At 44.7% G+C, this 57,505-nt stretch overlaps 3 protein-coding genes and 1 long non-coding RNA gene across 13 annotated transcripts; 1 reads left to right on the forward strand and 3 right to left on the reverse strand.

Annotated features, from left to right (window-relative positions):
- Positions 1 to 8,302: 8,302 nt before the first annotated feature.
- spef2 (sperm flagellar 2) lies at positions 8,303 to 19,284 on the forward strand. 3 transcript variants are annotated; one of them, XM_072671924.1, is made up of 37 exons: positions 8,303 to 8,386; positions 8,676 to 8,778; positions 8,982 to 9,234; positions 9,329 to 9,499; positions 9,789 to 9,917; positions 9,992 to 10,071; positions 10,372 to 10,540; positions 10,635 to 10,823; positions 11,043 to 11,230; positions 11,314 to 11,455; positions 11,545 to 11,767; positions 11,884 to 11,990; positions 12,130 to 12,202; positions 12,296 to 12,354; positions 12,479 to 12,582; positions 12,736 to 12,989; positions 13,097 to 13,211; positions 13,317 to 13,471; positions 13,607 to 13,696; positions 13,853 to 13,959; positions 14,154 to 14,281; positions 14,394 to 14,532; positions 14,800 to 14,937; positions 15,125 to 15,285; positions 15,407 to 15,496; positions 15,577 to 15,670; positions 15,787 to 15,907; positions 16,080 to 16,205; positions 16,339 to 16,477; positions 16,620 to 16,849; positions 17,185 to 17,291; positions 17,442 to 17,624; positions 17,807 to 17,899; positions 18,006 to 18,176; positions 18,276 to 18,452; positions 18,601 to 18,723; positions 18,821 to 19,284. In XM_072671924.1, the coding sequence occupies exons 1-37, from the start codon at positions 8,329 to 8,331 to the stop codon at positions 18,884 to 18,886; spliced, it is 5,055 nt and encodes a 1,684-aa protein (XP_072528025.1). In that variant the 5' UTR covers positions 8,303 to 8,328; the 3' UTR covers positions 18,887 to 19,284. The 3 variants fall into 3 exon arrangements, with proteins under 3 accessions (XP_072528025.1, XP_072528026.1, XP_072528027.1); XM_072671925.1 differs by having other exon boundaries at positions 13,607 to 13,687; XM_072671926.1 differs by having other exon boundaries at positions 8,308 to 8,386; positions 8,987 to 9,234.
- Positions 19,285 to 19,437: 153 nt separating this feature from the next.
- On the reverse strand, positions 19,438 to 24,243 carry LOC140548769 (serine protease FAM111A-like). Of its 2 annotated transcripts, XM_072671919.1 has the most exons (4): positions 23,991 to 24,243; positions 23,186 to 23,239; positions 22,449 to 22,499; positions 19,438 to 22,351 (listed from the first exon to the last, which is right to left on the reverse strand). In XM_072671919.1, the coding sequence occupies exons 2-4, from the start codon at positions 23,225 to 23,227 to the stop codon at positions 20,567 to 20,569; spliced, it is 1,878 nt and encodes a 625-aa protein (XP_072528020.1). In that variant the 5' UTR covers positions 23,228 to 23,239; positions 23,991 to 24,243; the 3' UTR covers positions 19,438 to 20,566. The 2 variants fall into 2 exon arrangements, with proteins under 2 accessions (XP_072528020.1, XP_072528021.1); XM_072671920.1 differs by lacking the exon at positions 23,991 to 24,243 and having other exon boundaries at positions 23,186 to 23,266.
- Positions 24,244 to 25,062: 819 nt separating this feature from the next.
- Positions 25,063 to 36,625, reverse strand: LOC140548768 (uncharacterized). Of its 7 annotated transcripts, XM_072671912.1 has the most exons (14): positions 36,527 to 36,625; positions 35,527 to 35,586; positions 34,983 to 35,157; positions 34,434 to 34,519; positions 33,114 to 33,175; positions 32,685 to 32,984; positions 32,312 to 32,593; positions 31,827 to 31,901; positions 30,653 to 31,622; positions 29,570 to 29,631; positions 28,926 to 29,225; positions 28,558 to 28,842; positions 25,585 to 25,808; positions 25,063 to 25,493 (listed from the first exon to the last, which is right to left on the reverse strand). In XM_072671912.1, exons 5-9 carry the CDS (start codon positions 33,166 to 33,168, stop codon positions 31,363 to 31,365), a joined length of 972 nt encoding a protein of 323 aa, XP_072528013.1. In that variant the 5' UTR covers positions 33,169 to 33,175; positions 34,434 to 34,519; positions 34,983 to 35,157; positions 35,527 to 35,586; positions 36,527 to 36,625; the 3' UTR covers positions 25,063 to 25,493; positions 25,585 to 25,808; positions 28,558 to 28,842; positions 28,926 to 29,225; positions 29,570 to 29,631; positions 30,653 to 31,362. The 7 variants fall into 7 exon arrangements, with proteins under 7 accessions (XP_072528013.1, XP_072528018.1, XP_072528016.1 ...); XM_072671917.1 differs by having other exon boundaries at positions 31,827 to 31,898; positions 34,434 to 35,157; XM_072671915.1 differs by having other exon boundaries at positions 28,571 to 28,842; positions 34,434 to 35,157.
- Positions 36,626 to 38,368: 1,743 nt separating this feature from the next.
- Positions 38,369 to 39,746, reverse strand: LOC140548771 (uncharacterized). The gene is made up of 2 exons (XR_011978934.1): positions 39,454 to 39,746; positions 38,369 to 38,693 (listed from the first exon to the last, which is right to left on the reverse strand). It is a non-coding gene; the product is annotated as an uncharacterized lncRNA (long non-coding RNA).
- Between the last annotated feature and the right edge of the window lie 17,759 nt (positions 39,747 to 57,505).

A 57,505-nucleotide genomic window follows, 5' to 3' on the forward strand; every position in this document is an offset into this window, starting at 1 on the left:
ACAGTCCGTCTTTAAACGGCTAACTTTACCAAACAAGCTAATTTTCTAACTTTAGAGGCCTAAAAAGGCCAACAGTCCGTCTTTAAACGGCTAACTTTCCCAAACAAGCTAATTTTCTAACTTTAGAGGCCTAAAAAGGCAACAGTCCCGTCTTTAAACGGCTAACTTTCCCAAACAAGCTAATTTTCTAACTTTAGAGGCCTAAAAAGGCAACAGTCCGTCTTTAAACGGCTAACTTTCCCAAACAAGCTAATTTTCTAACTTTAGAGGCCTAAAAAGGCCAACAGTCCGTCTTTAAACGGCTAACTTTCCCAAACAAGCTAATTTTCTAACTTTAGAGGCCTAAAAAGGCCAACAGTCCGTCTTTAAACGGCTAACTTCCCAAACAAGCTAATTTTCTAACTTTAGAGGCCTAAAAAGGCCAACAGTCCGTCTTTAAACGGCTAACTTTCCCAAACAAGCTAATTTTCTAACTTAGAGGCCTAAAAAGGCCAACAGTCCGTCTTTAAACGGCTAACTTTACCAAACAAGCTAATTTTCTAACTTTAGAGGCCTAATAAAGGCCAACAGTCCGTCTTTAAACGGCTAACTTTCCCAAACAAGCTAATTTTCTAACTTTAGAGGCTAAAAAGGCCAACAGTCCGTCTTTAAACGGCTAACTTCCCAAACAAGCTAATTTTCTAACTTAGAGGCCTAAAAAGGCCAACAGTCCGTCTTTAAACGGCTAACTTTACAAAACAAGCTAATTTTCTAACTTTAGAGGCCTAAAAAGGCCAACAGTCCGTCTTTAAAAACGGCTAACTTTCCCAAACAAGCTAATTTTCTAACTTTAGAGGCTAAAAAGGCCAACAGTCCGTCTTTAAACGGCTAACTTTCCCAAACAAGCTAATTTTCTAACTTTAGAGGCCTAAAAAGGCCAACAGTCCGTCTTTAAACGGCTAACTTTCCCAAACAAGCTAATTTTCTAACTTTAGAGGCCTAAAAAGGCCAACAGTCCGTCTTTAAACGGCTAACTTTCCCAAACAAGCTAATTTTCTAACTTTAGAGGCCTAAAAAGGCCAACAGTCCGTCTTTAAACGGCTAACTTACCAAACAAGCTAATTTTCTAACTTTAGAGGCCTAAAAAGGCCAACAGTCCGTCTTTAAACGGCTAACTTTACCAAACAAGCTAATTTTCTAACTTTAGAGGCCTAAAAAGGCCAACAGTCCGTCTTTAAACGGCTAACTTTCCCAAACAAGCTAATTTTCTAACTTTAGAGGCCTAAAAAGGCCAACAGTCCGTCTTTAAACGGCTAACTTTCCCAAACAAGCTAATTTTCTAACTTTAGAGGCCTAAAAAGGCCAACAGTCCGTCTTTAAACGGCTAACTTTCCCAAACAAGCTAATTTTCTAACTTTAGAGGCCTAAAAAGGCCAACAGTCCGTCTTTAAACGGCTAACTTTACAAAACAAGCTAATTTTCTAACTTTAGAGGCCTAAAAAGGCCAACAGTCCGTCTTTAAACGGCTAACTTACCAAACAAGCTAATTTTCTAACTTTAGAGGCCTAAAAAGGCCAACAGTCCGTCTTTAAACGGCTAACTTTCCCAAACAAGCTATTTTCTAACTTTAGAGGCCTAAAAAGGCCAACAGTCCGTCTTTAACGGCTAACTTTCCCAAAACAAGCTAATTTTCTAACTTTAGAGGCCTAAAAAGGCCAACAGTCCGTCTTTAAACGGCTAACTTTACCAAACAAGCTAATTTTCTAACTTTAGAGGCCTAAAAAGGCCAACAGTCCGTCCTTTAAAACGGCTAACTTTCCCAAACAAGCTAATTTTCTAACTTTAGAGGCTTAAAAAGGCCAACAGTCCGTCTTTAAACGGCTAACTTTCCCAAACAAGCTAATTTTCTAACTTTAGAGGCTAAAAAGGCCAACAGTCCGTCTTTAAACGGCTAACTTTCCCAAACAAGCTAATTTTCTAACTTTAGAGGCTTAAAAAGGCCAACAGTCCGTCTTTAAAACGGCTAACTTTCCCAAACAAGCTAATTTTCTAACTTTAGAGGCTTAAAAAGGCCAACAGTCCGTCTTTAAACGGCTAACTTTCCCAACAAGCTAATTTTCTAACTTTAGAGGCTTAAAAGGCCAACAGTCCGTCTTTAAACGGCTAACTTTCCCAAACAAGCTAATTTTCTAAACTTTAGAGGCCTAAAAAGGCCAACAGTCCGTCTTTAAACGGCTAACTTTCCCAAACAAGCTAATTTTCTAACTTTAGAGGCTTAAAAAGGCCAACAGTCCGTCTTTAAACGGCTAACTTTCCCAAACAAGCTAATTTTCTAACTTTAGAGGCTAAAAAGGCCAACAGTCCGTCTTTAAACGGGCTAACTTTACCAAAACAAGCTAATTTTCTAACTTTAGAGGCCTTAAAAAGGCCAACAGTCCGTCTTTAAACGGCTAACTTTACAAAACAAGCTAATTTTCTAACTTTAGAGGCCTAAAAAGGCCAACAGTCCGTCTTTAAACGGCTAACTTTACCAAACAAGCTAATTTTCTAACTTTAGAGGCCTTAAAAAGGCCAACAGTCCCGTCTTTAAACGGCTAACTTTCCCAAACAAGCTAATTTTCTAACTTTAGAGGCCTTAAAAAGGCCAACAGTCCGTCTTTAAACGGCTAACTTCCAAACAAGCGAATTTCTAACTTTAGAGGCTTAAAAGGCCAACAGTCCGTCTTTAAACGGCTAACTTTCCCAAACAAGCGAATTTTCTAACTTTAGAGCTTAAAAAGGGCAACAGTCCGTCTTTTAAACGGCTAACTTTCCCAAACAAGCGAATTTTCTAACTTTAGAGGCTTAAAAAGGCCAACAGGTCCGTCTTTAAACGGCTAACTTTACAAAACAAGCGAATTTTCTAACTTTAGAGGCCTAAAAAGGCCAACAGTCCGTCTTTAAACGGCTAACTTTCCCAAACAAGCTAATTTTCTAACTTTAGAGGCCTAAAAAGGCCAACAGTCCGTCTTTTAAACGGCTAACTTTCCCAAACAAGCTAATTTTCTAACTTTAGAGGCCTAAAAGGCCAACAGTCCGTCTTTAAACGGCTAACTTTCCCAAACAAGCTAATTTCTAACTTAGAGGCCTAAAAGGCCAACAGTCCGTCTTTAAACGGCTAACTTTCCCAAACAAGCTAATTTTCTAACTTTAGAGGCTAAAAAGGCCAACAGTCCGTCTTTAAACGGCTAACTTTCCCAAACAAGCTAATTTTCTAACTTTAGAGGCTTAAAAAGGCCAACAGTCCGTCTTTAAACGGCTAACTTTACCAAAACAAGCTAATTTTCTAACTTTAGAGGCCTAAAAAGGCCAACAGTCGTCTTTAAACGGCTAACTTTCCCAAACAAGCTAATTTTCTAACTTAGAGGCCTAAAAAGGCCAACAGTCCGTCTTTAAACGGCTAACTTTCCCAAACAAGCTAATTTTCTAACTTTAGAGGCCTAAAAGGCCAACAGTCCGTCTTTAAACGGCTAACTTTCCCAAACAAGCCTAATTTTCTAACTTTAGAGGCCTAAAAGGCCAACAGTCCGTCTTTAAACGGCTAACTTTACCAAACAAGCTAATTTTCTAACTTTAGAGGCCTAAAAGGCCAACAGTCCGTCTTTAACGGCTAACTTTACCAAACAAGCTAATTTTCTAACTTTAGAGGCCTAAAAAGGCCAACAGTCCGTCTTTAAACGGCTAACTTTCCCAAACAAGCTAATTTTCTAACTTTAGAGGCCTAAAAAGGCCAACAGTCCGTCTTTAAACGGCTAACTTTCCCAAACAAGCTAATTTTCTAACTTTAGAGGCCTAAAAGGCCAACAGTCCGTCTTTAAACGGCTAACTTTCCCAAACAAGCTAATTTTCTAACTTTAGAGGCCTAAAAGGCCAACAGTCCGTCTTTAAACGGCTAACTTTCCCAAACAAGCTAATTTTCTAACGTTTAGAGGCCTAAAAAGGCCAACAGTCCGTCTTTAAAACGGCTAACTTTCCCAAACAAGCTAATTTTCTAACTTTAGAGGCCTAAAAAGGCCAACAGTCCGTCTTTAAACGGCTAACTTTCCCAAACAAGCTAATTTTCTAACTTTAGAGGCTTAAAAAGGCAACAGTCCGTCTTTAAACGGCTAACTTTACAAAACAAGCGAATTTTCTAACTTTAGAGGCCTAAAAAGGCCAACAGTCCGTCTTTAAACGGCTAACTTTCCCAAACAAGCTAATTTTCTAACTTAGAGGCCTAAAAAGGCCAACAGTCCGTCTTTAAACGGCTAACTTTCCCAAACAAGCTAATTTTCTAACTTTAGAGGCCTAAAAAGGCCAACAGTCCGTCTTTAACGGCTAACTTTCCCAAAACAAGCTAATTTTCTAACTTTAGAGGCCTAAAAAGGCCACAGTCCGTCTTTAACGGCTAACTTTACCAAACAAGCTAATTTTCTAACTTTAGAGGCCTAAAAAGGCCAACAGTCCGTCTTTAAACGGCTAACTTTACCCAAACAAGCTAATTTTCTAACTTTAGAGGCCTAAAAAGGCCAACAGTCCGTCTTTAACGGCTACTTTACCAAACAAGCTAATTTTCTAACTTTAGAGGCCTAAAAAGGCCAACAGTCCGTCTTTAACGGCTAACTTTCCCAAACAAGCGAATTTTCTAACTTTAGAGGCCTAAAAAGGCCAACAGTCCGTCTTTAACGGCTAACTTTCCCAAACAAGCTAATTTTCTAACTTTAGAGGCTAAAAAGGCCAACAGTCCGTCTTTAAACGGCTAACTTTCCCAAACAAGCTAATTTTCTAACTTTAGAGGCCTAAAAAGGCCAACAGTCCGTCTTTAAACGGCTAACTTTCCCAAACAAGCTAATTTTCTAACTTTAGAGCCTAAAAAGGCCAACAGTCCGTCTTTAAACGGCTAACTTTCCCAAACAAGCTAATTTTCTAACTTTAGAGGCTTAAAAAGGCCAACAGTCCGTCTTTAAACGGCTAACTTTCCCAAACAAGCTAATTTTCTAACTTTAGAGGCTTAAAAAGGCCAACAGTCCGTCTTTAAACGGCTAACTTTACAAAACAAGCTAATTTCTAACTTTAGAGGCCTAAAAAGGCCAACAGTCCGTCTTTAAACGGCTAACTTTCCCAAACAAGCTAATTTTCTAACTTTAGAGGCCTAAAAAGGCCAACAGTCCGTCTTTAAACGGCTAACTTTCCCAAACAAGCTAATTTTCTAACTTTAGAGGCTAAAAAGGCCAACAGTCCGTCTTTAAACGGCTAACTTTCCCAAACAAGCTAATTTTCTAACTTTAGAGGCCTAAAAAAGGCCAACAGTCCGTCTTTAAACGGCTAACTTTCCCAAACAAGCGAATTTTCTAACTTTAGAGGCTTAAAAAGGCAACAGTCCGTCTTTAAACGGCTAACTTTCCCAAACAAGCGAATTTCTAACTTTAGAGGCTTAAAAAGGCCAACAGTCCGTCTTTAAACGGCTAACTTTCCCAAACAAGCTAATTTTCTAACTTTAGAGGCTTAAAAAGGCCAACAGTCCGTCTTTAAACGGCTAACTTTACCAAACAAGCTAATTTTCTAACTTTAGAGGCTTAAAAGGCCAACAGTCCGTCTTTAAACGGCTAACTTTACCAAACAAGCTAATTTTCTAACTTTAGAGGCTTAAAAGGCCAACAGTCCGTCTTTAAACGGCTAACTTTCCCAAACAAGCTAATTTTCTAACTTAGAGGCCTAAAAAGGCAACAGTCCGTCCTTTAAACGGCTAACTTTCCCAAACAAGCTAATTTTCTAACTTTAGAGGCTTAAAAAGGCCACAGTCCGTCTTTAAACGGCTAACTTTCCCAAACAAGCTAATTTTCTAACTTTAGAGGCTTAAAAAGGCCAACAGTCCGTCTTTAAACGGCTAACTTTCCCAAACAAGCGAATTTTCTAACTTTAGAGGCTTAAAAAGGCCAACAGTCCGTCTTTAAACGGCTAACTTTCCCAACAAGCTAATTTTCTAACTTTAGAGGCTTAAAAAGGCCAACAGTCCGTCTTTAAACGGCTACTTTCCAAACAAGCGAATTTTCTAACTTTAGAGGCTTAAAAAGGCCAACAGTCCGTCTTTAAACGGCTAACTTTACCAAACAAGCGAATTTTCTAACTTTAGAGGCTTAAAAAGGCCAACAGTCCGTCTTTAAACGGCTAACTTTACCAAACAAGCTAATTTTCTAACTTTAGAGGCTTAAAAAAAGGCAACAGTCCGTCTTTAAACGGCTAACTTTCCCAAACAAGCTAATTTTCTAACTTTAGAGGCCTAAAAAGGCCAACAGTCCCGTCTTTAAACGGCTAACTTTCCCAAACAAGCTAATTTTCTAACTTAGAGGCCTAAAAAGGCCAACAGTCCGTCTTTAAACGGCTAACTTTCCAAACAAGCTAATTTTCTAACTTTAGAGGCCTAAAAAGGCCAACAGTCCGTCTTTAAACGGCTAACTTTCCCAAACAAGCTAATTTTCTAACTTTAGAGGCTTAAAAGGCCAACAGTCCGTCTTTAAACGGCTAACTTTCCCAAACAAGCTAATTTTCTAACTTTAGAGGCCTAAAAAGGCCAACAGTCCGTCTTTAAACGGCTAACTTTCCCAAACAAGCTAATTTTCTAACTTTAGAGGCTTAAAAAGGCCAACAGTCCGTCTTTAAACGGCTAACTTTACCAAACAAGCGAATTTTCTAACTTTAGAGGCTTAAAAAGGCCAACAGTCCGTCTTTAAACGGCTAACTTTACCAAACAAGCGAATTTTCTAACTTTAGAGGCTTAAAAAGGCCAACAGTCCGTCTTTAAACGGCTAACTTTCCCAAACAAGCTAAATTTTCTAACTTTAGAGGCCTAAAAAGGCCAACAGTCCGTCTTTAAACGGCTAACTTTACCAAACAAGCTAATTTTCTAACTTTAGAGGCTTAAAAAGGCCAACAGTCCGTCTTTAAACGGCTAACTTTCCCAAACAAGCTAATTTTCTAACTTTAGAGGCCTAAAAAGGCCAACAGTCCGTCTTTAAACGGCTAACTTTCCCAACAAGCTAATTTTCTAACTTTAGAGGCCTAAAAAGGCCAACAGTCCGTCTTTAAACGCTAACTTTCCCAACAAGCTAATTTTCTAACTTTAGAGGCTAAAAAGGCAACAGTCCGTCTTTAAACGGCTAACTTTACCAAACAAGCGAATTTTCTAACTTTAGAGGCTTAAAAAGGCCAACAGTCCGTCTTTAAACGGGCTAACTTTACCAAACAAGCGAATTTTCTAACTTTAGAGGCTTAAAAAGGCCAACAGTCCGTCTTTAAACGGCTAACTTTCCCAAACAAGCTAATTTTCTAACTTTAGAGGCCTAAAAAGGCCAACAGTCCGTCTTTAAACGGCTAACTTTACCAAACAAGCTAATTTTCTAACTTTAGAGCCTAAAAGGCCAACAGTCCGTCTTTAAACGGCTAACTTTCCCAAACAAGCTAATTTTCTAACTTTAGAGGCCTAAAAAGGCCAACAGTCCGTCCTTTAAACGGCTAACTTTACAAAACAAGCGAATTTTCTAACTTTAGAGGCCTAAAAAGGCCAACAGTCCGTCTTTAAACGGCTAACTTTCCCAAACAAGCTAATTTTCTAACTTTAGAGGCCTAAAAAGGCCAACAGTCCGTCTTTAAACGGCTAACTTTCCCAACACAAGCTAATTTTCTAACTTTAGAGGCCTAAAAAGGCCAACAGTCCGTCTTTAAACGGCTAACTTTCCCAAACAAGCTAATTTTCTAACTTTAGAGCCTAAAAGGCCAACAGTCCGTCTTTAAACGGCTAACTTTCCCAAACAAGCTAATTTTCTAACTTTAGAGGCCTAAAAAGGCCAACAGTCCGTCTTTAAACGGCTAACTTTCCCAAACAAGCTAATTTTCTAACTTTAGAGGCCTAAAAAGGCCAACAGTCCGTCTTTAAACGGCTAACTTTCCCAAACAAGCTAATTTTCTAACTTTAGAGTTAATAATAAATAAACAAACAAACAAATAAATAATAAATAAATAATAAATAAATGATCAATTAAAAAGTTATTTCTATATTTTTTTAAACGTGTGTAATATAATCATATCTGTTTTATAATAATAATAATAATAATAATAATAATAATAATAATAATAATAACAGGAGGGCTAAACCGGGACGTGCGTGCTCGCGGCTGAGCGTTGCTATGGGAACGGCGCTAGGTTTGGTGACTATGGGACCGCATACAAACAAACGGCTGCTGCTGCTTCGGTGCTGAGCCCGGATTAATGAGTGAAACTGACTAAGTTTGGGGGCTTTGAAGGGGGTCAGAAGGGGGTCAGAAGGGGGTCAGGATGTCGGATATACTCTGTCGGTGGTTGAATTTGGAGCTTGGTTTGTCTAAAGTTGTCGGTGAGCTCGGGTCGTGTCTCTGTCTGTGAGGTTGTGCAGCGCTACGCTGGATCTGTCCGGTCCACCTTAAACGGTGCAGCAGCCTCAGCCTCCGCCTCAGGCGCCAGAATGGGACTGCTGCACCATTTAAGGTGGAACGGACAGTTCCAAAAACCAAGCTGGCGCACATGTTACTGAGGTGCATTTAGCTGTTGTTGGCGTGATTAATGCGGCACCAGGCCGTAATTCACTCTTATTTAGCTCATACTTGCAATAAAATAATGAAGTAATAAAACATATCTGCTTTCAGAGCCTCACTCGTTTACCAAAGACTTCGCCAACGGGTATCTGCTTGGGGAGGTTCTCAGCAAGCACCAGCTCCAGGATGACTTCCAGCACTTCTCCAAGAACAGGTTCCTATAAACACATAAACTAACCCCCCACCACCCCACCTTTACACACTCCGGGGCTTTACACAGTGGGTTTGGTGTGAAATTGTGCGGTTTCATGATGATGATGATGATGATGATGATGATGATGATGAAGGTAAAATAGTGAATAGTCTTCATCACCATTAGGTGAAGAACTTTCTGTGAGGAGCTTTTTTGTGTTTCAGCACAGCCAACGCAAAGCTCAACAACTTCACCAGGCTGGAGCCCACTCTGCAGCTGCTGGGCGTGCCCTTTGACCTGAGCATGGCTAAAGCGGTGATGCAGGGCCAGCAAGGGGCGGCCACGCGCCTCCTCTACCAGCTCTACGTCCTGCTGCAGAAGAAGAAGCGGTCAGGCCTAACCGGGGCGGCCATGGAGAGCATGCAGCCCCCAGCGAACGCCCGGCTGCACCGCGTAGAGAACCACATCTACACCCAGGTACACACATTCTGACACACACACACACACACACTTCTACGTCTGTGTGAAAACACTTCACAGTGGAAGTGTATGTGGTGTGTGTGTGTCTCAGCGTTTGCGGACGGTGGTGAGGCGCGAGGTGGACGAGAAGCTGCAGAAGATAACGCAGCGCTTCGATAAGAAAGGTCAGGGCGCGCACGGCCGCTCGGTGATGGCTGAGCTCCAGCAGGAGGAGAAACGGCGCCACCTGCAGGAGGAGAGGAGGCTGCAGGACATTCAGAAGGTGGGAGGACATGAGCAGGGAGGCAATTCACAAAAACGGTATACACTGTATGTGCAAAAGTTTGTGGACACCTCTTGTAATGAATGCATTCAGCTTGTCTAGTCCCTGTAGAGGAGAAGTACTGCCAATACAATAGGACTCTTTGGAGCAGATCAACATCATGACCCTATTGGCACCATGCTGCCAAAGCCCCCCAGCATTGAGCTGTGGAGCAGTGGAGGAGCTGTGTTCTCTGGAGTGATGGTGAAGGAGCTCCATCCAGTAACTAGCCAGTTTCTGTTGTGTGTAGCTCCAACAGGCCCGCAGAAAGCAGCAGGAGATGATGGAGTGTATCCAGACGGCTGGAGTCCAAATCCCCAAGCCCCCGGTGAGCCGTTCCCTCCGAGCGCCACGGAAACGGCAGCAGCACGAAGCCCAGGTACGCTACGACCTAGAGCTTAGCGGCTGACGTGGAGGCACCCGTTACCATAAATGTGCCTTTTTTCCCCCCAGCATGTCCACCAGCAGATCGCTCAGTTCGAGAAAAACAGGAAGAGGCTGTCTCCAGCTTCCTGCGGACCCGCCGCATTGAGGTACATGTCACTATGGAGACCAGACACGTTAATCCCACGGCTCACAGCAGCTCACAGTGTAACGGTGGGGGGGGTGGGTGCAAGTAAGAGGTAGAACCCCACTGGGAACTCATTAAGAGTCACAAAGACTGAACGGCCAGTACAACCCAATCCTGGCCCGAAGCTCCTTATCTAGCCTAACGGGCCGGGCGAGCAGTACTGAGGGTTCTCCGGTAGGAGCGCCCTCCCTGTTTGCGCTGGGCCTGCATGGTGACTCCCCTCCAGACGTGTCTAGGTGTGTTATGCCGGGCGTGTGTGTAGTGTGCAGGTGACCCGTGCAGTGAGTGAAGACGAGATGGCTCAGTGGAACAGCGAGTACGTGCAGAAGATCCGGCAGCGTCTGGAGGAGGACGCAAGCGCCCGAGAGCAGAGAGAGAAACGCCGCCGCCGAGCGCTGATACAGCAGCTACATGCACACCACGCTCACGAGGTCAGCAGCTACACACAGTTCCACCACTATCTAGAACCCCCTTTCATTCACACAGTGCTATCAGTGCTCAGTGCTAACACGGCCTCCTGCGCAGGAGCTGGTCCGGGAGGAGCAGCTAATTGGCCGATTGATGCGCCAGTCACAGCAGGAGACGCGGATCGCAGTGCAGCTCATGCAGATCAGGCAGCAGAAGGAGGTTCTGAGGCAGAACCGGATCCTCCAGCAGAGGCAGTATGAAGAACAGCGGCTTTTAGACTTCCAGAAGGCTCTAGATCGAGAGGCGGTGAGAACACACACACACACACACACACTCTTTACAGTATATCTGTAAACTTGTTCTTTAAATATGGTCAAAAGTATGTGGACACTTGCTTGAATGCGACATGCGACACGTGGACATGCTGTGTATGACACACCACAAGACCTGCGATATCGGTCACCATTAACCAATACAACCAGTATATCAGACCCTACTTCTAACTGGCGTGTGTGTGTGTTGCAGACTGTGCTGCAGCAGACCCGTATGGAGCAGCAGGACGAGCTGCGTAAGGAGCGTGAGCTTCACGCCCGCTTGGCTGCTGAGCGCGCTCAGTTGAAAACCCAGAAACATTCAAGCGTCTGCAGGGGGATTCTGGAGCAGATCGTGGATCTGGCAACTAAGAGCGGAGAGTACCGCCTGCTCACGGCCAAGTAAGAGCCGCACCTTCACGTTGTGTTCTAAAACTTTTGACTGGTAGCGTACACTCTCCCTCTCCCTATCCCTCTCTCTCTAGCGTGATTCCACCGAAGCTGCTGAGGGAATGGAAAGAGCTGTATTTCAGCGGTGAGCCTCTTTATGACGTAGCTGAGGTGGAGCTGGGGGCGGAGCAGGAGAAGCTACACATCCTCAACCAGCAGGACTACGATGAGTACACGGTCGGTGGAGTCCGCTACCGTTTTAGAGTTGGTGTATTTTTGTCCATTAGCTTGTCATCTCATCACGGTGTGGGTTTTTTGTGTTGCAGAACATGAAAGGTGAGTGGGCGTGGCCTGAAGAAGAGGGAGAAAGCAAAGCTCCGCCCCCCAACAATGACATCCTGGGCCACGTTGTTGCTCGACTGCGGGACATTGTGTATCCGCCCAGTCCGGGGGACCCCCCACCACAGTTCCCCGTTTTCACTCTGAGAGCGTGTGTGCTGGGAAAGCCGTGCTCTGGGAAGACCACCTGCCTCACCAGAATTAGCCAGGGTACCCCAAAACACACACACACAAAAGCTTATCCCTCACGAGTTTATTAATTCCACCTTAAATAGAGCAGCAGTTACAGCAGTAACGCCTCAGTGTTTGTCTCTGGTCTTCCACAGTGCATGGCATCCACATACTATCAGCTGATGCACTGATCCAGGAGGCACTGCAGGCCCACCAGGCTGGGCATCAGGCCCTAGAGAGTGATCCTAGCCCAGACTCGGAGGTAACGACCCAAAGTCCATGTTCTAGATAACGGTGATTCACACAGTGTTAGCAAACACATGAGCCCCTTACCTTCATGAGGTTTGAGGTCACACTAGGCCGGAGCCGCGCTGAGCGTCACCGTTTCCTCTGTTGTGTAGGAGAAAACCGAAAGCCGCGGAGCCGATGAGCAGACACAGGAAGAGGCGGAGTCATCTGCCGCTGCAGACTCAGGTGTGCCCAACTGATTCCTGTAATGATCCACATGAAGGAAAGGGATGCAGGTGGGTTTAGGCTAAAGTCTCCAACACGTCTGATCTTCCTCAGGGGCCGTGTCTAAAGACCCTCAGCCAGCAGACCTGCCGAAAAAGGACAGCGAGACCAAAGTAAGCGCAGTGCATGCACACCTGTGCTCAGGTACAGCTGCCTGAAAGAATGTATTGGTTAGTGGCAGAGTGTGTGTGTGTGTGTGTGTGTGTGTGTGTGTATGATTGTGTGTGTTGTACCCAGCGGTCTTTGCGAGCGCAGTATGGCGTGGCAGTGGAGAAGGCTCTGAAGAGGGGCGGAGCTGTTCCTGACGAGCTGCTTATTGACATCTTCATACACGCCATCTGGTACTCACCTGCACACCTGCCTGTCACACCTGAGTGATAGCTTCCTCATATACATACACCTGATATGCCTGATGCACCTGCCTGATACATCTGCCTGATACACCTTATCCAGGTACCTCATACACCTGCCTAATACACCTATCATCTCTGCAGGCAAGTTCCTGAGGGCCAGGGCTGGATTCTGGACGGGTTTCCAACAAACGTGTCTCAGGCTCGGCTGGTGGAGAAGGCCCTGACCGGAACCGACCCGGAACAGGCCGTCAGGAACAGGCGGAACAAGAAGCCTAACCTGGCGGAGGACAGGAATGCCCCTAAGGCCCCGCCCCCTCCCTCCCCCGCGCTGCACCTGGCCGTGCTGCTGCAGGTGTCGGACGAGCAGGCCGTGGACCGGGCCGTCCACCAGAGCCGTGAGTCCACCCTCATCTTAGATGCTGATCATGTGACCAATAGCAACTCCCACATTTCTCCCACAAGCCTCTCTGGAAGTTTAGGAAGTCTGATCATGTCCCAGCAGAGCAGGCGAGAGAGGAGAACGCTGCACCTGCCGACGACAGCGGAGACACACCCCCTACTGAACACACACAGCAGAGTGCTCCCCCTGCTGGAGAGCGTACACACATCCAGCACAGGTAGGGTTTCTTTTTCCATCAACATCGGGCTGTGCGCGGGCCACTGTGGGCGGAGCCTCTGGGACCAAGACCACCTGTTCTCTGACCTGTGCGTTTGGTTTCCAGGTTAGCAGAGTTTCAGGAGGCGTGGCCTAAACTGGAGAAATGGTTTGGAGAGAAACAGAAGATTCTGGCGAAGGTCGCGGCTGAGGTGGACGAGGACGCCCTCTTCAGCAGCGTGGAGGCCGTCCTGTTTAACGCCATGAACGCCGCACGGACAGGTCCCCACACTTCATGAACGAATGAGTCTTTTTTTAATCTAAAAGCTCAAGCTAACTCTTTAAACTGGAAATAGCTCAGATAGCTAACGCTAACTCACAGTAGCTAACCACACTGACTAATCTGACCCCCCACAGGGTCACAGGACCCTCCACACGCTGAGGATAAACAGGCCGAGTCACCGGAGGTCCAGTCCAAGCCCTCGGGTTCAGAATCAGGTCGGTCAGGTGAGGGAAGCAGTCAGACAGGTGGACAGTGTGTCTCCGGTGCTGCTGAACTGCTGTCAGTCTGATTTAGTCTGATCTAATCAGATCATTGTAGAAATATCATGGATCACCCCTGTCAATAACCTCTATAAATCCATACACCCTCCTGACCCACAGGGGGCGCTGCAGGACAAACCACGGATTCCTCACTGGCTGCTGTGGAGGCCTCATCCCCCACCCCGGGGTCTGCCGGCTGGGTTTATGTAGATGAGCCTCTACCCAAGGTGCTAACGCCAACATCCACCACCATCACAAGTCCCCATCACTGAATATCACTGAATCGATTATACAGTTAATTATTATGATCATTAAATTACTGATCAGTTTTCTAACTTTATTAAAGCTAACTGATATCTAAAAATAGACTAGACGAGCTAACTCTGCTAACTGGCCGTTAACCCTGTGTGCTGCTGAGCAGGAGATCCCGGGGTATTTGGCGGTGTACTGGGACACGGTGTGCAGCTCCTACAGCTCCAGCGTTAAAGCCGTGATGCAGAACCTGCGCAGCGAGCGTGACCTCATCATCCACCACCTCTACAACATCAGGTCAGGCAGCGAGTGCGGGAGGGGGGGGGGCAGTGTTTATAGCGGGTAATGGTCATTAGAGTGGATTTACAGTGTGTGTGTGTGTGTGTGTGTGTGTGTGTGTGTGTCGCAGGGAGGACTTCCAGCAGTACCTGCAGAGGCCGGACCTGAAGCAGGAGTTTGTGTCCGTGTGGCAGCGAGACTACAACAGCGTCCCCGACAACATGAGGCGGGACGAGGAGACCAAAACCGAGCTTCACCAGAGACTGGACGTGAGACACGCTGCCCACATGCACACAGGATACATACGATATATACGACTACATACAGATACTGACAGATTTATACATGGACCAGGTGTCCAAATGTTTGTGGACGCCTTTTCTAATGAATGCATTGAGCTGTGACGATGATGGTGCTGCTCCATGTAGTGCTTTTGGGATGATTTGGGAATGATGAAGTGGGATGGTGATCATCCAGCCTACATCCTGACCTCACTAACACTGGATGTGTGTGTGTGTGTGTGTGTGTGATTGTAGGACCTACGAGAGCGTCTCTGGGATATCTGTGATAAGAGGAAGGAGGAGGCGTGGCAGAAGAGGGCAGGAGTTATAGAAGACGGCTGGCTGGAGGACCACACCGGCCTGCTGATCAACCACTACTCCACTCTAATGCAGGTAACACACACACACACACACACGCTAGCACACTCTCACAGGCTGCGTCTCACTGGGAGGCGTTGAAGTCTGGAGGTTTTCTGGGTGACCCTTTGCTGAAGGGCAGCATTTGTGAAACTACATGTAAAGGCAGCTGTGTGTGTGTGTGTGTGTGTGTGTGTGTGTGTGTGTGTGTGTGTGTGTGGAGGTGGAGGTGGACAGGTTTCAGGACACCCTGCTTGTACTGAGGGACTATTACACAGGTATGTACAGAAGTGCGTTACCTGAAGCAGCGGACTTCACTTGTATCCCTCTGCTGGACATTGCAGACGACAGCGGCCACCAGCCTGATGGGTCCACGGTGGGACGGTGAGCTCCCCCACACATCCCATAATACTGCATGCCAGTTCTCCCTAGTTCAGTCCACCTGTAAGAGCTCTGGAAAGGAGCATCAGTCAATCACAGACATACGCTGTGTGCTTATCTACAGCTCACCTGGCCCCGCCCCTTCAGAGAGACGCACAAAGAGTGCTGGGAAAAAAGACACAGCAGAGCCAGAGGAGAAGAAGAAAACGAAAGTGTAAGTGTGTGTGTGTGTGTGTGTGTGTGTGTGTGTAGACTGTATGTGTGTGTAAATGCTGTGTGTGTGTCGTTGTGCAGAGTTCCTCTGGTTGGATGCAGATCGCCCTCTGCTGACCCCTCCAGGCTACTGCAGGACATCCATCACACTGCCCTCACTGCCATCACCAACATGGTAACACACATCTGTGTGTGTGTGTGTGTTTCCACCCTGCACTGCTATTACTGCCAACACAAGTATAGTAACATAAAGTGTGTGTGTGTGTGTGTGTGTGTTTGTGTGTGTCCTAGGCGTCAGCAGAGGCCCAGAGGTTGGAGTGTGAGGCGAGTGAGGAGCAGCAGGTAAAGAGAGCACACACTGATGATGCAGCTGCCACACACTCCGCCAAGAAAAAATCAGCCAAGAAGAAAGGTACAGTACACACACACACACACACACACACACACACACACAGTTACAAACAGCAGGTGTAGGTGATTCACTACTGCTTTCAACCACCAGGCGGCACTAATGAACTGCACTAATGACTTTTAAAAAAAAATGACCACTAACATTTCTCTATATGTGTGTGTGTGTGATTAAGGCTCCCCATCCCCAACAAAAGAGGTCACTCCTCCACCTCCATTAGAAGAGACAGCAGAGGAGGTGCAGAGGAGGACAGTGAGGAGCAGAATCAGACAGGAGTACAGTGCTGCACTGCAGCACGAAGGTACACACACACACACACACACACATATATATATATATATATATATATATATATATATATATATATATATATATATATCTCTACATATATATAGTGTGTGTGTGTGTGTGTGTGTGTGTGTTTGTGTGTGCAGAGGCTGCAGTGAGGCAGCGGATGGAGCTGGTGAGGCTGCACGCTTTGGCCACGATACAGAGCGTCCAGCACAGAGCGGAACACACACACACAGACATGAAGGAGTGGGTGGACCTCCGCTTCTCCTCCGAGATGAAAAGGTCAGCTATGGGGGGGGGGTCAAGCAGCTGTAGACTCTGCCCTTCCCACTGCATCCCACTGTCTGATCACACTGCCAGATTATAAGGGAATTTGTGCTGTCGTAAAATATTAGTGTGTGTGCGTGCGTGTGTGTGTGCGCAGTATAGAGCAGCTGGCTGAGGTGGTGAAGCTCCACATCGAGAGCGCTCTGAGGATCCCACATGAGCTCGTGTTGGAGTGCACAGACTTCTTCATAGATGGAGAAATGCGCGTGTTGTCTACCCCGCCCCCTCGGCCCCGCCCACCGCCGCTGGAACCGACCAATGACAGCACCCTCACCGTCCTGCAGCTGCATGGCCTGCATGCTCAGCTGCGCAGCATCGCTCCCACAGGTGTGGAGGGTTTAGCGTAGTTCTGTCAGTAACAGTAACATGTCAAAAGTTTGTGGACACCCCTTCTAATGAATGCATTCAACTGCTTTAAGCTGCAGCCATTGCTGCTGACACAGATGTGCAAATGCACACACATACACAGCTTGTCCAGTACCTGTACAGAAGTACTGCCAATAGAATAGGACCCTCTGGAGCAGATCAACATCATGAAGCTATCGGCACCATACTGCCTGATGCCAGGCGTAATGTCTGGACCTTCCTACCCTTAGAATGGAGCAGAATGTGTGTGTATGAGTTTACTAAGCTGTGTGTGTGTTTCTTTTGTGTCTGGGCAGGTCTGGTGTCCAGTAAGGAGCTGTGTGAGCTTCTGCAGGAGCTGACTTCGCTCGCCATGGGCTCTGACGCTCTGCCGGAAGCCTGGACCAACATCACAGACTTGCAGGTGCCCTGCTGACCTGACCTGAGACATGTCTGGTGCTCCTTTATGAGTTTTACACTGGAGCTGGGAGGCTGATGTAGCTAACACATACTGGTAGATAACAGTGTGTCATACAGTTCTATGATAATTGTGTATCTGTGTGTGTGTGTGTAGGTCCAGGAGCTGGTGGGTGTGCTGGTTCAGGACCGTGGGATGGTGGACTGGCAACAGTTTTTGCTGAGTGCCGCTCAGCCGTGGCCCCTCCCCTCTCAGAGCCGACTGCTGAAGACACTCAAACGCTTCAGAGAGATGGACCCTGAGGCCCGAGGGGTCGTTACACTGGACCAATACGCACAGGTACAGGCACCTGCAGCCTTAGAGGCTCCGCCCACACAGACGGAGTGTCTGATCTCTAGGCAAAAGCTTAAAACGCGGCACTCTAGTGTAAACACATTGTGAAACCCAAAGTGTTGTAGAGGGTCGGTCTACAGTTAATAAACACTTATCTGCTCAGTGCTGAACGTTCCTGTGATTGGCAGGTTGAGTTGTGGTTCTCCAGCCAGAGAGACGCTCCTGTTCCCGAAGATCCGACTGAACCCCTGCCGTACGACAGGCTGGCCAACCTCAAACAGGTGCTGCCCCGTGAGCCGACCCGCAGCTGCTGTAGTCTCTGTAGTAACACATGATGAGACACTGATTATACAAAGTGTGTGCGTGCGTGTGTGTGTGTGTATGCAGTTTTTCTTCACACTGTTCGCGGACCCCGACGCATCCCCTCCTGTCCTGGACTACCTGACCATGCTGCTGTACTTATGCTGCCATCCTGATCCAGCACAGGGCTTCACCAGTGCGCTCAGCCTAGTGACCCAACACAAACTGCAGTATACACACCCCAGCCCCCTGCTGCAGGTACACACACACACACACACACACACACACACACACACTGTTCAAATGTACAGCCATAGTGAATTCTGTGTGTGTGTGTGTGTGTGTGTGTGTGTGTAGTCTGTGCTTTACATGGATGGTGCTAACGAGCATGAAGCTGAGGAAGAGGACGACGGTGTGTGTGATGAAGGAGACGGTGTGTCAGTAGATGAGCTGCTCAGAGTTCTAAACCGGGGGGGACCACAAGTGACCTCTCACCACGACAAACACACCGACACCAGAGAGGACATGAAGCAGGTGCACACACACACACACACTCACTCACTCACTCACAGACACACACTGCCTTACCTGACCTACAGCTCCCACAGACCCAGACCGTGCAGTCATACACACCCCCCCCCCCTTTAAGGAGCTCATATTGAAGGGCTTACCGTGTCTTTAGGACCTGGTGAAGGTGTTTAAGGAGCTGGGGTTTGATGAGGAGGAGAAGGCCCCGTTCTCCATTCTATCCCAGCATCTGTTTCTGCAGGATCTGATGGAGGGCTCCTTACAGTACCTGCTAGCAGTGAGTATCATGCACGGACCACCAGCAATGAGAAACGCAGGTCTAATGGGTTGAAGCAGATGGTTTGTGATGCTGCTCTCTGCTGTTTTACCTGCAGGATCTTCACACAGTCCTACAACTCCAGAAGAGTGACGGAGAGCCTTCAGTCTTCACAGCATCGTAGACATACACACTGGATACTGGACATTCACAGCCTGCAGCAGTTTAGCCCCACCTCTTCAGTCAGCAGCAATGTAGCCCCACCCATTCACTCAACCTGCAGCAGTTTAACTCCACCTTTTCAGCCTACAGCTGGTAGCTCCACCCATTCAGTCTCCAGTACACACAACACTGAACTTACAGGTAGCACACATATCAATTATATACACATGATTTATTCCTAATATCTTAATATCTTCTTAATATCTGAACTTCAGTCTTCTTTGTGGTATTAGTCATCTATAAAGTTGCTGTTAGCAGTGAGCTAGCCTGATTACACCGTTGGTTTTAGATTACTGAGAGAAACTGGCACTAAAACGAGTCATTAATATCATTATTAAAATAAATATTGCAGTTATGGTACCTTCTGTTTCTGTGTCGGTGAGTTTTCAGATGTAACAATTAGTGATTGAGGCCCAGTGATGCTAAGAAAGCAGTAAGAGTAGATTTACTGGTTAACTCCACTCAGCAGACAGAGAGACAGACAGACCGACAGAGAGACAGACAGGTGTTTTTTATTGTAATTTCATTTTCCAGACACCAGCTCCAAAACAAAGGCTTGCTGGTATTCAGATACAGCGTGTTCTGTACATTTCTACCGTTAGCACTGACACGTGCACACATCACACATACATGTAAATAATTTCAACCACCACTAGGTGGCGTAGGAGCTCATGGCATGTGCATCTTTACTCAAATGTAATCTACAGCCATCCTGACCAGTGATTTTCAGCAGCGCTCTGCACTCTACAGTCACTCCACACCAGCTCAAACTAAACATAGAAATATTATTATTATTATTATTATTAATAATAATAATAATAATAATAATAACAATGCCGGAATATCAGTGAAAGTAAAATGTGAACGTCCTAAGATCCTAACGCCCAGAGCAGGAGTCTGAGAGCGGTTACATAAGGCAGTCAGCAGTGGTTAGTCACTGACATTTTCTTTAATCACTATTTGTTCGGTAAAAAAATAAAAAGGAACTAAAACAAAGGACAGCTTCCGTATTGGACACTCAGGTGTCCGAACCTACTGTTAAAATTCAGATCTGGATGAAAAAAGCTGGTGAACAACACCAAGATTTCTATTGGTCCATTCATCACGACCTTAGTGTAGTGGAAACTGTGTTCTGTGGTATTCCCCCTGAGGATGCTGTTGGAAGGCTTTTAGACGCTCCAGTGTTTTCACTGTCAGCTTCACTTTCGCAGTCCAGTTCACCTGTTGTTCCATGAAGACGTCCTGGTAGGCAGTCAAAGGATGAGCCTTGACTGACCAGAAGGCCATTCGAAAAACTGCAAGGGTTCACTGTCTGTGGAAGACCCATAGGATCAACGGGTGTTTGTCCCTCTCTGAACATCGAATCAGGACGTCCAGCTCTAAAATATCGTACAAACAACCCGGTACGGTCTTGTCTTATTCATGTCTCGGTGACTGGCCGTTATGGTAGCGCTGGGACGCCATGAATGAGCACTGATGCCTAAATCCTGGGTGCTGGTCGTCGGGGGTCCTGGGCATTCGGGGGTCCTGGGCGTTCGGGGCTCATCTTTGGTAGCAAGAAATGAAAGAACTGAGGTGCTTGATGAAGGGGGTAGTTGGAACAATGGTGAGCGTTGAAGGGCACCGGCACTCTGATCACCACTCAGTAACCATCCTGAGGATTGCCCTGGTTCTCCAGCTGAAGCACATGTTTCATGTTGCCTTGAGCTTCAAAGTACTTAAGAACATCAGCCCTGTCCTTCAGCCTGCACTGTCTGACGATGCGCACCAGGATGGGCAGCATGGGCAAAGCGTATTCCACACTCCTGGTCTTCTTTCCTTGTTTGTAAGCGTAGCCCCCAGTGTGCACGCCGATCAGCTGGCAGTGATCATTAAAGACCGGAGAGCCGGAGGACCCGTGGAAGAAGCAGGAATCGTAACTAATCTGGCTGAAATTGTACTCCCACTTTTCTGCAAAGCACTGCTGGGTTATGACGTGAAAGTAGTTCCGGTTCTCGTCACAGTGTCTGTTCAGCGCCTTTGGAACTTCCTCTTTTTCAATGATGAAACAGGGGTCCATCTTCTTCACCCCACTCTCAGGGTGCCCAACTATGCAGATCCCACCTCTTATGGGAGGGGGGCTGTAATTGCTCAGCAAGTCAAGACATTTGGGACGAACAGCATCATCGGCCAGTTCCAGCAGGGCAAAGTCCAGATTCCGGCCCTTTTCATCCTTACCATAATAGATGGCAACAAGGTTCTCCTTCACGGACAGCTTGTTCCCCATGTTCAAATCTTCGTAGTCAAACACGGCGGTGATTGGACGGTGCAGCCTGTGGGTGAACGGGTCAAAGCCTCCAACGACATGTGCGTTAGTGAGGATGAACCTGTCAAACAACAGAAATCCAGTCCCAATCGCATCCCCCCCCAAACGGATCTGGCAGACGGAGTCTGAAAGCTCCATCAGTCGTTTCACTCTCTTCACCTCCGAGAAGCTCTGGACACTTTTATCGTACTCTTCTCTGAAGAACTTCTGCACCTCCGCAGGCTTGGTGAGCCCCTCTCGAGCTTTCAGCTGCTCCAACAGAGCTCCAAACTGGTCTCGTAGGAGCTTCAAGATCTCTCCTGTGTTGGGAACTTCCTTAACGTAGATCTTTTTGGGATATTCTCTCGATTGTTTTCCAGACGCTGTGGGCGGAGGAGGCTTTTGCTGTTGAGCATCCGCAGAGTCCTGGCCTTCGCTGTTCGCTGATTGAGGCTGAGGAGAACTGGCAGAAGCTTCCCCAGATTCTTCCTTCTTCACCGTATCGGACTCCTGGCTAAACTCCTGGCTGAACTCCTGGCTGGGTGGCCCGTCGTCAATAATTATGACTCTGCACTCCTTTGCGTTTAGATGGTCGACAGTGTTTGACATGTTAGTATTGGTCTCAGCCTCCAGCTCGAAGAGTGCACAGTGTTTACGGAAAATAACAGGGCGGAATCGCCCATCACGCTTCAGGGCCGTCCTCACTTCTTCTCCTCGTAATGCGTACACGCAAACGTCCTCCACCTCTTTCTTCAGCGCAAGGTTTTTCATCAGCCATTTGATCTTCTCTCCTCCGGTTGTTTTCACGTTAAAAACGCAGAAGTTTTCAGGACTACTGGTTAATGAGCGCCAGGTGATAGGAGATTTCCCTTTCGAGCTGCCGTTTCCACCGGACTTGATAAAGGTTATGTCCAGGAGCTCGCCTTGGTCAATCAGGCAGCAGGGGAAGTCTGTGTTTACAGCAGGTCTTGGTGCTTTCTCCCTTCGAATGACCAGGTCCTTGTGCACGTTTTGAATTTTCTTCCGAATGCCTCTGAAAACGGAGTTTGAGTGAAGTGCCTCCAGCACAGTCATGGACGCATCACAGGTCACTACATGTTTTCCGTATGTATGGCGGAATTTGAAATAATGCTTTTCATTTGTCTGTGGACACAGTGGAACATGCAAAGTTAGAAATCTGGGAATGAAACTGTCCGTTAAACACACAGCGGCGTAGCTTTGTGGGATCTGAGTGACGTACCGGCTTTTTGTCTTCCTTCCCTTGGTCCTGCTCTTCTTCATCCATCGATTGCTGGAAAAACAGGTCAACAGTTGCATGACTCTATTGTTGTCTATAGTTAACACATTACAGGAGGCTCCGCTGCCTTCAACACCACTACCTTGATGATAGTCATGGACAAAACATGGACGGTACTAGAGAGGACACGGGGAACACCTAACAGAGGGCTAGTTTAGGCTTGAGGAAGATTATAAACACAAGACCAAAGAGATCTGGTTTAAGCTTAGATTTGTATATGGAGAGCGAGTCAGACCTCTGGAGCAAAGCTGGGAAGGTTGGATGGACAAGACCTGATAGTCTGAGTGGGTTTGTGGGGATCAGACCAGGTCAGATCAGGTAAGGAGAAGCATGTACCCAATGAACAAGAGAGGTCCAAGGACGGATCCTTGCGGAACTTCTCAAATTACGACACAGGACGTTTAGCCAGAGGGAGTGACAAACTGCTTTCTGTCGGTTGGGTGAGACATAACCCAGTCTAATCACGGCCAGCTCACAAAGTCTTCACAGGAGAACAGAGTGACTCACTGTGTCAATGCCCACACTAAAGTCTACAGGGAAAGGCCGCCAGGAGCCTCCTCTTCCACAGTGCTGGACTGGAAGTTCAGAGAAGTAGTTTTGGAGCTGGTCGGCTACAGTGTGTTTGAGAACCTCAGACAGGGAAGGAAGGTCGGAAAGGTACTGAATTTCCACACACTCACATTTTGCTTTCGAGGTGTAAAGAAATCTCTGATGTCTGCCATTCTGTCGACAACCTGTAACGACAACAACGTCCAATAAACAGCAGATCAGGTGACCTAAACATAATAAAGCAACGAGTGGTCTAAAAGGTCGAGAAAAGCAGCTGAAGGTGAAATCAAACCCCTATACTGGTCAGGAGCCTTTTTTTTTTACCAGCATGGCATCAGTTTTGGTCGACCAGTGTGACCAGCATGACCAGTGTGACCAGACTGGTTGAGTACGATGCCACAGAAGATCCGCTTTCCACTCTGAGGACTCTTAATGTAAATGTTCCTCAATACGTTTGGAGGACCTTAATTCTGAAGACCAGTGTGGTCAGGCTGCTTCTTCATCAGGGAACATAAGCAGTGATGACTGCAATATTGATCTGATCAGATGATCAGATGAAGCCGTATCAATCAATCTGCTCTGAAAGACTGAAAACACTGCAGCTCCTTCATCTGTGTGTTAGGGATGTTCTGGTATCCAGCCAAACCACAGCTCTGACTCATCTCTCTCTCTCTCTCTCTCTCTCTCTCACACACACACACACACACACAGTTAAAATAACACTAAAAGTACTAGAAAGTCACCAGTAAATAGGAATGATCCCCAATGAACTCTGAACACACAGCCTGTCCTCTCTGAAATCTGGGTCTCTCTCTCTCTCTCTCTCTCTCTCTCTCTCTCTGTCTGTCTGTCTGTCTGTCTCTCTCTCTCTCTCTCTCTCTCTCTATCACACACACACTACTGACTCTCCTAATGCAAACGCACTGATCAGCTTACCCGGGGAAGAGGAGCGAGATGAAGATCTGGATGAAGGTTGAGGAGCTGTGTTAAATCTCTCCAGTTCAGCTGAAGAACCGAAACTACTGCAGAAAAGCGCGGGACGCTCCAGCCCTCTGATTGGCTTCAGCGAGAGACCGCCCAGCGATCTGATTGGCTCTGGCTCTAGTTCAGAAGAACTGTGCAGCAGGAACGAGAGAGGGGAAGGGAGAGAGAGAGAGAGATAGTGAGAGGGAGAAAGGGAAAGAAAGAGGGAGGGAGAGAGAGAGAGGAAGGAAGAGACAGAGAGAAAGGGAGAGAGAGAGAGAGAGAGAGAGCGAGAGAGAGAGAGAGAGAGAGGTAGGAAGCGACAGAGAGAAAGGGAGATAGTGAGAGGGAGAAAGGGAAAGAAAGAGGGAGGGAGGGAGGGAGAGAGAGAGAGAGAGAGGAAGGAAGAGACAGAGAGAAAGGGAGAGGGAGAGATAGTGAGAGGGAGAAAGGGAAAGAAAGAGAGAGGGAGAGAGAGAGGAAGTAAGAGAGAGAGGGAGAAAGGGAAAGAAAGAGGGAGGGAGAGAGAGGAAGGAAGAGACAGAGAGAAAGGGAGAGAGAGAGGGAAAAAGGGAAAGAAAGAGGGAGGGAGAGAGAGACAGTGAGAGAGAGGAAGGAAGAGAAAGGGAGAGAGAGTGGGGAGAGAGAGGAGAGATAGTGAGAGAGAGAGAGAGAGAGAGGGGGGGGGGAATGGAATGGAAACCCTGCAGCTACTCATTCAGTAACAGAGGGAAGTCAGAGGACGTCTTGAGAAAATGACCAGCAGGGGTTCTTAATACACATTACGCCACGTTCAGACTAGCAATGAGATGCATTCTGGGATATCTGACTGACCCCAGTCCACACAAGACGCATCCTCGACAACACAACAGTTCTTGGGCTGCGACTGATGACGTTCCAGGACATCCAGAAGAACACAAGTACAGACAAGGACGCAGACTGAGAACCGGCCCTGCTCTTGGATCGTGCCAGAAATGCTTAGAATTGATCTGTCTGTCAAATGATGTTCTCATATTATCAATAAAGCTGAAGAGAGGGACAGACAGTGAGTACGGCTGTGTTGCTTTATTCATGTATTCATGTTCATTTGATACATTAAAATTACAGATATCTAAAGCTCTCTGATTGGTCTTTAAAGCAGATCAAAGCCCAATACTTCTGACAACTATTGGGTACAATCTTTCAGTGGGGATACCATAGCAGTGTCTTATTAACATCTTGTTGCTGAGCTCAGGCAAGCGGCATTGGGCCTTCCAACAGGACGATGATCCCAAGCATATCTCCACCGAGGCTTGCCTTCAGAAGTAGCCCTGGAAGATCCTCGAGTGGTCGTCACAGCTCCACTGATCCAGACGGGGTGGTCTCTCCTCTACTGCTTCTTGCTGTAGTCCACAATTAGCCCCTCGGTCTTGCTGATGTTGAGGAGATTATTATCCTGGTGCCAGTTCTCCAGGTAGACCCTCTCATCTTAAATGCCTAAATAAAATACATCATATAACATAAGTATGAGCATAAATATTCAACCCCTTAAATTCCATTTATAAAAACAATAAAAGGGGGTGAATACTTTTTATAGGCACTGTAGTTACTGGACTCATTGGACTGGACTCTTAATCAGTGTGGAAGAGTCCACCCTGTTCCCAGGTGGTCTCTTCTCTTCCTGAAGACGCCGATTTTCTATCCACTGGCACACATTCACCACCACAGATACTAATCCCAGCACAGCCAGCACAGGAATCACCCACATGGGCACTGCAGCTCCCGGAGGTCTGATGGAATGCAGCTGGTCATCTACAGAACCAGACACACACACATTCGCTTTACACATACGTTTAGTACAGAGCCTACACACACCACCGGGAAAAGTCCACAGTGTGCAACAACATCTATCTATCTGTCTGTCTATCTATCTATCTATTTATCTATCTATTTATCTATCTACCCCATCGTCCGTCCATCTATCTATCTATGTATCTGCCTATCTGTCTATCTATTTGTCTGTCTACACACATGGACAAAATTGTTGGTACTGTAGAAAAATGTCTACATAGTGTTGCCCGTACCCCACCCCTCTTCCGGGGCGCAACACCTTGCGTGTTCGTTTTGTGGAAAGAGTCGCAGACGAGTGGAGTGAAGTTAGAAGCAAACCAAAGTATTTATTTAAGAATGCTGGATCCAGGAGAACAAATGCATTAAAGACAGTGTATCAACCATCCCAAAGCAAAGTTCTGACCCCGTTCTCATCTGACTCCACGTTTATACCCCAAATGACGTGAAACCTGCCGATGAGGCGTTTCTACAGATTAGTCTATGTGAATATGCAAGATGGCACATGTTAGTACTCAGATTCACGTGTCTGACTCCACCATCATGCTTGACCTTGACTATGTTTTGTATTTTCTCAAAGCCGGACAGTGTAGCGTTCTCTATGTGTGTGCGAGGCAGCTGCAGGTTAGGGAGTTACCCACACAGAGAGAAGGCCGCTTTGTCCGACCCTATCAGCATCCCCTCTACCCACACAGAGAGAAGGCCGCTCCGTCCGACCCTATCAGCATCCCCTCCATATCACTTCAGTTCAAACAAAGTACACCAGTCCCAATTGGGGCCAACACGATGGTCCATGACAGTGACTTCAGACACATGGAGTGGCCTCACTTGTCATGCTGATGTATAGTTTTAATAACGCAAATGTCTTTAAGCGTGAATCACCCGCCTTTACCATAGAACTCCATATGTTAATGTGTCTCAGGAGGCCATGTCATGTGAGTTAGTAGGCCATACAATGTAATAAGGTTATAATATGTCTTATGAGTAAATATCATGTAAGTTAGTAAGTGGGTGAGTAATATGCCATGCAAAGTGACTCTATATGTCGCACACCAATACGTGTTACAAGTGGGTATTATGTGGGTTAGAAACAAGCCATACATTGTTAGCTATGTGTGTAAGCCTACATGATATAAGTATCGGATAATCATTTGTATAGATGCATATAAAATACAAGGTTTCACACAATGATTATGTAGTTGTTAATACTAAGTTGAGTAATCATTATTTAAGGATAATTTGTCAACAAACACAAGGTATAATAAACATTTTACTACAACAGTACCCCTCGGTTAATGAAAGAAAAACACAGAAATAACTTGAATCTGACAAAAGTAATAATAAATAAAATGCTATGAAAATTAACCTGTGAAAGTCAGACATTGCTTTTCAACCGTGCTTCAACTGAATTATTTAAAAAAATAAACTCATGAAACAGGCCTGGACAGAAATGATGGTACCTTTAACCCATATTTTGTTGTACAACCTTTTGAGGCAATCACTGAAACCTGTAACTGTCAATGAGACTTCTGCACCTCTCAGCAGGTGTATTGGCCCACTCCTCATGAGCAAACTGCTCCAGTTGTCTCAGGTTTGAAGGGGGCCTTTTTTTCAGACGGCATGTTTCAGCTCCTTCCAAAGATGCTCAATAGGATTTAGGTCAGGGCTCATAGAAGGCCACTTCAGAATAGTCCAATGTTTTCCTCTTAGCCATTCTTGGGTGTTTTTATTTGTGTGTTTTGGGTCATTATCCTGTTGACCCATGACCTGCAACTAAGACCAAGCTTTCTGACACTGGGCAGCACATTTTTCTCTAGAATCCCTTGATAGTCTTGCGATTTCTTTGTACCCTGCACAGATTCAAGACACCCTGTGACAGATACAGCAAAGCAGCCCCAGAACATAACAGAGCCTCCTCCATGTTTCACAGTAGAGACAGTGTTCTTTTCTTGATATGCTTCATTTTTCCATCTGTGAACATAGAGCTGATGTGCCTTGGCAAAAAGTTCCATTTTTGTCTCATCTGTCCATAGGACATTCTCCCAGAAGCTTCGGGGCTTGTCAACATGTAGTTTGGCAAATTACAGTCTGACTTTTTTAGGAGTTGTTTTCAACAATGGTGTCCTCCTTGGTCGTCTCCCATGAAGTCCACTTTGGCTCAAACAATGACGGATGGTGTAATCTGACACTGATGTTCCTTGATCTTGAAGTTCACCTTTAATCTCTTTAGGAGTTTTTCTGGGCTCTTTTGTTACCATTCGTATTATCGGTCTCTTTGATTTGTCATCAAATCATTTTCCTCCTGCGGCCACATCCAGGGAGGTTGGCTACAGTCCCATGGATCTTACATTTCTGAATAATATGTGCAACTTTAGTCACAGGAACATCAAGCTGCTTGGAGATGGTCTTATAACCTTTACCTTTAACATGCTTGTCTATAATTTTCTTTCTAATCTCCTGAGACAACTCTTTACTTCGCTTCCTCTGGTCCATGTTGAGTGTGGTACACACCATGTCACCAAACAGCAAAGTGACTACCTGTAGCCGTATATATAGGCCCACTGACTGATTACAAGATTGTAGACACCTGTGATGCCAATTAGTGAACACACCTTGATTTAACATGTCCCTGTGGTCACATTATTTTCAGTCACATTATTCTCTGTCAGTCTATCCAACTATCTATCTGTCTGCCCACATAATAAGCTCATACCTCTGACGCTCACAGTGTAGATGTGAAGATAGTCTTTAGTCCTGATGGTCCGGACTGTGTAAACTCCACCATCAGACTCCTTCATTCCTCTCAGCTCCAGACTTAATGACGCTCTCTGTGAGTATTCAGCTCTACACTGTAGTGACCCTCCCTCCACTCTACAGATCTGATCACTGGATGGTCCAGCTTCATCTGTACTACTATAAACCACCTCTACTGGATCGGATACGTGTAAATCCAGGAACACAGACTCGTTGTGCTGTGTTTGAACAAGAGAGCTCAAAGCTGAGGAGAGAAACAAGTAAGAACATCATCAATTCTGTGCTAATTAAAGCAAAACCTCTAAAGAACACAGATTGGACACTTACCTTCAATCTGAAGTCGAACGTCACAGAGGTCTTTACCATCACAGTCAGAGGTGTACCAGCCTCTCTTACTGAAATCAGCTCCAGTGATGGTGAGAGAGAGGTTCTCCTTCAGGTACTGATCATGGATCATCTGATATCCCTCCTTCACTGATCTGCAGGAAGTCTGATCACACTCAGCCAGAACATCAGAGCGTTTATGGAACACCGTCCATCTGACCAGTCCAGAGCATCTCTCAGAGCAGGGGAGAACAGCAGAGTCATGGAGCTTCACTGTTACTGAAGGAACAGATGATTCAGATCCTGAAAGAGAAAGAGAGAACCAAAGATTTCCATTCAAATTCCTTTAAGTGAATATCTTCTGGATTGTCCTAGTCAACGTCCAGACTCAAAGTCCACGGTGAGACTGTGGCAGGACTGTAAACAGGCCAAAGTTTCAAAATCAGTGTCTGCTGCATCTCCCAGACCATTTTACCCTGTGTGATGTCACTGTCTGTCTTCAACTGTCCAATAAAAAAGTCTCCATAAAACACTAAGAACTCAATGTCCAACCCATGAGCCCTTTAGCAAATTGTGATGCTTTGAATTAGAAAGTTTGAACGCAGTGGAGAGGCACAATTCCATGAGTAAGAATTACACACACCCACCAGCAGGGATGGTCAGGAAGAGCAGGATGCAGAGAACAGGGCTGTGGGACTTCATTGCCAACCTAAAGAGATACACAACGTCATCAGTACTGACCAGGAGAAACTGGAAAGATACAAAACATGGAGAAAAGTATTGGGACACCTGATTAAAAAGAGCTGATCCTGCTTCTGTTGGAGTAACTGTCCCTACTGTCCAGAGAAGACTTTCTACTACGTACGATTTTAGAGGAGCACTGATGTGAGGATTTGAGTGTCAGTGAGGTCAAGAGATTGGATGATGGTCAACACCCCACCTCATCATCCCCACCTCATCCCATCCAAAAGTACTGGATGGAGCTCCTCCACCATCATTCCAGAGAACACAGCTCTTCTACTGCTCCACAGCTCAATGCTGGGGGGCTTTATACCCCTCTAGCCCACGCCTGGCATTAGACAGCATGGAGCCAATAGGGTCATGATGTTGATCTGCTCCAGAGAGTCCTATTCTATTGGCAGTAGGCATTTCTTCTCTACAGGGACCAGACAAGCTGTGTATGTGGCTGAACGTATTCATTAGAAGGGGTGTCCACAAACTTTTTTTTAATTATGTTTTAATTATGTTTTTAAAAATGTTCTTGTTTTGTGTGTTTTCCTTTAGAGGTCGTTTCTTCCTGTTTCACAGTTTCTGGCAGAAACTTGTGACACTTGATAAACATCCTCATTTTCAGACACTCGTAAAGTCAAATGACTGTTGTTATTGTTGTTCTGTTATTCCCCCCAGATTCTGACTAAATCAGTTTAGCTGAAGCTCTTCTCCAGAGTGACTTACAAGGTTACTGGTATTACACAGGTGGGCCAGTGTAGTGTGAGGAGTTTTGCCCAAGGACTCTTACTGGTGTAGCGCAGCACAGTCACCCAGACTAGTAATCGAACCCTGGACTCCCACATGGTGTTTATCTATTGCGCCACCCCGACCACAGCCCCCAGACAGTAGTGCTGCTGACGGAGCAGGCGATTAAGCCTGATGTTCCTAACCCTGATCAGCACTGATTCCCAGCAGCGGAGCCCCTACAGAACAGTGTAATTACAGAGTAATGAACATACCTGGTGAGGATCAGCTCCCTGCTCTCCTGCAGTCAGCTCTGATCTGCTCGATGAACTGAAACTTCTCTCACTCTGGTTTTGGGAAAAGGGGACGGGAGTAGACTGATGGAGATGGGGGAATGACCTTTTCTGGGTTGGAAGTTTCATGGTATTTTCTTCAAAACGTCCCTGGTCACAGTTCACACCTACAAAGCTGCAAGCATGCTGACCATCTACAGCCTAATCAACCCAGTTGACCAAAAGCATGTCAGTGCTCCTGGCTCGCATGTCCATTCGGCCCAAAACCCCAGGTCAAATCTGCCCTGAATGACCATCTCTAACACCCTGGAGGAAGTGACACGGGCCAGGTGCTCCACAGAAACGCCTCCCCTTGCTTATATAAAAAAAGACAAGCTTATATATTCCAAGCTTATAAAAAAGACAAGCTTATATATAACAAGCTTATAAAAAAGACAAGCTCATAAAAAAAAAAGAGCGAAAACAAAGAGCTTTTGGCAAGCACGGCTCATCAGCCGGGTGGCTAAGAAACTTGAACACCAGGCAGGACAAGGACCAACACTTCATTAAATACTGCTTCAACAGACAGCCCCTTTTCCAGCCACGCCCACACTCCTTCATAAACGCTAAAGCAAGAAAGAAAGAGAGAGAGAGAGAGAGAGAGAGAGAGAGGAAGGAAAAGATACAGAGAGATGACGGTAGGGGCCGGTCTCTCAGACGGGGTCCTCTCCATGGGCTGAGGGCGAGAGCGGTATACTCTCTGGTCTACAGCGGTTTCCTCCGTTTTCTTGAAATCCGTTCTGGGGCTGGTTAGCATCTCCATTCCTCACTGGTCCAGTCTGTGGATGTCTTTTCACCAGCCACACAATCACCCCCACTAATACCCCACACACAGCCCCCATCAGCAGCAGCACTGGAACCACCCAGCCTGGCAGAGCACCTCCCCTTCTGCTGCACACACACTGCTGGCAATCTACAAAACACACACACACACACACAGAAAATATGTAATATTGTTGAAATATAGTTGGAATATGGGAGCCCACATCTATCAGCCACCCCCATCTTCCCAAAACTCATCTAGACTCTAGAATCTAATCTACATGATGTTAACACATTCTCAGTGACTGTAGAATCAGTACTGAAGGATCTGTAGAGAGCGAACTGCAATGCGTACCGGATTCAGCACTGCGGCGGTTCCGGGAGAGCTTATGGACCTGACCCAGTGCTTCAGAACCATCTCCACCATCTGCTGAAGACACCACAACATCACCACAACATCACCACAACGCAAGATCTCAACCTGAAGATCAGTCCCCACAGAAGACCCTGCTGCAGGACCAGACTCATGCCTAGTTCAGCATCTCCAGTTTTCAGCAGTGGTGTTACACCAGGTTATACCAATCATGAGGTTCTCCTCTGAGTGATCAGTGGAGATCAATGCTGGAAGAAGTTCTTGCAGAGAGTCTTGCAGTGAGGCGGTGTTGTAGCAACTGAGGTCTCTTAAAGGTGTGATGAATCTGAAGCACTGGAGAGGCTGAACTACACAGAGGCTAACCCACATACAGTGCCCTCCATCATGTTTTGGCCTGATTTCCTAATTTGTTGCCAAAAGAACAAAATCCCCGCCAACCATCCACACCAGAAACTCTAACCTCATACCTTGGACGGTCACAGTGTAGGTACGGATGAGTTCGTCATTCCTGATGTCCCAAACAGCATAAACTCCACTATCAGACGGCTTGGTTCTTCTCAGCTCAAGAGCAGAGATAACCGATGCTCTGTTTGTGTAGTCAGGTTTACACTGTGTTGATCGCCCGTCCACTGTACAGATCAGACCACTGGATGAATCAGTGCCATTGTAACGAACTTCCACTGACTCTGCTGTGTCCAAATCCAGCAGGAGAGACTGTCCAGTCTTTATTTGGACTGGAGTGTCCACAGCTGAGAAGACAACAAGAAACACACTTCATCAGTTGTGTACAAACCTGACTTGGACCTAAACTTCTGTGATTCTCTCAGTGATGACACTTACGTTTAGTCTTTAGAGCTACGTCACAGAGGTCTTTATCGGCACACTTGCTGGTGTACCGAGCTCTCTTACTGAAATCAGCCTCTGTTATGACGAGAGAGAAGTTCCCTTTCAGGTACTCTTCATGGATCATCTGATATCCCTTCTTCACTGATCTGCAGGAAGTCTGATTACACTCAGCCAGAGTATCATTGGGTTTATGGAACACCGTCCATCTGACCAGTCCAGAGCATCTCTTAGTGCAGGGCAGAACAGCAGAGTCATGGAGCTTCACCTTCACTGAAGGAAAAGCTGAATCGGTACCTGATAGGGAGAAAACAACAGAGTTAACTCAGGGTTAGCGGTGCCAAATTAGAGTATCATGCTCATGAATTATGCTCATTTTGATTTTTCAACAAAGAAGGTGATGAATCGGTCAGAGTTCACACTTACTAGTAGTGATGGTGAGCAAGAGCAGGCCCCTGAGAGCCGATACGCAGGGCTTCATGATCAACCTGCAAAGAAGAACACGCCACCGTCAGCACCGATCAGGAGAACCAGGAAAGACAGAGAAGAATCAAATGGCATTTTAACACTGAGTTTGTCCGTGTTTGCTGCAGTAACACCCGCCATGCTTCTAGAAAGCTCTACACTACATGTTAGAATGTTGCTGTGAACTGGATTTGACTGCATTCAGCCTCAGGAGAGCAAGTGCATCAGTGAGGTCAGGTACTGAGGATGACCACTACCTCTACCACTACAACTCAGCCTAGCCAATCCATAAGTACTGGATGGCGCTCCTCCACCATCATTCCAGCTCTTCCACACAGCTCAGTGCTAGGGGGCTTTATTACACCCCTCTACTAGCCCATGCTTGGCATTAGGCAACATGGAGCCAATAGCTTCATGTTGATCTGCTCCAGAGTGCAGTGCAGAGAGGCTACACGCATTACCGTAACACACACTCGCACCATCAGCCCTCATTTCAACCACATGCATCACCACACCTAACACGTGCAGCGGCAGTCCTGGCTTGACCTCAGTCCGGGTCAAACGGGCCTGTTCATTCATAGTGCAAACGGATGCATGGCCGGCTGATGCACACACACATAAACACACCCGGCTTAGCAAGCTAAGCTAATAATACGGAGTGAGGGTGACAGCTGTGCTCAAACCTAACCAGTACCTCAGTACGGGTGTACTTACTGTGCTCAGCTGATCAGTGTGGGTGAGGCAAAAACAGCCTGGAGGTCAAAGTGTCGTAAAAGGCCTAAAGAACTGCGTCACAAGCCAGGCTAGAAAGCCAGCAGGTCACTTCCGGGTTCACACAAATGGAGCCCTAACGCCGTTATTACAGCTGAATTTAGAGCTAATCCTGAGATATGTCATATGTCAGATATGTAATAGTTATCAGAACACAGCCCTTTCAGTGATGTAGTGATAAGAAGTAAGGGACTGAGTATCTACCTCAATATCTACAGAGAGTCCTGACCTGACTGCTGCTGGCGCTGTGTTTTACTTTCACTTTCTGTTTGCACTTGCTGTGCTCAGCTGATCAGTGTGGGGGAGACAAAAACCTATGTAAAACAAAAATGTATGTATGTGTGCGTCTATATCTACAATATTTCACTAAAACCGAGTGAGTTTGTCTCTCAGTGTCTTATCCCTGAATGCGTGAGGATACTGAATTCAATAAATCGTCATTGCCTGATCTGAAGTTCACCCATCCACGTAAGCATAGGGTCTGCATATGTGAACTGAGTAGATTCTTACCTTTATCAAGGTAATAAACGTTGCACAGGATGACCCCCCCAGCCGCACGCGCGAAGTGCCTGTCTGTATCCATGGTAACGGCAACCCTGTTTTTCGAAAAGAGAGTCGGACGGGAGTCCGCATTCGGACTGAAATCTGAAAACCTATATACCATAATAATGTTCAGACGCCAGAGGGCGCCACTGTATTTATTGTGTGCATATTTGGCACAGTGGGTGTATCCTGGTTTTTTAAAGGCAGAAACGAATTCAAATGCTGGAGGAAGAAACCTTGGGAGGAAACAGGACTCACCAAGGGAGACCCATCCTCCTCTGACCAGAATTATTTATATATTATTGATAAAAGTCACAGAACCACCAAGACAAGTTCTACTGCTCAATTGTACTGATATCATCCTAATATAACATAACTAAAATAATCATAGTCGAGAGGGTCAGCATAATGGTGGGAGTCTACCACAGGTAGCAGGGGAGCCCAGCAGTCATTTACATTTACATTTACGGCATTTAGCAGACGCTCTTATCCAGAGCGACTTACAGACTGACTTACAAGGTCAGTCGTATTACAGAGGAGGGTCAGTGTAGTGTTAGGAGTCTTGCCCAAGGACTCTTATTGGTGTAGCGCAGCACCGTCCATCTGACCAGTCCAGAGCATCTCTCAGAGCAGGGGAGAACAGCAGAGTCATGGAGCTTCACCTTCACTGAAGGAGCAGCTGATTCAGCCACTGAAGGAGAGAGAACAAGACGAAGGGGCAAAACAGCAACATCACACTAGAGTTCAAAATGCTGGTCTATCATAAACAGCTCTTCTCTGATAGATAAGTAAATGTCTAATTGTCATCACCATCATCATCATCATCATCAGATTTATATACTCAGCATGATTTAATTAACTAGTATGAGCTCAGAACATAGTGCAGAAAAGTCTCCAACGCTCTGCTGACCCATTAACTCCAGAACTGCTGCTGTTAGAGCTGCACAAGAGGACCAGTTTCATATTAATGCCTACGGGGTCAGAATGTCCTGAAGGTCCTGTAGGTGGAATGTGTGGGTGTCCCAAAACTTTTGTCCATATAGTAACAGTTCACACTTACCAGTAGTGATGATGAGTAAGAGCAGGACACAGAGGAGAGCAGATGTGCAGGACGGCATATCTGAAACACATCACCATCAGTACTGATCAGGAAAGGAAATTTAGGAATAACAAGGAAACACTTGGATGTTCAGTGGTTACGACTCGGTAAGTCAGCAGATGTGGTTTCCATCCAGACTCACTTTCTGTTTGCCTTTTTTAGAGTCTTTTTTTTTATGTACAAAAATTCACCCCATGATTTTGTTCCAACTGCCAGACCTGCCCTGATTTTTACTTTCAGGACCTAGATTTTCCATCTCTGTACTGTTTTTAAAGGCCGGTGGTTTGGTAGGTTAAGTGAGTACTATGGACTGAGTGGACTGACCCTCACAGAAATGTGTTTGGCCTGCAGTTATTGGGAGGTATTGGGAGGTACAGGCACTCATAAAGCCAATCAGCATCAATAGAATGCAATTATGATGATGTTGGTATTGTCAAAGGCGTCATCAGGACCCTCAGAGCTTCCTCTCTGGTTGACACCCACATAATACAATAACAGGAAAAGAAGGAAGTAAAAAGAATGGAACACAGCGCAGTGATATTGAGTCTAACATATCCAAGAGGTTTTAACCCAGACTTAACCACTGAAAGCAGAGATTAATGACAGAAGTCTGATCAGGTAAGTAGAGATCTACAGATCTATGGTTGATGTTTATATGTACATGTCAATAAGTCAGTGTGATTAGTTAGTAGTAATGCTGGGTTTAGTAAGAGTCTATAAACACTGGTGTTGCTTAAAGCCCAGCTCCCCCTTTAACAGAGCAGCAGTGACATTCAGGAGCCTGTACACCATGAGGGCACTATTTAAAGACACATTGACGCACATTGACGCTAACTTCAGCTCTGGTAGCTGACTTTTAGGTGGCTTTCAGGGGCATGGAAAGCAGGGTTAAATGACAGGACAATCCGCGGCTCTCTACAGGATACAGGAGAATACAGAGCAGTCTAAATGGGGGACTCACCGTGCTGGGGTGGTTGGTCTCCAGTGGTTGGAGCAGTGTGCAGCAGCGAACTCAAGATAGACTGGTCAGATAAATAAAGCAACCAGAAATGATCCATCATCTGACTTCTGTAAAACTGGGAGTGGCTACTCGATTTACACACTGTCATCACCTGTAGCGTCACCTTTTTTATTATAATTATATTTTATTATATATATTTTACATTCTGTGGTTTATTTTGTATATAAATTATTATAATGTACTGTAATTATATATAAAGATGTTACCAAAAAACATGGATAACAGTGCAAGCAAGGTTTTCGCATGACATGGTAAAGTCTGTAAAGTTTAATGATTATTGCTTCAAATGGCTTTTTTTATTGAATGCGGGTTTTATTATTATTATTATTATTATTATTATTATTACTACTACTATTATTCCTCATTTGGATCAGACTAAGAAGTCTGTCTCTTCAGAGACAAAAAACTTCTGCTCAATCTAAAGTATAACTAATTACTCTTTAGTAGCTTGATTATATTATATTGTTCATCTGTAGTGACAGTAGTGAAAATCAGCGGCCTCGAGGGGTCAAAATATAAAAATAAGAAAAACTAGAGAGCACATTATTTAACAAAATAATCTTTACATTTACTATATTTTATTGTATTGTATTTCTTTTTATTATTTTATTTCTGTGAATTATCAACACAAATTATGATCTGTAAGGGTCAAACAATTTGATTACAATAAATATAGATTATATTTACATTAATTGAGATAATGTAAACGTAGAAAAATGTTATTTTGATTAATTCTGGATTATTACACCTGGTTAACATTACTGCTGTTCCTTACAGTTGTCTGGAGGGTTTTACCCATACTCACCCCCAGAGTCCAGACCTCAACATCACCGTGTGTTTGGAAGGACTGAGTGGAGAGAAGCAGCTTCTAAGGCTGATGTTTGGAGGTGTGGACAGACTGACAGTGAGTCTTCTAAAAAGAATGGTAAAGGTGGAGCTCAAACCCTCAATCATTTGATCTTCTTTTTAACTGTGACTCAGGGTGTTATTCCTCCCTCGAGCACAGAGGAGTGCGCGATCCCCGTTTCACTGCTGTCCCGTGTGATCACGGAGACCTGAGGGGCAGACCCCGAGCTCAACTAAGGAGAGCCAGGTGTTGATCCTCACAACCGATCTTACACAATTTCTCTTTCTCCTTCTCCAAATAAATGCAACCTTTCCTAACCCTGAGCCCTAGTTTTCTCTGTGTGTGTGTTCGTCTCTTTGGTCAGATGTCCTCTCCATCACACACCAACCAAGGAGAGCCAGGTGTTGCTCCTCCTTCCCTGTACCTGATTTTTTGAGCAATAAATACATCAGCACTCTTCTCACAGTCTGAGTGTTCTGACTTGTCCTTCTTGTGTTTGACCAGTAGATGGAGTGAAGATCTGCGAGTTTGGGTTCCTCTGCACTGTTTTATTCTTTATTCAATTACATTATATAAATGATTTTGATAGCATTATTCTTTGAGTGAGGAGCTGCATCTGGTGATTGATATAGCTGATTGGAAAGGTAGCAGTTCAATCTGGCCCAGTGTTCTATCTACATATCTGAAATTCAGGTGTAAAAGATCAGGGAAATACAGGTTTAGAAGCATTTTCAATATATTAGATATTGGATAGTCTGATCTCTGTTTTGGTGCGAGATAGGGCAAAACTAAGAGGATGTGACCTGTGGTAGTATAGCAACACCCGACTACGCCACCTGGGGAATTTCACCCCAGGAAATATTCTATAAATCTGAGTAATAAAAAGCACCTAGACACACAGGTAAGCCTGAAATGTCTGATGTCAGAGACATGGATTGAGGTAATTAGAAAGGTTTATTCACCACCATGTATAAAATCACTTATTTATTAATATTATTTAAAATTAGCAACAAACACAATAAGAAAAATAAACAAAGAATATAATAACAAAATTACAGGAGCTCCAAAGAACTGGGATATCGGCTGTGGGCGTCCAATTACAGGTGGCCTAGCCCTGTCTGCATTCTAGAGTCTCCAATACACACACACACACACACACACACACACACACAAGCAAAAGTGCAGTGCATGTGAACTCACACCACAGCAAGTAAGGTGCCAAACCACGAGTGAACAGACAGGAAAGGAGATCCAGATGTCCTATAAGAAGAAGAGACACAATTAGAATCCACAATGGCTCTGATCACTGGAACCAGAGGACTCCCCACAGCCAGAATAATTTCCCACAAATAGCCAATAATAATAATAATAATAATAATAATAAACAAAAAAAATATAGTTCTTTAAAATATTCCACACGATAAACCAAGAACTGCTGCCAAATGAAATGAAACAGTAAATCAATTAACCAAAAATGCACAGCATAAAGCCATCAATTGATAACCAAATCATTAAATGCAAAAATAACAAAATCAATTCAAATAGAACAAAACAACCAAGCAGCAAAGTAATCAAGCAAAATAATAAACAAAAGCAAATCAAAATAAAACTAGGAAACAAAATAGAAAAAAAACAAAACCAACCAAACAAAACAGCAGCGGCTCCAATTTCACCATGTAGGTTTTAAACATTTATTATTAAAACGAGAGATGACGAGTAGCTGCTTTCAGGTCTGCACGTCCCAATAGTCCGGCGCCCCCTGGACTGGTCAGTGGCGACGCTCACACAGGACGCTTTAGCTGCTGCGATGCACGAGCTCACACCCAGTTAGCTGCTGCACCAACCCACATTCCCCTCCTGTTAGACGCTGTCTCAGCACAACCTGCTTACAGGAGCGCTGAAAGCGCAGTGAATCCCCAGCACATGGCTACAGTGTTGAAGCTGTTTCCGAGAGCTCTGTGCTAATGCACCACAGACTCAGAAGAGGGGGGAGCTTGCATAGACCGGCAGGCCAACACACCGTCTGATGACCGTCGCCGAAGTCACAACAGACCCCAGCAGAATGAAGCTCTCCCTACACCCAGCACCGCCGTGTGTATATAGGCTAAAGCTAATGCTCACCCCGACTGTACCCACCTGCGCTTCCGTAAGGGGAGGGGAACAGCGCAGTGCTCCAACTACGGTGGCTGATCTGGCTCAACCAGAGCACACCTGGTACGTGAGAAAAGGGAGGGGGAAAACAGCGCATCACCTTGACTACGGTGGCTGACAGGGCTCACCAGACACTATGTAGCCAGGCAAAGGCTGCACTGGTTACAAGGAGCTCTATCTAAGTCTGGGTCTCCTTGACACATGGTTTGAGTTTGGAGAAAATCTGAGAAAGTTCAAAAATTGGTGTTAAAATACCCAGCCCGTAGGTAGCCCCTCCCCCTATCGCATGCACTAGTGAGGGCGAAGACCAACACACGCCCCCTTACGGCACGCCCCCCAACGCCTCTTTTTCTGAATGCCACCGCAACATCACCGGGCAACCAATGCGCATGGAGGGAATCGCCGGCTCCGCCTCCGACAAAACCAAGGCGAACGTTTATTCTATTGCCTTTGGAGGCCAGTCGTCCACCAGGGGGTGCTGTTTTACGAATCATTTATTTTTAAAATGGGAATTTGAACATCTAAACTGGCTTTTAAACTGAATGCAATCAGTTCCTCACTGCAATGGTCGTCTTAGTAGAAAGCCTTTTTCCCTGAGCAGTGGAGACAGACAAAAAGCAGGATAAACTCTTTTTAATACTCTTGATTTAGGACAAAACGATGTATGAGCAGGTGTCCCAATACTTTTGTTCCACAAAGTGTATTTTACAAAGCAGGATTTTGCCTCCAGATAAGTGGAGCATTTTACCTTCCAGACTGTCCAATAAAAATGCTGTTCAGCACTTCACTACTTTGCAACATAGCTAAACCCTAAAGATTAATGCATGAATGAAGGTGTGTGGTTCTGAAACACCATTTTCAGGGTAGAGAAGCCCTAACCTCAGATTCACTGACTAGAACTGAGCTTCCAGTAAAGAGAACATCAGCACTGAAACCAATCTCTGAATTGTCATTCTGAGAAAAATGACTGCAGTTGACGGGAATTCCCTCTCTCACAGTGCATTCTGTAGTAAACTGGCCGAGCCCCCTACTCCTCCTAGACACCTACTCCTCCTGTCAAAAAAGCATTTCACTGCAAGTTATACTGTGTATTACTATGTATGTGACAAATAAAATTTGATTTTGATTTGATCCAGTCATCTCGATTTGTCTAGATGTAGGTGTAGAACTCTGATTACATGTAGACTCAGGTCTGAATGATCTTAAAGACTATTATCAGATCAGATGAACGGTGTTCATTACTGCTTAGTCAGTGAGGATATTTCAGCAGCAATGCTGGATCTACTCACCGTACTCACCATCTTCTCTAAAAGCCCTGTCTGACTGTCTGTCTGTCTGTATGATATTTAAATACAGGCTTATGCGCGAAAGCAGTTGTGTTTAACTTGAATCTTCATTATTTAGTATAAACAAACATGTGACATAGAGAATGCTGAAGCCGTACTGACCATTAATCGCTGTAGACTACAGACAGTTCTGATCACATTTACACTCACAATGCTGGAAATTCAGCTGTAGCTCAGCACTGTTACTAAAATAAGTATAAAATAAATAGAAACTAATGAACCAAAGTGACTCAAATGATTAAACACTACAACTTAGGATTAAAATGCAAAATAGAAAAGGAAAGCTAAATTCATTCAAATGTATAATAAGAAATAATAAAAGTATTGTAATAAAGAAACTGAAAAAGGAAATAGAATAATAATGATACAAATAATAATAAACAGATACATTTATGAAATTAAAACAAAATCAATCATATAGGTTATGGTTAGAAACTCAAAGCTCGAGAGCAGATTTTACCATTTCAGTTAAAACCCCTTCAAGTCAAGTCAAGAATATTTTAGAAGAGGACGTGGGCGTACCATTATTGAACTCTTCAACAAACCCCTAATTCAGTGTGAGCTTGGCCACAAAGGATCCGGAGTTTACTAAGCCGCATCAGACTTCCCATAATGGTGCTCTTTACTGGAAGCTTGGGTCTAGAGAGTAAATCAGTGAGTGAAGAGCTTGAGCACTCACAGCCTTCTTTAGACTCTACAATCCGTCATGTCAAGGTAGAACAGCATAAAGGCTGTTAAAAAAAGTAATTTTAAACCATAACCTAAATGATTGATTTTGTTTTAATTTCATAAATTACATGCACATGCCTGTATTTAAACATCATCTGATCTCCTCAGAATCTCCTCAGCTGAACTCCACCAACCCCACTGAAGATCTGAAGATCTACGACCGAGTCCTCTTCATCTAGCTGCACCCACAGTGAGTAGAACCAGCATTGCTGCTGAAATATCCTCACTGACTAAGCAGTACTGAACACTGTGTATCTGATCTGATAATAGTCTTTAAGATCACTCAGACCTGAGACTACATCAGGTTACGTCAGGTCAGGTTCTACACTTCTAACCAGAGATGACCGGTACTGCTGATTATACATGGTTCAGCCCAAGTGTGCCCAAGAGAGGGCTGCAGGGCCATGGGGCAGCGTTCTCCCAGGCGATATCATCCTCAATCACCTCATAGGTGTCTGTTTTAGGCATGCTTTGATGTCTCCGCTGAGCTGCCAACTCATTAGCGCGAGCCAGCAGTGTGTGTCTCCGCCCTCTGGGCGCGTGGTGTGCTGGACTGTCCACTACAGTGGTGCTGAATGGTGCGTCCCCGCAGTAGACAAGCAGGTGGTGTGCGGAGCGTGTTGGCCCCTTCGGCCACACAGTACAAATACTCGAGTGTCTCTGGCTCTGGCTCAGCACACATACAACCACAACCAGTCTGTTATGGTTCGGGGAGTCTATAAGGGTTAATCTGCTAGTGCAGATTCACTGAATGTCCATACTGACGGTGTGTGTGTGTGTGTGTGTGTGTGTTTCTGTAGGTCAGTCATGTGTGCCTGCAGATCTTGTCTCTCAGTCCTGCTCTTACTGACCACTATATTCACTACAGGCAAGTGTAGAGTTCTGCCAGGTCTTTTTTTTACATTTTACCCTCACTTTCGTACATACTGAAGGAGATGCCAAGATTGGTTGTATACAACCAACTCACTCCATTTGATTTCTGGATTTTAAGTCTTAACCCTCTCCCCTATTCCCTTATTCAGGGCCTAAACCAGCTTTTCCATCTGTAACAGTGAAGCTCCATGACTCTGCTGTTCTCCCCTGCTCTGAGAGATGCTCTGGACTGGTCAGATGGACGGTGTTCCATAAACGCTCTGATGTTCTGGCTGAGTGTGATCAGACTTCCTGCAGATCAGTGAAGGAGGGATATCAGATGATCCATGATCAGTACCTGAAGGAGAACCTCTCCCTCATCATCACTGGAGCTGATTTCAGTAAGAGAGGCTGGTACACCTCTGACTGTGATGGTAGAGACCTCTGTGACGTTCGACTTCAGGTTGAAGGTAAGAGTCCCTCGTGTTCTTCACTGACAGAATCACAGTCATTTTTTTAGACAAGCTGAATTAGATCAGATTTGCTCATCTGATTGTGTTTTTCTCCTCAGCCTTAAAGACTCCAGCTCAGGTAAAGTCTGGTGACTCACTGATTCTGAATTTGGACACATCGGATCCAGTGACGGTGGTTTATAACAGTACAGAGGAAGCTGGACCATCCAGTGATCCGATCTGTAAAGTGGATGGCCGAACACTGAAGTGTGGACCTGAATACAAACAGAAGGCATCACTTGCTCTGGAGCTGAGAGGTATGAAGAGGTCTGATAGTGGAGTATACATCATCCGAGACACAAGGAGTAAAGAGGATTTTCACATCTTCATAGTAACCATAAGAGGTATGAACAACCATGACCTGACCTGAAGCACACATAAGAAAGACCAGCCCAGGAGTGCTGAAACACAGGCAGCACTTATACAATCAGACCAACAAGGAACACCTAAGACTAACGAGGGGGCAGGGCTACAAAGGAGGCACAGGTGGGATCATTAATGACAAGGCGGAGCTAGGGCGGTGACAAGGAACATATGTAAACAGAGCCATGTGCTGAGGGGCTGAAAACTAAGACTGTGACATAGGCACAGAAACAAATGTAGGGTTAGGCCCAGGACTGGCAAATAGTTAATTTAATAAAATATTGATAATTTAATGATGATTTGATATGTGTATGTTTAATTGTGTATTGATTTATTGACTTTATTGTGTGTGTACGTGTGTGTTGTAGGTGAACAGCTAGTTCCAGACAGAGACTGTGCTCCAGCATCGGTGGTGGTGGTAGGCCTACTGGTGGTTGCAGTTGTGATTGTGGTATTAGTGGCGGTGATCGGGTGCATGTGGAAAGGACACTGCTGTGTTCAAGATTTACATGAACAAAATTAAAATTACCAATCCTTTCACTAACGACCAGAAACCATGTGTGAGAATCCAATGTTTCCAATGTTCTTTCATTTCTGTTTCTTTCTTACACTGGTCATATGGATTATAAGGTTCTGAAGCTCTCTTTTGAAGCGAGTGCCCACACCAGATGCACCCATGCTTTAGTATTTTGATAAATTGAGATTCTGAAATTGAATGTCTTTCTCAACATGACTCCAATTGAATCACTACCTAGTCAGTGGTCTTAAATCACCTATGCCATCTGGACTGCAGACTGTCATAGCTGAGACTAGGTCTGCCAGAATCTCTGTCTACACTCTGTTGTTCCTTGCAAGCTGGGTCCAGTCTCCTCAAACACAGTCTAACATCTCCTGAGCTGAACCTCAATTCTCTCTGGGTTGTCCCTGGTGTTAGATCAGTGTTGACTGGGTGTCTCTGCTGCCTGCCCCCCAGACCATCCCTACCATCTACCTCAGGCAAAATAAAAGAGCCCCCCCAGCAGCTCCAATCATTCACCAGAACAGACTGACCCCTGCATAGACTCTTATTAAACATTTACTTCTTTAAATTTACTTTGTTCTCCTGATCAAACTCTTAACAGTGATCTCTTCAGTGGTCTAAAAGTACTGGATGGAGCTTTGAAACCTGACACCTTCAGATTCTGGATAGAAGGGCTGTAATAAGAACATTACCGGTCACTGTAAAAGGTAAGCAGATGTTCAGTCTGATGATTTGGAGACCTCACACATTCTCAGAAGTCAAGACACAGTCTGTTCTGTCTTTTGAGATGTCCAGGAGAACAAGAGGGTGGAAGACAAAGCCAAGAACGGACCAGCCCCTCCATACTTGATGGCAATGGTCAAATGCCGATCCGCACCAAGAGCCCTTCGAGCTTCAAGTACGGCTCGGCTCGACCCGCCATCCCTCAAAACCCGCGGAAGACAAGCGTCCAGGCTTTTTTCTGTCCTGGCACCAAAGTGGTGGAACGAGCTGCCCCTGGGTGTCCGAACGGCAGAGTCACTCGCTGTCTTCAAACGCAGGCTGAAGACCCACCTCTTCAGAGAGTACTTGGACGAATAGTTCTATGGTCACCTTATTGTCTTGTGTTTAGTAATGTCTAAAGCTTAGAGGTATCTTTTGAATTATTAGTCTATTCTAACTAGCTAAGGCTTTTCTTGGGTAAATAGCAAAGCACTTTGTAAGTCGCTCTGGATAAGAGCGTCTGCTAAATGCCGTAAATGTAAATGTAAATGTAAAGACAACCAACCAAGGAGAGCCAGATGTTGTTCTTCCTTCCTTTTATGAGCAATAAATACATGGGCACTCTTCTCACAGTCTGAGTGTTCTGACCTGTCTTATTTGTGGTTGACCTGTGGATGGAGTGAAGATATAAGTGGTTGGGTTTCTATGCAATATTGGTCTTTATGAAATTAAAAAAGGCTCACTGATGCTCATTAAGGTCCCACCTCACAACTTACAGGGCTTCAAGGATCTGCTGCACATCACAGCCGTCTTTACTATCACAGTCAGATATGTACCGAGCTCTCTTACTGAAATCAGCCTCAGTGATGGTCAGATCTTCCTTAAGGTACTGACCATGGGTCATCTGATATCCCTCCTTGCTTGTGGATGAAGTCTGATCACACTCAGCAAGAATGTCGTTGAATTTGTGGAACATGGTCCATTTGACAACACCAGAGCATCTCTCAGAGCAGGGCAGAACAGCAGAGTCATGGAGCTTTGCCTTTATCACTCAATCAGCTGAACCTGCTACTGAAGGAGGCACAAAGTGTTAGAAGGGATGTTAAAATTCATGTAGTGATCAAAAATTAGGGCTAGTTTACTCTTACCAGTGGTGATGATCAGAAAGACAGCAGTGAGAGTATAGCTGAAGGACCACATGGAGATTCCCTGAAGAAAAAAATTTTTGAACAAATTTGGCAAAAATGCACATTCAAATGTAGAAAATTAGTGAGTCTAGGGTCAAAGGTCAGGAGCGATGGGTCTTAGCACCTCAGGTAGAGGATTTAGCCGCAGCTTTAGAAGAGAACGCAAAGTCGAAGGGGTGTAAAACTTAGATCGATGAATGTGTCTAGTGCCCAATCAACATATCTAAGATTCAGTGGTGTTGGTAAAAAGATCAATGTAGTACAGCCATAGAAGTGTTTCAAATTTAAGCCAATGGCAATGACTCAGCAAAAAGAAACATTTGAAGGTCCTGTGAGGAAGGGCAAAGTCATAGAGCCACCAAACCTTGCATGCATAGACTATGCCACATTACAATGGAATGTACCAATTTTAAAGACCCTATATCAAATGATTGGCACACAGAGACCCTTTCAATAAGCAGAAAACGGAAACCCAGGAAAGGTCAAAGTGGGTCTACAAGCCCGTCGTGCAACCTACACACCTAAACCTTGGTAGAATTTGTGATCCCATTAGGTCACTACATATTTCAGAGTTTGGTGACTCTAGGGTCAAAGGTCAAGGAATTACAGGTCAGAGACCTAAAAGTGGTTTTCCAAAGCTTTTTAAAGGGCCCCAAGACTGCAGGAGCACGGAACTTGGGAATTTCAAAGATGGCTAATGTCCAACACAATTGCCCAAGATTCAGATCTCTGGAATAAAAGGTCAGGGAAATACGGCCTTAGAAGCATTTTCAATGTAGTGAAAATTGGATTGTTTGATCTCTGTTTTGGTGTGAGATTGGACAAAACTAAGCACAGCCCTATCTAAGTCCGGGTCTCCTTAACATATAGTATGAGTTTGGAGAAAATCGGAGAAAGTCCGAAATTTGGCCTAAAAAAACTTAGAGAGGGCTGCTCTTAGTTTTGTCCTATCTCACTCTAAAACAGAGCAGCTCCGGCTTGGGTGTCATTGGGTCTTTCAACAGGACAATGATCCCAAGCATACCTCAAAGTCTGCCAATGCTTGGTTTCAGAGGTCCTGGAAGGATCGGGAGTGGTCATCACTGTCGCCTGACCGGAACCTCATAGACAATCTTTGGTGGGATGTGAAGGAATATCAGAAAAGAATATCAGTGATTTACGGTAGGCCACTGCCCAAGAGGAATGGGCTAAGGTTATGCTGGTGTCTGGCTGTGCATCACATTTGCAGAAGGTTAGAACAGCAGAAGGTTCTCTATGAAGTACTGAGGAGGCTTGTGATGAAGGGGTTGAGTAATTCTAGTTACTAGTCATCAATAAAATCAATAAAAGCTGTGTTGTGGTCTGTGGTTTACGATGCTGATGTTATTTTACTCAGTCCATGGCACATGGTCTTGTTTTTCCAATGATTGATCTTTAACAAATAAAAAAAAATAGTACAAAGAACTTTGACAAAAATACACATTCAAATGTAGAAAACTGGACATTGTGGTTTGTTATTTTATTAAATAAATAAATAAATAAATAAATAAAAACAAAAATGTTAATTTTTCATCTTTGAGAGATTTTAAAACTATGACCGGAGTTTCCTTTTTTTTTAAACCCTGTTGGACACATTCAACTCTCCACATATGTCCATTCAAAAGCCATACATAAGTTATGGACAGCACTCAGAAATCAAATCAAAAATCAGGGACATGCGGCCTTGGAAGCCTTTTTAATTTAGGCCTATGGCGATGACTCGTACAAAAATAAAAACTGTTTAAAGGTCCTGTGAGGAAGGGCAAAGTCATAGAGCCACCAAATTTGGTATGCAGAGACTACACTATATTATGATGGAGGTGACCAATTTTGAAGACCCTACATCAAATGGTTGCCACACAGAGACCCTTTAAATCAGGAAAAATAAGAAAAGCATTTACCCAGGAAAGGTCAAAGTGGGTCTACAGACCCGTTGTGCAACCTACACACCCCAAACTTGGTAGAATTTGTAATCCCATCAGGCTGCTTACTATTGTAGAGATGGGTGATTCTAGGGTCAAAGGTCAAGGAATTACAGGTCAGAGACCTAAAAATTGTTTTTCAAACTTTTTTAGGGATCCTAAAGGTATAGGAGCATGAAACTTGGAAACATCAAGGATGGCTAGTGTCCAATTCACTTGCCCAAGATTCAGATCCCTGGGATATAAGATCAGGGAAATAAGGCCTTAGAAGCATTTTCAATGTAGTGAAAATTGGATTGTCTTTTCTCTGTTTTGGTGCGAGATTGGACAAAACTAAGCACAGCCCTATCTAAGTCCGGGTCTCCTTAACATATGGTATGAGTTTGGAGAAAATCAGAGAAAGTCCGAAATTTGGCCTAAAAAAACGCTAAGGGGTACCCCTGTGTGTTTTTTCGAACCAAATTTTTGACTTTCTCCGATTTTCTCCAAACTCATACCATATGTTAAGGAGACCCGGACTTAGAGAGGGCTGTGCTTAGTTTTGTCCTATCTCACTCTAAAACAGAGCAGCTCCGGCTTGGGTGTCATTGGGCCTTTCAACAGGACAATGATCCCAAGCATATCTCAAAGTCTGCCAATGCTTGGTTTCAGAAGTCCTTGATCGATCGGGAGTGGTCATCACTGTCGCCTGACCGGAACCTCATAGACAATCTTTGGTGGGATGTGAAGGAATATCAGAAAAGAATATCAGTGTTTTACGGTAGGCAACTGCCCAAGAGGAATGGGCTAAGGTTATGCTGGTGTCTGGCTGTGCATAACATTTGCAGAAGGTTAGAACAGCAGAAGGTTCTCTACGAAGTACTGTACGATGTATAAATAGTGCAGTTGTCACAACACAGGATTATGAAAATGAATAATTTAATGGAGTCAACAGACAGTTTATCCACCCACCAATGTATTTCTGTATTAACAGTAGGCTATGGTTGTCAAACAGCAAAAATGATTTCATGAACAACTCTATAAATGCAATACCTTTTCATATTAATACTGAGCATAGCTCATCCTATCAGATTTCTGTACCAGAACTCTTCTTTCTTAAGCCACAGGGATGATTGTGAGCACTTTACATGGCATCCAAATACAGCATTTGGACCATTGGTAGATGGCAGTGGGTGGAATGTTAGGCTTTGTCAGCAGAATTTGTCTGAGATATAATAGTAGTGCATATTAATGTTCATTTCTTGGCATAGGAACCCAAAAGACCCTGGTTATGCCTCTGGCTGACCCTCTCTTATTTTAGAAGAACATGCTTTTCCACCTTCTTAGGTTGAATCCAGCATGAAGGTCATTAATCCGAGCCTCTTGACACCTCTTTCCCTCTCCATCCATCAGAAAGGCTCCTGTGGCCCGGCATACTCTCTCAGAAATTCACCAAGAACCAGCTCTCCTATCCAGAATCCCTGCTGGAATCTGATGCTAACACTGTGCTGATCAGAGCTTCTCCTTTATGGACGTCTATCTCCTTGTACAATGATAGAACTGGAGAAGATCCAGGATGAGGAAATTCTCCAGCTGTTCCTTCAGCAAAAGAGTGGCGAGCTACAGGAGACACAAGAAGTGGAGATCACCTTAATATGTTCATACTTTCACCACACACACACACACACACACACACACACACACACACAAGACATCAATATTCATGAGATCCCTCAGCCATCTGATTGGAATCCACCTAGGTGGATTTCCTGGGTTGGGGGAACTACAGAGGCCAACTACAGACCATGTTGATACAATGGTATCAGACCTAAGGTACTTACTAAGGTCCATACCAAGGTATGGGTAGTCCTTGGTCGCTAATTCTAAATAGGTGGAGAACCCTTTGCGGGATGTGTTTAGCATTCTCTTACTGTAGCTGGTGAGATGCCCACCAGAGCTACATTTAACTGGTGTTACCTAATATAGCTCCATGCTGTTTACCTGACTGAGTAGCAGATTGGCTTTTTGGACATTCTGGTGAAGGTGTTCCTGGTGAAGGTTCTAGGGTCGTCCTTGCAGGTTCTGTGTCGTTGTTGGGCCGTGCTGCTGTTGTCCAGAGTTTGAAGACAAGCTGCTGATGTACTGTATACTGACAGTGGGAAACCCTGACCTGGTTTGTCCTAATGTTCTGTCCAGTTTCGTGGAAAGCAGTGTCAGGGATGTAACGGTGGTTGAACACTGGAGAAACTCAACAGGACCGTCTGTCTGGGGTGGTCATGGTCTCCACTGTAGTGTCCCCATGCTGATGTCTGATCTGCAGTAGTTTTAAACTGAGATCTTGACAGTAAAAGATGAGGTACAGAGATAAAAGGTAACATGCATGAATAAAAGAAGAAGCTGAAAGTGCTGCTCCAGACATCATCAAAGGATCTACACTAACGCTCTACACTCTACACACTGATACATTTACATTTACATTTATGGCATTTAGCTGACGCTCTTATCCAGAGCGACTTACAAGGTTACTCGTATTACAGAGGTGGGCCAATGTAGTGTTAGGAGTCTTGCCCAAGGACTCTTATTGGTGTAGCACAGCATAGTCACCCAGACCGGGAATCGAACCCTGGTCTCCCACATGGTGTTGTAACCCAGTGGCAGGTAGTGAATGGGGACGATCTCTCAGACTTGTGCTTGGTCATTTTGGGGGGGTGAAAGTCTCTCCTGTTCTGGACTGTGGTAACCCTGTCCATTTTTCTGATCTCTGTCCTGGAAGGAACCTGCATTCCTCTCCGATTCTCTCTGGAGACGGAAAATGATTCTCCACATGCACCATATCACCACCAGTAATCCCACCAGTACAACCAGTAGGCCTATGACCACCAACTTTACCACTGACGCTGGAACACAGTCTCTGTCTGGAACTGGCTGTTCGTCTACAACACAAACGTACACAAACAATAAAGTCAATGCAATAAATCAATACACACAGTTACACAGACAATATACATTAATAGGCCATAACAATAAAGCCACCTTCTCGTTTCTACACTCATTGTCCATTCTATCAGCTCCACTGACCACTGACTATACAGGAGCACTGCGTAGAGCTATAATTCCAGACTGTAGTCCATCTGAAGGCCAGGCCACCATGGTGCTCCTGTGGGATCCTGACCATTGAAGAACAGGGTGAAAGGAGGCTAACTAACAAGTATGCAGAGGAACAGATGGACCGCAGTCTGGAATTATAGACCCACACAGTCCTGTATGGTCAGAGGAGCTGAAAAAATGAACAAAGTCAATTCCAAACCAGGGGTGGTAATAATATTCTGATTTTGGGCCCCATAACTCCGAGAACATCTTCAAAACACCACTACATTTTATGGCCCCTGTCAGTCACAGGCTGTTAGAACCTCCCCAAGAACATTTGAATCACTGGGTATCCAGTAAACATACGTACCAGAAGGAGCTTTGCTGGGATCATTGGGTTGATTCTGTGCTTCAGAATCACAATCTGATCAAAAAACAAAAAGATGAAATAAAAATATCACAATAATAGCAATGGTTAGTTTAGGACCTCTATTCTTCAGAGCCCATGTGCAACTCCACTTTACACCAGTACAGAAAGAGTAGTGAAACATCGGCTTGAGCTTCCAAAATCACACTCCATACCTCTGACGCTCACAGTGTAGATGTGAATGACCTCTTCATTCCTGGTGTCCTGGACAGTGTAAACTCCACTGTCAGCTGCCTTCATTCCTCTCAGCTGCAGGGTGAGGGACACTCTCTGTCTGTGTTCAGCTCTACAGTTCAGTGTCCGTCCATCTATTGTACAGATCTGACCACTGGATGGTCCATCTTTATCTGTACTGTAAAAAAACATCTCCACTGGGTCTAATATGTCCAAATCCAGCACCAGAGATTCGCCAGGCTTCATCTGAACTGGAGTCTTCAAGGCTGAGGAGAAAAACAACATTAGGACCTTCGGGCATGGAGCGCAAATCTGCTACAAACGAAGCATCTACATCCCTGGGGTTCTGCCGGCGCGGACACTTACGCTCAATCTGAAGCTGCACATCACAGACGTCTTCACCATCACACTCAGACATGTACCGAGCTCTCTTACTGAAATCAGCCTCAGTGATGGTCAGAGAAGTATTTCCCTTCAGGTACTGACCATGGGTCATCTGATATCCTTCCTTGCTTGTGCATGAAGTCTGATCACACTTAGCTAGAATGTCATTGGGGTTGTGGAACATGGTCCATTTGACCACACCAGAGCATCTCTCAGAGCAGGGCAGAACAGCAGAGTCATGGAGCTTCACCATCATCACATGTTCAGCCGATCCTTCTACTGAAGGAGGCACAAAGTGTTAAAAGGGATGTTAAAATTCATGTAGTGATAAAATTAGGGATAGTTCACACTTACCAGTGGTGATGATCAGAAAGACAGCAGTGAGAGCAGAGCAGAAGGACCACATGGGGATTCCCTAAAAAGAAAATTACTATTTTGAACAAATTCTGCAAAAAAACACATTCAAATGAAGAAAACTGGACGTTGGTGGGTTGATGAAAGTCACAGGAGCATGAAACTCGGATATGTTGGACGGGCTCACAGGAAGTATGACGTATCTTAGGTTAGGTTACACTGGAATGAAAGTTCATTGACCTATGGGCTTTACATCAGTTACGGGTACAGGGTTAGAGTGATAGAGTTATTTGGTCTTCATTGGTCCAAAGGTTAAGGAGCTATGGGCCTTATGACACTTATGCAGAAGCCTAAGAGATGTGGCCACAGGGCATGATGGGAACGCAAGACTGCAGGAGTTTGAAACTCGGATTTGTCAAAAGGGCTGCCACATTTACTGATGCTAGGGTCAAAAGTCAAGGAGTGATGGTTCTTACTAGGAGAACCTAAGGTCGCAGAAGTGCCAAACCTGGATGATACAAAGGTGCCCAGGGCCCAGTCAACATAATCAAGATTCAGGGGTCTTGGTTAAAAGATCAAAGAAATGCAGCCTTGGAAGCCTTTTTAATTTAGGCCTATGGCGATGACTCGTGCAAAAATAAAAAGCGTTTGAAGGTCCTGTGAAGAAGGGCAAAGTCATAGAGCAACCAAACTTTGCCTGTGTAGACTAGGCCATATTACAATGGACTGGGCCAATTTTGAAGACCCTTTGTCACATGGTTGGCACACAGAGACCCTTTCAATGAGCAAAAACAGGAAATGCATTTACCCAGGAAAGATCAAAGTGGGCCTCCAGACTAGTCATGCAAGCTACACACCTTAAAATTGGTAGAATTTGTAAACCCGCAAGACTGCTTACTATTGTAGAGTTTGGTGATTCTAGGGTCAAAGGTCAAGGATTTACAGGTCTGAGACCTAAAAGTGGTTTTACAAGCTTTTTAATGGACCCCAAGACTGCAGGAGCACGAAACATGGATGCTAAGAAGATGCTCCCAATGAATGTAGCTAAGATTCAGGAGACTGGGCTAAAAGATCAGAGAAATACAACCTTTGAAGCATTTCTAATTGATGCCTATGGCGATGACTCTGCAACAAGAAGCATTTGAAGGTCCTGTGAGGAAGGGCAAAGTCATAGAGCCACCAAATTTGGTATGCAGAGACTACACTATATTTTGATGGAGGTGACCAATTTTGAAGACCCTACATTAAATGGTTGCCACACAGAGACCCTTTAAATCAGGAAAAATAAGAAAAGCATTTACCCAGGAAAGGTTGAAGTGGGTCTACAGGCCCGTTGTGCAACCTACACACCCCAAACTTGGTAGAATTTGTAAACCCACCAGGCCACTACGTATTTCTGAGTTTAGTGACTCTAGGGTCAAAGGGCAAGGAATTACAGGTCAGACGCCTAAAAGGGGTTTCCAAGTGTTTTAAGGGACCCTAAAGATGCAGGAGCACAAAACTTGGGAAATTCAAAGATGACTCATGTCCAATTCATTTGACCATGATTCAGATCCCTGGAGTAAAAGATCAGGAAAATACGGCCTTTTCAATGTAGTGAAAATTGGATTGTCTGATCTTTGTTTTGGTGCGAGATTGGACAAAACTAAGCACAGCCCTATCTAAGTCTGGGTCTCCTTAACATATGGTATGAGTTTGGAGAAAATCAGAGAAAGTCCGAAATTTGGCCTAAAAAAACGCTAAGGGGTACCCCTGTGTGTTTTTTCGAACCAAATTTTTGACTTTCTCCGATTTTCTCCAAACTCATACCCTGAGTTAGAGGGACTCAGACTTAGACAGTGGTGCACTTACTATCATCCTATAGTTTCCCAAAGCCGAGATCTGACTCTCCCATTTTCCAATAAATTCTAGGTTAGAAAATGAATGGGGTTTTAGAGATTGGAACTATTATTATGTAACTACTGCTTCAGGGAGATGTGATCATCCAAAAATATTCATCAGCTATATTAAATAAATTACAAGTTGGATGTCCAAAAAAATCATTTTTGAAAATCAGAACATGTCTATGTTCATGCATCAGGTACATTTTTGGGTCAACAAAACTCTTGAAGTATGCCCCCACCATGCAGACCTTTAGCGGCGTAACAGATCACAGTTGATCTGTGATCCATGCAGATTGTCCCCCGCATTAATCTCCAAAGTGTAACCATAACAGTGTGGATTACAGTTCTACTGCCAATGTTCCTTTCTACAGTAGCAATTCCCTCAATCTGGACATGCATTCAAGGCTGTTAATGCATGTGGTTGGACTTGGTCACACTTCCTATGAACCCAGTTTTTATAATGCACTCATACGACATACCTTATAATACCTTATAATGACTATCATAAGCTCGAACAATTACTCATAAGCACGGCAGGTTCTTATGCTAACTCTCCAGTCCACCTTAAATACATCGGTTTCACTCAGCTGCCAATGTGTGCTAACCATACTAGCCCACGAGGCTCCACCGTTTATGATGGTAAGTGAGCAACAAGGATGCTAACAGCCACGTGTAGCATAGCCTGACCTGACCCCAGAAGTTAGTTAACTCCAGTCTGATTACATGTAGACTCAGGTCTCAGTGATCTTATTGGATCAGATGAACAGTGTTCAGTACACGGCTCAGTCAGCGAGTGCTGGTTAGTACTCACCGTGGGTGCTGCTAGAGGAGAGGACCTGGTCGTAGATCTGCAGAGAGGTTTGAGTTTTGAGTTATCCGAGTCATTACAGTTAAAACACCAACCCAGCATGCAGACGAGAAAGATGTCATTTGTGTACCGAGGGGAGGAGGGTTTGGGGGTTTCACCTGCTGCCATGTGCTGCTATTGTTCCTGGAAAGCCCTACCTAACTGTCTTTGTCCACGATGATAAAACACAGGGGTGTACATGAATGAACGCATGCCTTTAAGGTCATGTAAGATCTTATCAGTGTAAACGGTTTGACAGGGCAAGTTTTATCCAAGAACTCTGACTGGTGTAGAGTGGTGGTCCTACACGTGTCTTCTGAGAAGATTAGTCAGAGTCAGAGTTTATTTCAGAAGGCAGAAGGTCCTTTTATGACAGATTGAAACTGAAAGCTTCATCATTTAAAGGGAAAAAATACACAGTTCCCAAAATAGTTCGCTATACCAGTATACCATATATTTATTTTGTTTTTTGGAAATTTGCATCACCTGGACTTTCCACAGCAATAACTGTAGAAAAGCCACAGGGTCTGAGACTTTGGTTGACGTTAGGCTACATGAAGACAGAGTGAAAGTGAGAGCAAGAGGAAGAAAGAGGGAGGAGTCTAGGTCATTATTGGGGTGTGTTTACACACTCCTTTCATTTATACAGCTTCAAAATTAATTGGACAAACTAACAATTTTAAATATAATTTAAATATAATACTTTTAATATTCATATATTAATGTTATATATAGATATTAATGTAGACGTTCTCTCTGTGTCTAAGAGTGACGTTCTCTTTGTTTCTAAGAGTGATGTTCTCTTTGTGTCTAAGAGTGATGTTCTCTTTGTGTCTAAGAGGGATGTTCTCTTTGTGTCTAAGAGTAATGTTCTCTTTGTGTCTGAGAGTGATGTTCTCTTTGTTTCTAAGAGGGATGTTCTCTTTGTTTCTAAGAGTGATGTTCTCTTTGTGTCTAAGAGTGATGTTCTCTTTGTGTCTAAGAGGGATGTTCTCTTTGTGTCTAAGAGTAATGTTCTCTTTGTGTCTGAGAGTGATGTTCTCTTTGTGTCTAAGAGTGATGTTCTCTTTGTGTCTAAGAGTAATGTTCTCTTTGTGTCTAAGAGTAATGTTCTCTTTGTGTCTAAGAGTGATGTTCTCTTTGTGTCTAAGAGGGATGTTCTCTTTGTTTCTAAGAGTAATGTTCTCTTTGTGTCTGAGAGTGATGTTCTCTTTGTGTCTAAGAGGGATGTTCTCTTTGTGTCTAAGAGTGATGTTCTCTCTGTGTCTAAGAGTAATGTTCTCTTTGTGTCTGAGAGTGATGTTCTCTTTGTTTCTAAGAGGGATGTTCTCTTTGTTTCTAAGAGTGACGTTCTCTTTGTGTCTAAGAGTGATGTTCTCTTTGTGTCTAAGAGTAATGTTCTCTTTGTGTCTAAGAGTGATGTTCTCTTTGTGTCTAAGAGTAATGTTCTCTTTGTGTCTAAGAGTGATGTTCTCTTTGTGTCTAAGAGTGATGTTCTCTTTGTTTCTAAGAGTGACGTTCTCTTTGTGTCTAAGAGTGATGTTCTCTTTGTTTCTAAGAGGGATGTTCTCTTTGTTTCTAAGAGTGACGTTCTCTTTGTGTCTAAGAGTGATGTTCTCTTTGTGTCTAAGAGTAATGTTCTCTTTGTGTCTAAGAGTGATGTTCTCTTTGTGTCTAAGAGGGATGTTCTCTTTGTGTCTAAGAGTAATGTTCTCTTTGTGTCTGAGAGTGATGTTCTCTTTGTTTCTAAGAGTGATGTTCTCTTTGTGTCTAAGAGTGATGTTCTCTTTGTGTCTAAGAGTGATGTTCTCTTTGTGTCTAAGAGGGATGTTCTCTTTGTGTCTAAGAGTAATGTTCTCTTTGTGTCTGAGAGTGATGTTCTCTTTGTGTCTAAGAGTGATGTTCTCTTTGTGTCTAAGAGTAATGTTCTCTTTGTGTCTAAGAGTGATGTTCTCTTTGTGTCTAAGAGGGATGTTCTCTTTGTTTCTAAGAGTAATGTTCTCTTTGTGTCTGAGAGTGATGTTCTCTTTGTGTCTAAGAGGGATGTTCTCTTTGTGTCTAAGAGTGATGTTCTCTCTGTGTCTAAGAGTAATGTTCTCTTTGTGTCTGAGAGTGATGTTCTCTTTGTTTCTAAGAGGGATGTTCTCTTTGTTTCTAAGAGTGACGTTCTCTTTGTGTCTAAGAGTGATGTTCTCTTTGTGTCTAAGAGTAATGTTCTCTTTGTGTCTAAGAGTGATGTTCTCTTTGTGTCTAAGAGTAATGTTCTCTTTGTGTCTAAGAGTGATGTTCTCTTTGTGTCTAAGAGTGATGTTCTCTTTGTTTCTAAGAGTGACGTTCTCTTTGTGTCTAAGAGTGATGTTCTCTTTGTTTCTAAGAGGGATGTTCTCTTTGTTTCTAAGAGTGACGTTCTCTTTGTGTCTAAGAGTGACGTTCTCTTTGTGTCTAAGAGTAATGTTCTCTTTGTGTCTAAGAGTGATGTTCTCTTTGTGTCTAAGAGGGATGTTCTCTTTGTGTCTAAGAGTAATGTTCTCTTTGTGTCTGAGAGTGATGTTCTCTTTGTGTCTAAGAGGGATGTTCTCTTTGTGTCTAAGAGTAATGTTCTCTTTGTGTCTAAGAGGGATGTTCTCTTTGTGTC

Source organism: Salminus brasiliensis, assembly GCF_030463535.1.
Source record: "Salminus brasiliensis chromosome 20 unlocalized genomic scaffold, fSalBra1.hap2 SUPER_20_unloc_2, whole genome shotgun sequence".
Classification (NCBI taxonomy): Eukaryota; Metazoa; Chordata; class Actinopteri; order Characiformes; family Bryconidae; genus Salminus; species Salminus brasiliensis.

Excerpts from the sequence above, each read along its gene's own strand:
- LOC140548769 (XM_072671919.1), bottom strand. The coding sequence starts at position 23,227 with ATGGCAGACATCAGAGATTTCTTTACACCTCGAAAGCAAAAT. Across the intron at positions 22,500-23,185 it reads TTACACCTCGAAAGCAAAAT|CAATCGATGGATGAAGAAGA; the intron begins GTGAGTGTGTGG and ends CTGTTTTTCCAG. Across the intron at positions 22,352-22,448 it reads GGAAGGAAGACAAAAAGCCG|ACAAATGAAAAGCATTATTT; the intron begins GTACGTCACTCA and ends CTGTGTCCACAG.
- spef2 (XM_072671924.1), top strand. The coding sequence starts at position 8,329 with ATGTCGGATATACTCTGTCGGTGGTTGAATTTGGAGCTTGGTTTGTCT. Across the intron at positions 11,991-12,129 it reads ATCCTAGCCCAGACTCGGAG|GAGAAAACCGAAAGCCGCGG; the intron begins GTAACGACCCAA and ends TCTGTTGTGTAG. Across the intron at positions 16,850-17,184 it reads GCGCAGCATCGCTCCCACAG|GTCTGGTGTCCAGTAAGGAG; the intron begins GTGTGGAGGGTT and ends GTGTCTGGGCAG.
- LOC140548768 (XM_072671912.1), bottom strand. The coding sequence starts at position 33,168 with ATGAAGCCCTGCGTATCGGCTCTCAGGGGCCTGCTCTTGCTCACCATC. Across the intron at positions 31,902-32,311 it reads CTACACTGTGACCGTCCAAG|CAGATGGTGGAGATGGTTCT; the intron begins GTATGAGGTTAG and ends TGGTGTCTTCAG. Across the intron at positions 31,623-31,826 it reads CCGCCGCAGTGCTGAATCCG|ATTGCCAGCAGTGTGTGTGC; the intron begins GTACGCATTGCA and ends TGTGTTTTGTAG.